At 48.3% G+C, this 60,790-nt stretch overlaps 2 protein-coding genes across 3 annotated transcripts; both read left to right on the top strand.

Moving 5' to 3' along the window:
• Nucleotides 1-2,684: 2,684 nt before the first annotated feature.
• On the top strand, nt 2,685-28,141 carry GPI (glucose-6-phosphate isomerase). Its single transcript, XM_080828665.1, has 18 exons — nt 2,685-2,889; nt 3,940-4,030; nt 4,389-4,457; nt 5,807-5,926; nt 10,060-10,143; nt 10,273-10,419; nt 10,982-11,053; nt 11,563-11,607; nt 12,874-12,927; nt 23,607-23,667; nt 24,086-24,129; nt 24,226-24,378; nt 25,524-25,653; nt 25,778-25,854; nt 27,045-27,173; nt 27,396-27,471; nt 27,557-27,623; nt 27,736-28,141. Exons 1-18 carry the CDS (start codon nt 2,768-2,770, stop codon nt 27,869-27,871), a joined length of 1,677 nt encoding a protein of 558 aa, XP_080684791.1. The 5' UTR covers nt 2,685-2,767; the 3' UTR covers nt 27,872-28,141.
• A 3,626-nt stretch (nt 28,142-31,767) lies between these two features.
• On the top strand, nt 31,768-57,227 carry PDCD2L (programmed cell death 2 like). Of its 2 annotated transcripts, none has more exons than XM_080828404.1 (7): nt 31,768-32,899; nt 33,013-33,179; nt 33,322-33,382; nt 34,889-35,262; nt 36,992-37,102; nt 41,946-42,094; nt 57,049-57,227. In XM_080828404.1, exons 1-7 carry the CDS (start codon nt 32,792-32,794, stop codon nt 57,177-57,179), a joined length of 1,101 nt encoding a protein of 366 aa, XP_080684530.1. In that variant the 5' UTR covers nt 31,768-32,791; the 3' UTR covers nt 57,180-57,227. The 2 variants fall into 2 exon arrangements, with proteins under 2 accessions (XP_080684530.1, XP_080684531.1); XM_080828405.1 differs by having other exon boundaries at nt 32,783-32,899; nt 33,013-33,155.
• Nucleotides 57,228-60,790: the final 3,563 nt, after the last annotated feature.

Genomic DNA, 60,790 nt, shown 5'->3' on the forward strand with positions numbered 1-60,790 from the left:
CTCTTCCTAATTGTTTTCTCTCTTTAGCAGCTGTGACTTCTGGCCCTCCAGATAGCAATATAGTTTTCTGCTAATACAGAAAATATAGGGCGCCTGGGTGGCTCAGTTGGTTAAGCATCTGCCTTTGGCTGAGGTCAGGATCCCAGGGTCCTGGGATCAAGTTCCGACTCCGCTCACCTCCCCCACCCCACCCTCCAAATCCCTGCTCGTGTGTGTGTGTGTGTGTGTGTGTGTGTGTGTGTCTGTCTGTCTTGCAAAAATAAATTTAAAAAGAATGCATGTAACTGGGTTTTCAAAGCACAATGTCAAACTTCAAATATTATTGGGAAATCTGGAGTAGTTAAACATGCTGAGAATCAGAGAGCCCAAAGTGCCGAAGGTATGTATATCAGAGAATGTCAAACAAAATGAAGCCTTCAAAAAGGCAATCATCAGGTCTTATGGCCAGCCTCTTCTTCCGTAACCAAAGCAGCACCTGTGGGGATCAAGTGGCCAGGAGATGACAATTAGAGAAGCAGTGTGGCAGTGGTCAGGTGAATACCAAGAAAACCTTTGGAAAGACGTAGTTGTAAATGACAGCCCAGCCCCAACAACATCAACATGAAGGGAAATCACTGACTTATGTTCCAGCTGCAGACAGAGGTGGCCCGGCAACCAGAAACTTGGGCCCTGTGAAGTTGACTCTGGCATCGCTCCGGGGGTGACTTTCTGCATTGTCTTCCTTCAGATGATCCTCAGGTCTACTCTTTCAGAAGGGGCAGCTTAACACTACACAAAACTGAGTTTCTCCCGCTGACACTCCTTTGGCTGGCTTAGGTCATGGGCTCTTCTCTGATGCAACTGAGGAGGCAAAGGAAGAGACACAGGAGTGGGATGCAGTGGTTTTGGATAAAGACAACAGACACCCACTGTGGTCACCAGAAAGAGCCTACTAGAAAAAGGCAATCAGTGGCTACGGTTGGGCTAGGGCCATCTGAGGAATCACAGGGCAAGTGATGAGGGGGTCATGGCTACTGAGACGGGCCTTCCTTTTGGATAAGGTTATAAAACACGGGATTTAGGGGTGGGAGTGCTGTTCTGTGTAGACAAGTTCCTGGCTTGCGTGGGAAATGCTGGTTGGAGTATTTCTCAGGGACTCCAGGAGAACAGATGCCATTCAGTGCTGTCAGGGGTGTGCTGAGTGAGGGAAGTTCAGTTACATCTCAGTTGACAGTTGGCCGAAAACTCTGGGTAAGTAAGGGCCCATGTGGACAGGGCGGCTCCCTGTAAAGTCCTGTTGATCACTCATTTCTTCAGTCTTCAGCTTTTCTCCATTTTCCTTGTGCATCTTTAGGACCCCATATATTCCTGGGCAGGAAGGGAAAAGCCATTTGCAGAGGTTGGAGGAGGCAGGGACTGCATGGAGCTGGGGGGGGGGGGACTGGGGCAGCAGCGGGACATGGTTCATTCCCAGATGGCTGGCTTTCTGGAGGAAGCAGGCAATGGAGAAGCTCAGTTTGGGTGCCCAGTTCTTGGACCTCTTCTCCTCTGTGGCCATCCATACTGTGTCATCCAGACTCTCACCTAGACTCATGACTTCAAATGCAATCCATCCACTGATGACTCCCAAGTTTTTCCTCCAGCTCGAACTTTCTCTCCCTGTCTTCCAGTCAAAAATACCCAACTTGACACCTACACTTAGATGTCTAACAGAGCTTGTGATCTGACCCCCACCCCAGACTTTCATCTCTCCCAGATGTGAAGACAATTCTGTTTTCCAGGGATTTGTGTTAAAAACTGGATGTGACTTTGGTCTTTTTCTGTCAGTTCTTCACTCAGTCTGTCTAGATCACCATGCCTGACTTCTACTACCTCGACTCAAGTCACCTTCATCCCTGGCCTGCTTTGAGGCAGTAGCTTCCTATCTATTGTTCTTTTTCCATTCCTGCTACATTGTAAAGCTGTGTAAAGCTTGTTAAATGATGTCCCTCCACTCTTAGAACCCTTTGATGGCTTCCAATTTCTTTCAGAAAACCAAAGTTTTCACAAGGACTAATAAGTTTGTTTTTGTGTTTTTTAAGATTTTACTTACTTATTTGATACATACACACACACACACAGAGCAAGCGGGCGCAGGGGCAGCAGGCAGAGGGAGAGGGAGAACCAGGCTCCCCGCTGAGCAGGGAGTCCAACATGGGGCTGGATCCCAGGACTGTGAGCAAAAGGCAAACACTAAACCTACTGAGCCACCCAGGCAACCTGGACTTACAAGTTCTATGTGGTTTTGTTGCTTTCCTTCTCTCTCTGACCTCAACTCCTGTCTCTTTCCTTCATTTACTCTACTCCAGCCACATGTGCCTCCTTCCAGCCTCTGACCCCCACCCCCCTCTATATTTTATGTATCACTTTGTGTCCTCAACACCTGGAACAGGATCAGGGATGTGGAAGGTGCTGAATGAATGAATGAATGAATGGACGAAGGACGCTGGCAGGGGCATGAGGAGCTCGGTCTCTTTACCCTAGTTACTTCCATGCATAGGCTGGCAGCCCAAGTGGCTAACCTGTTGCAGGCTGAGACAAGCTAAGGCCCCAGAGCCGCAGATGCTGCCAAGGTCGCCCCGAGGGCGCGGACAGCGGCGGGGCGGGGCGAGGCGGGGACCGGGGCGGGGCTGGCGCTGCGCCTGCGCCATAAAGGCCGCTGCGCTCACCCGGCCTCCGCTAGCCGCGCCGCCCGCCCCCTCTTCCTCTTCCGAGCTCGTCCAAGCCCGTGCACCCCACTGCTGTCGCCATGGCCGCGCTCACCCAGAATCCGCAGTTCCAGAAGCTGCAGAAATGGTACCGCGAGCACGGCTCTGACCTCAACTTGCGCCGCCTTTTCGAAGGGGACAAGGAACGCTTCAGCCACTTCAGGTGCGCGCGCCGGGCCACAGGAGGGGCGCGGACGGGCGGGAGCTGGCTCCGGGCGCTCGGGGTCAGGTGTGCAGGCCCCGGGCGGGCAGGGCCCGGCCGGCGGTCCTTGTCCGTCCCCGGGGGTCCTTGGCCGCCCCCGGCCACGGATCGGGGCCCGGGCCCAGGCCTCCGTTCGTCCTTGACGCCTCCTTGAAGGAGGTTCTTGGGGGGGCTCGCGGGCTCGCTGGAGGTGTCGGAACCGGGCTGCTTAGTCATGAGAAGCAGGTCCCTCCGCGGCTGCGTCTCTGCAGGGGCATCTCTTTCTCCACCTCCTGTCGCCCCCGCCCCCCCCCGCCCCTGCCATTTGAGAAAGGACTCCTTCCGCAGTTGTGGGCAGGGGCCCTCGGTGACGCAGCAAGCGGGGAAGGGGCTGTCGCCTTCACCCCCTCTCCTGGCCCAGAACGGGTGGGGGACATCCGCGGGGTGTGATGAGGCTGGACAGGCCTGGGGGGGTTGCATGGAATCGCGGAGGAAGAGTGGAGATGTGCGGGCATGATTTCTGCAAAAGAGGCTCGGTGCGGAGACCTGTGAATGGCCAGGAAATGGAAAGGAGTCTGTTGGAGAAAATCTTGGGGAGCAGGAATCTCGGGGCGTTCTGGGGTGTGGTGCTGGTGGGTGTGTGGGGGAGGGGACGTCTGGGGCTCCAGACTGGAAGCCGCCATGGTCTGCCGTGCGTTCTGAGTCCTTCCCTCAGAGAGTCGCAGCGTGGAAGCTCTAGGAGGGAACGGTCACTCTCCTGGCTAGGCAGGGGCGGTGCACCCGGTTGTCTTCGCTGTTTAAGCAGCGGAAGGACTCTTCAGGAAGGGTCTGCACCTTCCTTCTTTGTGATGGCCCCCCTTTCACTGTGCTGCTGCTGCTGCTGCAGGTAACAGACACCACCGCTGTGCTGGGCAGCTGAGGCTTGTCTGGGGTGTGGCTCAGGGAGGATGTTTTTTTCTGGATGCAGCTCTGGTCAGGAATAGGCTGGGGAGAACTGGGGTGTGGTCACTGGCTTCTGCCATCTTCTTGCAGCTTGAACCTGAACACCAGCCATGGCCATATTCTGGTGGATTACTCAAAGAACCTTGTGACTGACACTGTGATGCAGATGCTGGTGGACCTGGTAATATTCTGGTGTGGGGGGCTTGGCCCGTGACCCACGGCTTGGCAAGTGAGCTGAGCTCCTGGGAGCCCCCAGATCCTTGAGCAGCTTTATTTCCTTCTCCCGGTGGATCTCGGTCACTGCCTCTGTGTCGACCTATGTCTCTGAGCTCCTGCTCCCCTGGCTCAGGTTCTGAGCAGCATCCCAGGGGGCCCAGGGCCAGGCGTCGGAGCAGACCCTTCGCAGGCAGTGGGGGTGGACACCAGGCTGCAGCTATCTGTCAGCTCCACTGGGGGCTGCAGCAAGGCCAGAACTTGGTGGCTTGGGCTCTTGGTCGCCGATGTGGATGGGATCAGGCCTTAGTATCTTCTCTTCTCAGGCCAAGTCCAGGGGCGTGGAGGCTGCCCGGGATCGCATGTTCAGCGGGGAGAAGATCAACTTCACAGAGGTGAGCTGGCCTGTGGGCAGCAGGCACTGCATACCCTTCAGGGCCTCTTCCTTCCCTCTGGGGTTCATCTGACTGATGGCATCCCACTGTGTCTTCATCTCTCCTCTTAAGCAATGTTTTTGCTTAATGAGGGGCACGGAAGCCTGTTTCCTAGAATGGGTTGCAGGGCCGTGGGGTGCCTCTACCCCGGGACTGGCAGTCTGGATCTGGTGTGCATGGAGTGGCTCCCGTTGTCTGCCTAGTGAGAGCAGGTCTCAGGCCTGCAGGGATCTGGCTTCTCGAGGCATCCTCAGCGAGCTTAACTCTGGTCTCTTTGCTGCAGGTTTCTTTAGTGAAAAGAGGAATCTTAGGGCATAAGCTCAGCTTCCTCCGTGGTAGGCGTCAGTAAGAAGCCGTGATAAGGCCAGGCCTTGGGGGCCCTGTTCCTGAGTTGCTGTGGCAGCCTGGAGGCATAGTAACCGCTGAGTGCTCCGAGTCCCTTCCTCACAGGGGTAACATCCTTCTTTCACACTCTAGGAGGCTGATGATCAGAGGGCAGATCACTAATCCAAGACATCATATCTATAAGAGACAGAGGTTTCAGACTCCACTTATCTCGCCCCTGGGCTAGGCTGAGGGGGGCTGCAGTCACAGAGGGCTTCCTGGAGGAGTTCATTTTCCTATGGAAGAGGGGACAGGAGTGAGGTTGGGCAGGGTGGGGGCAGAGTGGCTTGAAGTCTTCCACCTTAATGGGCCTCTCCTTGGTTTGGAGTCCAGCCACCATCCCTTTCCTGCCCACCTGGAGTCTTTAGATCTGTTTTCTTCAAGGACTCCTCTACCAGCTTCAGCTTGATGGGACTGTTGCTTTCACACGACAAGGCCAGCTTCTTGGCACCTGTCACAAGCCTACAGTTCCGTTTGTTTTTGGCAGTTAGTGTGTGTAATGGGGCTGGTTGGCAAGGGACATTTTGAGTTGCCTGCTTTGCTCCACATCCAAGGTGCTGGGAATACTTTTTAGAAGGTGCCAGCAAAGACACCATGTGCTCTCTCGGAGACAATGAGATTAGCCTTAATGAGCCCCCGTCCTCTGAAGCTGTTTATTGCTGTGTGGTCCCCATTCTATTCTCTCTGCCTGTGCTCACTCTGTTCCTCTTCCTGGCTTTTCATGCTCTGAATAGCTAGGGGCCCTCTGGGCTTGCCCTGGGCTTCTCCTGATCTCCCTCCCCTTGTGACTGTCAGTAGACCTTGGGGCCTGCATGTCCAGTGGGGAAAGGGCTGAGCCGACTCCTGGACCATGTTGCACCGTGCCCCAGCATGCCTGGTGTGGCTGCCCTGGCCTGGAGTTTTCACGTACTGACTGCTGTCCCCAGGAACGGGCAGTGTTGCACGTGGCCTTGCGAAACCGGTCAAACACACCCATTCTGGTGGATGGCAAGGATGTGATGCCAGAGGTCAACAGGGTCCTGGAGAAGATGAAGTCTTTCTGTCAGGTAAGCCAAGCCTGCGCTGGACATGCCCTTGGGCATGTGCGCATGCATGGGACTGGGAATCGGGGGGCCTTGATGGGCCGCCCCCTACTCTGCTTGGAGACGACTGTCGGCCCGTGTTCTGAGGGAATTTCCCGGCCCCTGTGGTGAGGGAACCTACCACCAGTTGCTGCAGAGCCGTCTCCTCGCTGAACTCTAGGCACCAGTGGGCCCTGATGACAGTCCCACCAGCGCAGAGATGGGGAGAGAAAAGCGAGGTCCCTGAGGGGTGGGATAGTTAGAGGAGAGACTTGCTTTTTCTGATCTCTTTAGTGATATGCCCCGCTTTTCTAGGCTAGAACTAGATAAAAATCAGTGTGTTAACATTTGCTTGGCCATACCCCCGTGTTCGTAACATTTCTTGTGAGCTCTCTGAAAGCTTCCTGTGCGTCTCCTGTGGGTGTGTACATCTGTCTCCTCTTCGAAACACACATGCATACGCATTCTACGCGTTCACACACGTGGGTTCGTTTTTGCGTACTCTTCTGCAGCTTGTCTGTACTTATAAATAAGAAATGTCGCCGGGTCTGTGTCGATGCTCCTAACTGTGCCCTCTTCTCCTGTTGAGGGATGGGGGTGTAGAGATTGCCTTAGAGACCAGCTAGAGATTTCCCCACATCAACCCCTGTTACCGAGGTGTCTGTCCCAGGGGCGATTGTGCAAGGGTTAGTGGCCACCTTCAAGCCTGGGGTACCGGGGTGAGGTATGCGTGTGCATGCATGGTACGAGTGGGCCGTGTGTGCTCGGGGAGTGGGAGTGATGATCTGGGCTCTGGTCAGTTTATCTGTGAGACCAGCAGCCCCTGCCTCTGGCTGGTCCAAGTCTGGTTGCTTTGGCTCAAAGCCACTTCAGACGTCAGATGGCAGAAGTGATCTGGCCATCCATCCTGGAAGCCTGATAGCCAAGTGAATGGGATGTCCGAGGGTGAGGAAGGGTTGGCAGCCTATCGCAAATCTGGATTCCAGAATGTTCCTTAGTGGTGGTGGGTACCTGTGATGGGCTTCGGGTGCAGGGAAGGGCCTTCCCAGCCATCGGTGGTGAATGGTAGAGCTGATGTGCGTCGGAAGCCCGCTGCTCTGGCCAGTGAGCATGTGCGAGCTCAGGTCTGCTGTATGGAGAGCGTGGTCCTGGCTGTCTGGGAAGCTATTTCCAGGAAAGCCCTCCCTTACAGCTGGCTGCGGGATACCTGACTCAGACGGACGGGGTATTTATAGTTCAAAAAATGCTGCCGAGTGGCAGCAGTTCCGCGTAAGGAACACCCGGCGTGGCTGTGCTCTTAGAAGTTTGCCAAGGCTGGATTGAGGATGTTCACCATGATCTAGATTTTAGTGGCAGAAATCAAAAACCACCTGAGTCTGGGGCGCCTGGCCGGCTCATTCAATAGAGCATGTGACTCTTGATCTCAGGGTCGTGAGTTCAAGCCCCACATCGGGTGTAGAGATTACTTAAAATCAATCTATCTTTCTTTCTTTCTTTCTATTTATTTATTTATTTATTTATTTATTTTAAAGATTTTATTTATTTGTTTGAGACAGCACGCAAGCAGGGGCAGCAGCAGGCAGAGGGAGAGGGAAAAGCAGGCTCCCCGCTGAGCAGGGAGCCTGATGCGGGGCTCGATCCCAGGACCCTGGGATCATGACCCGAGCTGAAGGCAGAGGCTTAACTGAGTGAGCCACCCAGGCACCCATTTAATTTTTAAATAAAAATTTTTTGAAGATTTTCTGTTTGGGGCACCAGCAGGTAGGAGGGGGCTGTGGTTACACTGAGCTGCCCCACTGTGAGGGATCTGCTGTGAAGTTGAAAGTGGAAGTTGCAGAACTGGCACGTGTCGTAAAACCCCATCCGGTCTAATAAAGGGTGTGTGTGATCCTATTAAAGATGTACAATTTTATTCTCTGGGATGCTTTATTGTAATGAAACTTTAATGGTGAGGTTAAGGGTCGAGAAGCTGAGCGACTTTATTTCTGTATTGATGGAAAATTTCCTATGGCCATTGATAGCCTTATTTGGGTGGGGGGGAAGCTGCTAGGTGTTACTGGTTTAGGGAAAGATATACATACTGGTTTTCTATTGGTATATAATAAATGGCTCCAAAACTTGGCGTCTGTCAACAACAATCAACATTTTTATGAACCAGGATTGGCGGTGGCTATGCTGGCTGGTTCTGGTCTCATAAGGTTGTAGTCAAGATGTTGGCCAAGGTTAGCACTCCTCTGAGGGCTTGATAGGTGGAGCCTGAAGGATCTGCTACCAAGATGACTCTCTAGCAGTTAGTGCAGCTTTTGGGAGGCTTCAGTTCCTTACCTTGTGGACCTCTCTACAGGCTGAGTATCCTTATCACAAGATATCTGATTTCCCCAAATGAGTGATCCAAGAGAGCTAGGCAAGGCAGAGTGCCTCCGGGTCCTTTATTTCCTTGAGCTAGCATCAGAAATTATATCTGTCATTTCTGTAATACCCCGTTGGTTGTAAAGGTCACCATTGAGCAAAGTAGGAGGGAACAGGACAAAGACATCAATGTAATGTCAAGAAGTAAGGACCACTGGGAACTATCTTGGAAGTTGGTTGCATAGTCTGCCTTTAGCCTCCCAGTGATTCATGTTCCTTCCACATGGAGAATATTCTCACCTTCTCCTAAGGCCATATCCCATTACAGTATCAGCCAGAAGTCAAGAACCTCGTCATGTAAATTAGGAACAGCTATAGGAGTTCCTGCATTTCTTTTAATACAGTGCCGACACACTTCGTTTTGATTTGAGACCCGTGAATTAAAGAAACTATTTACACATCGCACACCCAACATACATGAGGTAGGCATAGAAAAATGGATACAGGAAAATTCCTTTTCAAAAAGAGGAGGAATATGGGAGGCACACAGGAGTCATTGGTCTGAAAAATTCTGAAATCTGATAGGATATATGTTGGCGATTGCTCGGTTAGGACTCAAGGCCTCAGAATCATTTCTCAAGGTTTTTAGCTTTGCCCTCCTTTACTCTCGTTATCTGCAGGGTAATTTGTGTTTGTACCTCTGCTGACTGCCCGTGGAAATGCGGTTATCCAAACACCCCCTTTTCCTTTCATAATGTCTCTATCCCTTTCAGTTCAAGCTGGTAGCATTTCTGACAGTTCAGTTATTTTATTTTATTTTATTTTTTTAAGATTTTATTTATTTATTTGACAGACGGAGATCACAAGTAGGCAGAGAAGCAGGCAGAGAGAGAGGAGGAGGAGGAAACAGGCTCCCTGCTGAGCAGAGCGCCCAATGCGGGGCTCGATCCCAGGACACTGGGATCATGACCTGAACTGAAGGCAGAGGCTTTAACCCACTGAGCCACCCAGGCACCCAGTTCAGTCATTTTAACAGCTTTGTAGATCTATGAAGCTTACTGGGGGGAGGGGAGGTTCAGTCCATCAGGCAAAAGCCATACACTTCCACGTTTCTTCAAGACAAAGCCTTTTCTACCATTGTTTTTGAGACCAGATTTTCTCAGAAGCCACCTCTTGGACCAAAATGTTTTCTGTGTTACCACCTTAGGCCTTTTGGAGGTCCAGACAAGGGAAGGTCTTAAACAACTACACCCTCTGCTTCCCCTTCATAGTGTGCTTTTTGTTATTTTGATCGTTGCCAAGGAGCCATCTCTTAATTTTAGCATTTGTTGTTGCCTGGAGAAGCTGGGAATTTCTAAACCCAACAATTCCTGGCGTGCTTTGTTTGTTCGGAAGTTCTACCTTTAGTTTATTTCTCTATTCTTGGATTTTATCGTAAGCACCAGGAGGCTGGCTGCCTGTCTGGTAGTCCTGTCCCTGGCACAGACCAGTCCCGGTAGTTGGCATTCCACATTTCTCGGTCTCTAATTCATTAGGTTCTGCTGAGAGTTTGCCCTTGTTTTGCGAATTCTGAGAGGTGGGGGTGTCCCCCACTTTGCTGATGACGAAATAGGGTTTAGCTGGGGCTGAGTATGGCAGGGAGCTGCCAGTGTGGTCTCTGTAGGCCCCAGTGAGCACCTGGACGTTGGGCCTGAGCTATGAGGATGCTTTTGAGCACCAGTGTGTCCTTGGGGCTTGGGGCTGAACGCATCTCTCCCGTTCTGTGCCAGCGTGTCCGCAGTGGTGAATGGAAGGGGTACTCGGGCAAGCCCATCACGGACGTCATTAACATCGGCATTGGCGGCTCTGACCTGGTGAGGAGGCTTCCCTGGGGACGGGGTGAGGGGGCCTACCCAGAGCCTTGGTTTTTCCAGGGTGAGACCTGGCTTCCCCGTCTCTGTGGGCCCTGGAATCTTGTTTTCTGACGCTGCGGCTCCTTGCAGGGACCCCTCATGGTGACCGAAGCCCTTAAACCGTACTCTTCGGGAGGTCCCCGGGTTTGGTTTGTCTCCAACATCGACGGGACCCACATCGCCAAAACTCTGGCCACCCTGAATCCTGAGTCGTCCCTGTTCATCATTGCCTCCAAGGTACGGGCCTGGGTCCTGGCTTGGCTCCCCAGCTCTGTGTGGGGGGTGGTGGGGGGGGTGGAGGCTTTGCCAGTGTTCCGGCTCACTGTGCTTTGTGGATCGGGTCAACCTTGCTGCCCTCAGACCGTTCTTGGCAGGCGACAAACACAGTTTGCTGATGGAAGCCTGAACTAGTCAGAACCTTCATCTTAAGACCACATCCGTTTGCTTTCTGGGATCTGTGCCCAGCCTGGGACTGTTCTTGTCTTTTGAGACCTCGGTGCTTAATGTCTGCTCCTTTCTGATCCCAAAGCCATGCCCAAATAACCTAAGGGTTTTGTCTGTTGTTTACGTTTTCCTCGGCTTGTGAAGTCCTGGAACCCCAGGACGATGGTTCTCCTCCTTCTAGGCCCCTACCCCAGACCCAGCCACTTGCTGTGGCTTTGTGGACAGGTGGGCAGAGGTTATGTGGGGCGACTGTCACTAGCTTGTGACCAGTGGGCACCCACACGGCCGCTGGGCCCTGACTCCCAGCCACACTGAGCCTGAGCTGGGGATCGACTGCTCTACTTTCTGGCCGCAGACCTTTACCACCCAGGAGACCATTACGAATGCAGAGACGGCGAAGGAGTGGTTTCTCCTATCTGCCAAGGATGTGAGTACTGGGGTAGGAGGTGGGTGGTGGGCAGTGCATGTGCTGGGAAGGACAGGGTGGGCTGGCCCATCCACCTGAGCAGCCCTATCTGATGCTGTTGCCATGTTTCTCCCGAAGTTGGCAGCAGGAGGCAGCCTGTCTTGGTGCCTGCTTTTTCCAGTTAGACATTTGGCTTTGCCAGTCTGAGACATGTTGGATGTGCTAGAACCTGTTGGAACTAGCTTAAGGCACTTCAAGGTCCCTTGGCCCCGGGAGGATCCTCTCTGTCCCTGGCCACACCCACTTTACAGGGGAGGGAACCTGGGCCTCGGATGCCTGTGCGGAAGGATGGGCCTCTGACTCTTCTGTCCTCTTGCCCTTGACATGGGGCTCCTCTGACAGCCTCAGAGCCAAGGACTGGAAATAGTCTGTCCCACCCAGGGCCTTGGTTTCTCCGGAGACGGGAGGCTTACTTCCCTTGGGTGGCCCCCTGGGATGGGTCTGGTGTAACCCGGCTCTGTCTCTTGTAGCCTTCTGCAGTTGCGAAGCACTTTGTTGCCCTGTCTACCAACACGGTAAGTGCCCGCGTGGCCTCCCAGACTTCCTTCCCTGGGAGGGCCCAGGTCACGTCAAGGTCACGGACTATCGGAATACTCAAGTCATTCACGGGTCTGGGGATCTTGGCTCAGCTGATGGGATAGAAGGGCCGGTTGCCTGTGAGGGATATGAGCTGCAAACCATCCCTTTTGCTTCCTCCGTTCGCATCAAATCTCTGTAGCTCCGGAGAGGCATTCGGTTGGCTGCGCCTACCTCCCAGGCCTGACTGATGTCCAGAACACTCCACACACATGACCTCCTTTGGCCTCTCCCCACATGGGATGTGTGGAGTAGGGGTGGGGGTGCATCCCATTTGTTCCATGAGGAGGTTAAGCCCTAGTGAAGGATTTTGGCACAGTGACTGCCTGAGTCAGTGATGCTAGGATGAGAACGTTGCCCCAGTCCACCCAGCCTGAGACTGTGAGAGGTGTGGGCCGGGGTTGGGGGGCAGGGTGGAGCTGAGTGCCAGCAGTAACAAACCAGGTGAGCACTTGCGGTGTAGTAGGCTTGGTCCACGGCTGTGGCAGAGCTGGAACCACCCTCCAGTTGTCCCGTCTGCTCCCTCCCACCTCGTCCGCCCCTCTTGTCCGACCCCCACCCCTGCCTCCAGTGCTGACCTGCCCATGGTGGGGAGGCAGAGGGACGTGTCCAGGCTGGCTCACGGCAGCACCGCTGTGTGCCTGCTGCTGGCCAAGCTTATGCTGGGCGGTAGAAGCGGTCGCTGACCCTGTCTGCCCAGGGGCAGAGCACCCAAGGGGTAAGGTGGGTTATCTCCTCACGGCTTCCTGCGGCAGAGTCCCCATCCCTGATATTGGAAGGGCTGGACAGGGGTCCTGGCTGGGGGACACCTGGCCTGGGAGGTGGGCCCCACTCTGCTTGGGCTCTGGCCCTCAGCACAGTTTCCCGTCTGTCCCGGATGGGTCAGTATCTGTACACCAAGAGGGCTAGGCAGCGGCTCTTGCAGGACGATGTGTGGGGCCGGGCCCATGCATGGGCTAGGCAGCCTCGCTCAGCCGGAGGGCTTCACAGGCACCAGGCCACGGGTGGTGCCAGATGGGAGCTGGCCTCGGGTCCAGTTCTGGGGGTGGCCGCTGCTGGTTCCTGGCCTGGACTGACACGCAGCTCCAGCCCCGCCCCGTCCCTCCATCTGCAGCTCGGACAGTGGGACACCTAGCACCCTGGAGCTCCTGTTCTCATCCAGCTAACAAAGGTTTTCTTCCTTCTCTCCCTTTGCCCCTTTTTAGTCCAAAGTGAAGGAGTTTGGGATTGACCCTCAAAACATGTTCGAGTTCTGGGATGTAAGTAAAGGCACATCCTTGTGCTGGGTGAATTATGTGTCCTGGGTCAAGGCATGACCACCGTGGCACAGATGAGGGGCTTGTGAGGTCAGGTCAACATTTACTGAGCACCTGCTGCATGCCTGGCTCTGGGAAGGGCTGAGAGGCCCTCAGGGAGGCTCGTGGGGGCAGAAGCAACCCCGTCGGGAGGAGGGCTCCACTTCCACTGGGGAGGGCTGAGCTTGTTGGGCCAGACTAACGCTCCCTGGGGCATCTGCCAGCAGCACCCACTGGGGGGTAACCGGAGCCACCCCTGCCCCCCTTCACTAAACTGAGGTTGTGAGTTATTCTCAGTGATGACCTTTCTCCACACTTGCAGCCTCGGTCTCTAAAGGCCACAGGGCAGGGTGAGGCAGGGGGTGTGACCGGGCAGGCCCGGTCAGGAGGTACAGGAACAGCTGGAAGGTGGCAGAGAGGAGGCGCCAGGCCTGGGGCCTGCCTGGGCCCTTGTCAGGCAGCTTGCAGCACAAACCGTGCTGGGGCGAGTCTAGCAGCAGGGGGTCACGGACTCATCCCTGCTGGGGGCGGGGGGAGAGGGGGCGGGAGGCCGCTGGTGCCAGGCAGCTAGTGGGGAGGGGGAACTTGCCTTGGGCGGCTGGCTTGCACATTGCCCTGGGGAAAGGGTTCCCGCTGTGGGATGCAGGGTGCAGTGTGGGTGCTATGAACGCAGGGGGCGCTGTTCTAACACATGACTGTGGCAGGCGCACCAAGGAGGGCATCCTCTGGTTGGGGATTTTCCCATGGGGGGTGGGGGTGGGGTCAATTTCCAGGCCTTTAGACTGGAAGCTATCACTTGGTGGTAGCATCCACAGATGGACTCTCCCTTGAAAACTCTAGAGGCCTTGGAGTCTGGGAGAACATCAAGCCCTAATGTCCTGAGGCGTCTGTTGTGTGTAATGAGTTAACTTCTTTCTAGAATGGGACTAATTATGTACCATCCTTGGAAGAATTGAGAAGTCACTCAAAGCATTTTCTGCATCCTGTGGCTCAGATGAGGAAGCCCAGTCGAGAGAGATCGGGCAGCTTCTAGCAAATGTTGCATGTCTGATAAAGTAGGGGAGGCACCTGCTACCTCTTCTCTGGGATCTGGAGCCTCAACAGGTGGTGGTCAGGGACAAAAGGGGCTCCTGCTAGCCAAACCCCTGTGTGGGTTTTCACTGCCTGTAACTTCTCAGCATGTAGAGGTGATTGGGGTGCGACTCAGGGCGAGGCCCATACCTCCCAGGTAAGGCCTGGGAATGACAGTTGGGCACACAAACGTGGGGCTGGGGCCGGGTAGTGAGGCATGAATGGCCAACGGGGACACAGTGAAGGCCTCTTGGGCCAGGCCAGGCAAACCACATACACAGTGGTTGGAAGAGGGGACCTGCGTGGGTCGCTAAGGATGTATATTGTTTTGAGTCAAGAAGGTGACATCTGAGGAGCCAGGGATGGGTGAAACTTCTGGAGCTAGTATCTCTTAGGCAAAGTAGAGGGTCAGGACAGACCTAGGGATGTTTTGCTGGCTCTGAGGTAAGATTCAGAAGAGGCCATTCTGGTAGGGCGACATCTAAGTGGTGAGGCCTGGTCAGTTAGGGTCAGTCACAGGTAAGCTTCATGCTAGGATCACCCAGAGATACGGTGGTAAACAGTGGGGTTTCTCAGGGCTCAGCCAGAGTTAGTATGCATTGGGAGAGCTAACTTTGGCTGGTGGGGTCTGTAGAGGAGCCAGGATAGGTAAAGGTGCTGATGAGGTCTGCGAATTCTGGAAGACACAGGTATTTCAAGATGGTTCTATCGAGTAAGGTCTGCGGAGCGAGAGTCACAACAGGTACTTTCACCTGGATCTGTGAGTTGAAGTCCCTGGCGTGGGACAGGTGTATGCATTGGGGTCTGTCCGACTGGTTCTGCAAAGTGAGTATCAGGTGATGGGTGTCCGATCACTCAAATGAGGTGATTAAAACTCAGAATTAGGCAAACCTAGGTAAGTGCCCTGAGCCGCGTCAGCTCCCTGGCTCTTGGCAACCTGACCAGGTGTGATGAGCAGAGCTCAGGGGTTGCAGAGGCCTTTGAGGACCTGGAACCAGCCCAGGGTCCTGGCACTGGGTTTTGTCAGGGCCGGGGGGAGCTCAAGGGGCCCAGATGAGTAAAAGGTAGGAATATACTGAATTGTAAAAGGTAAGGAATAGGGAGTTGGGGCAGGTGACGAACAGACAGGAGCTCCGTTGGTAAGGTGTAGTCCGAGAGGCTCGTGGTAGATAAAGGCCTAGAGAACCACATCTGCAAGGTGAGGTGTGTGAGGCCCAAGTCTATCAGCGACCAGGAGGGTCTTACTGGTTTTCCCTCAGGCTGAGGTAGGCAGCCAGGAGCATTCTGGTCTGAGGAAAGAGTCCTTTCATGTTAGGTTTGTATGGTGGAGTCTGCCCAGAGAACCTTGTCCGTCTGAGGTCGCAGGAGCTGGAATCAGACAAGGTGTGTACAACTAGGTTTCTTAGGAAGGCCTGAGGAGCCAAGATGAGGCACATAAAGGTAAAAGTGGGTAGGTCGGGGCGCCTGGGTGGCTCAGTGGGTTAAAGCCTCTGCCTTCGGCTCAGGTCATGACCCCAGGGTCCTGGGATCGAGCCCTGCATTGGGCTCTCTGCTCAGCGGGGAGCCTGCTTCCTCCTCTCTCTCTCTGCCTGCCGCTCTGCCTACTTGTGATCTCTGTCTGTCAAATAAATAAATAAAACTAAAAAAAAAAAAAAGTTCATAGCTCAGGTAAGGACACCAGAGCCGATGAAGGGCAGACATAGTCGCGAGTCTGACAAGTGAGGACTAGAAATCCGTGATTGGTGAGAACTGTGTCCTCAGGTGACATCTAGCGGTTCTGGTGATCCATAGGTTGATGATCCTGGAGGTGGTCCTGGGTCCCCTGGGCTAAGACAAAAGCTGGAGTCAGGCAGAGGGATGGGGAGCTGCGTGCATCTGGAAGGTGTATGAGTTCTGGGTATGGCTCAGGTATGTAGAACAGGTCTGTCCTGTGGGCCTTGAGAGGGGAGGTGAGATTCAGGTTTGTACTTTTGGGGTCTTTCTTGAACAGGTAGGGTCTGAATTGCTGAGGTCGGGCCCTGGGTTGTATTCTGAACTGAGGAGCTAGGATCAAGCATAGGTGGGCAGAGCCGAGTTTTTCAGGTAACATCTGTGAAACCACGGGCAAGCAGAGGTAGGTTGACCTGAAGAGCCATGGTTAGTGTCATTCAACTCTGTCTCACCATTGAATTTAGGTACAGGTAGGTAGACCAGATCTGTCAGGTAAGGCCTAGAGGGGCCATGTTAGGCTTCTCTAGAAAGAACTCTATCTCTTAGATGATCTCTGAGGTGATGAAGGGACATCAGGAGGATAGGGCTTGGTCTCTCAGCTGAGATCTCAGGAGCCAGGATTGAGCGCAGGTGACTCGATCTGGATCTCCCAGGTTCAGGTCAAAATAGGCAGACAGAACTGCACTTCCGCCTGTCTTGTAGAGCTCTCTCACAAAGTTGATGAGTTTGTGGTCAGGTACAGCTATGTGAGATTGACTTTCTCAGGTGAGGTCTGCGGAGTCTGTATCTGGCAAGGGTTTGTATCCTTGGGACTGGCCATAGGAGTTCAGCACAAGTGAATCCAGCAGGGTTTGTCAGGTAAGGTCTGTGCCACCAAGATCAGGGCAGGTTCATAATGGTAGATCTCTCCAGTGAGATCTAAAAAGTCCCAGCTGAGTCCTGGTAAGAACCGAATGTCTTAGATGTAAACAACTGAGAGGAGGTACAGGTAGGCAGAGCTAGCCCACTTTGTACAGTGTCAAGAGCCACGAGCAAGCACATGTAGGTACATCTGGCCTGCCAGGTGAGGTCTGAGGACCCAGGATCAAGCGCAGGTAGGCAGAACTGGCCCATCAGGTGAGGTTTGAGGAACCAGGATCAAGCACAGGTAGGTAGAACTGGCATGCCAGATATGGTATGAGGAGACAAGGTCAAGTATAGGTAGGTAGAACTAGCCTGTCAGGTAAAGTCTGAGGAATTGGAGTTGAGCCCAGGTAGGTAGATTTGGTTTGCTAGGTGAGGTCTGAGGACCCTGGGTCAAGCACAGGTAGGCAGAACTGGCCCATCAGGTATGGTCTGAGGACCCCGGGTCAAGCACAGGTAGGCGGAACTGGCCCATCAGGTATGGTCTGAGGACCCTGGGTCAAGCACAGGTAGGTAGAACTGACACCATGTGAGGTCTGAAGAACCAAGGTCAAGCGCAGGTAGGCAGAGCTGGCCTGCCAGGTGAGGTCTGAGGAACCAGGGTCAAACACAGGTAGGTAGAATTAGCCTATTAGGTGAAGTCTGAGGAATTGGAGTCGAGTCCAGGTAGGCAGATTTGGCTTGCTAGGTGAGGTCTGAGGTACTAGGGAACTGGGCCACCAAGTATGGTCTGAGGAGCTAGGGTCAAGCACAGGTAGGTAAAACTGGCTCACCAGATAAGGTCTGAAGGTCAAGGTCAAGTACAGGTAGGTAGACCTGGCCTGCTAGGTATGGTTGGAGGAGCCAAGGTCAAGCACAGGTAGGCAGAGCTGGCCTGCCAGGAAGGTCTGATGAGTCAAGGTAGGTAGAGCTGGCATACCAAGTGTGGTCTGAAGAGCCAAGGTCAAGCTCAGGCAGGTAGAACTGGGCTGCCAGGTAAGGTCTGAAGAAGCAAGGTCAAGCACAGGTAGGTAGAACAGGACTGCCAGGTATGATCTGAGGGGCCAGGGTCAAGCATAGGTAGGTAGAACTAGTCTATCAGGTGAAGTGTCTGAGGAAGTGGAATCAAGCACAGGTGGGCAGATTTGATTTGATAGGTGAGGTCTCAGGAACCAGGGTCAAGCACAGGTAGGTAGAACTGGCCTGCCAGGTAATAACTGAAGAACCTAGGTCAGGGACAGGTAGGTAGAGCTGGCCTGCCAGTATGATCTGTGGGGCCAAGGTCAAGCACAGGTAGGTAGAACTGGGCTGCCAGGTAAGATCTAAAGAACCAAGGCCAAGCACAGGTAGGTAGAACTGGCCTGCCAAGGTATGGTCTGAGGAGCCAGGGCCAATATAGGTAGGTAGAATGGGCCTGTTAGGTATGGTCTGAGGAGCCAAGGTCAAGCCACAGGTAGGGCAAGAGCTGGCTCATCAGGTGTGGTCTGAGGAGTCAAGGTCAAGCACAGGTAGGTAGAACTGGCTTGCCTGGTATGATCTGACAGGCCAAGGTCAAGCACAGGTAGGTAGAATTGGCCTGCCAGGTATGGTCTGAGGAGCCAGGGTCAAGCACAGGTAGGTAGAACTGGCTAACCAAGTGTGGTCTGAGGCACCAAGGTCAAGCACAGGTAGGTAGAACTGGCTAACCAAGTGTGGTCTGAGGTGCCAAGGTCAAGCACAGGTAGGTAGAACTGGCTAACCAAGTGTGGTCTGAGGCGCCAAGGTCAAGCACAGGTAGGTATAACTGACCTGCCAGGTATGATCTGATGGGCCAAGGTCAAGCACAGGTAGGTAGAACTGGCCTGCCAGGTGAGGTCTGAAGAACCAGGGTCAAGCACAGGTAGGCAGAGCTGGCCCACCAAATGTGGTATGAGGAGCCAAGGTCAAGCACAGGTAAGGTAGAACTGGCCTGCTGGGTATGATCTGAGGGGCCAAGGTCAAGCATAGGTAGGTAGAACTAGCCTGTCAGGTGAAGTTTGAGGAACTTGAATCAAGCACAAGTAGTCAGACTTGGTTTGCTAGTTGAGGTGTGAGGAACCAGGGTCAAGCACAGGTGGGTAGAACTGGCCTTCCAGGTGAGGTCTGAGGAGCCAAGGTCAAGCACAGGTAGGTAGAACTGGCCTGCCAGGTGAGGTCTGAGGAAGTGGAATCGAGCAAAGGTAGGCAGATTTGGCTTGCTTAGGTGAGGTCTGAGGTACCAGGATAAAGTCCAGGTAGGCAGAGCTGGCCCACCAGGTAAGGTCTGAGGAGCTAGGGTCAAGCACAGATAGGTAGAATAGGACTGCCAGGTATGATGTGAGGGGCCAAGGTCAAGCACAGGTAGGTGGAACCAGCCTTTGAGGTGAAGCCTGAGGAGCATAGGTAGGACTGGACTGCCAGGTATGATCTGAGGGGCCAAGGTCAAGCATAGGTAGGTAAAACTGGTCTGTCAAGTGAAGTCTGAGGGGCCAAGGTTGAGCATAGGTAGGTCGAACCAGTCTATGAGATGAAGTCTGAGGAACTGGGGTCAAGCACAGGCAGGCAGAGCTGGCCCACCAGATGTGGTTGGAGGAGCTGGGATCAGAGACAGGTCGGTAGACACGGCCAGCCAGGTATGGTCCGAGGAGGCAGGGTCAAGCACAGGTAGGCAGAGCTGGCCCAGTGGGTGCAGTATAAGGAGCCCAGAACATACACACAGGGTAGGTAGAGCTGGTCACTAGCTGCAGTGGGAGGACGTGGGGCTTGTCAGGTGTACAGATTTGGCTCGCCACCTGTGGTCTGAGGACCCAGGGTCACAGGCAGGAGGGCAGAGCCCATCTGCCCAGTGTAATGTCTTGAGAAGGCCTGCAGAGTTGGGGTTGAACTGAGGAACTAAGATCCAGCCTAGATGGGCAGAGCTGGCCTACCAGGTGTGGTTTGAGGAGGTCGGTGAGGTAGGTAGTTGGACTTTCAGCTGTTGGATTCGGGCAAGGGTATGTACTCTTGGATCTTCAGGGTGAGGCCTGAAGAAGGAAGGTGAAACCCAGGTGGGCGCAGTGGCCACAGGCAAGTCCCTCTGGGGCTCGAGGAGGTCTTTGAGCCCTAAGTTAGACATGAGTAGGTGGCCCTGGCTCTCTCAGGCACTGACTTTGGAGCGGGAGATAGCCACCTGGGTCTTGTCACTGAAGTCCTTGGAACGTGGTTCTGGCTTACTTTTGTGGATCCAGGTCTTAGAGTTAGGTGGGAGGCTTGGAGAGCACGCACAGCTCAGTCATAGGGAGGGAGAACCCCATCTCGCGCAGTTGGGGGTGGGCGGTTCTCTAGGGCACAGGTCTGCAGAGATCTTTGTGTCTGATGAGCTCTTTGTGTCTGATGAGATCTTTGTGTCTGATGCGCTGAGGCTCGTCGGTGAACTGTTGGTGGTCAGCCGTGGTCTGCAGGATGTGAAGGGCCAGTCAGACAAGGATAGAGTGCCGGGTTTTTCAGGTTAGGCCTGGGGGGAGTTGAGGTCAGGCCTGTGTAGACAGAGGTGGTCTCTCAGGAAGGTGTGAGGAGTCCGAGTTGGGCTTAGCAAGGTGAACCTGGGTCTTTCGGTTGAGATGTGGGGAGCGGAGGTCAGGCAGAGACAGAGGACAGCTGGTGGAGCCTGGCTCCGGCGGGGCTGTGACCCTGCAGGGTGCGCCTTGGAAGAGGACCCAGGCAGGCAGGGCTGACCTCGTAGGCGAAGCCATTGCATCCGTCCATCCATGTTTGGCGTTGTCATGAGTCCGCGGATGTAAAGCCTTGGACAGAGGTATATAAAGGTGATCTTAGATGGGTTCTTGGCCCTGGGTTCAAGAACAAGTTGGCATCCCTGGGCTTGTTAGGTGAAATGGGTAGGCCTGCTCTAGCCTAGGAACTGGTGTGGTTGGTGAGGCCTGAGAACGCAGGTCAGGTGCAGGTGGGGTCCTCGGTGGTAGGATCAGGCACGGGCTCTCCGCAGGGGAAAGCCAGAGTCATTGGCCTGGGGAGGTCTCAGGAACACTTAGGATCATGTAGGACAGATACAATGCCTTGAGCCCGTTCTCGGTACCCCAGTCACGCATGATGGGCAGAGCTCACAGTATCGCAGAGACCCGAGGATCTGTAGCCAGGCCAAGGTGTAGTCTGTAGCATTGGGGTCCGACTGGCATAGGGTCTGAATTACTCAGGTGGGAAAAAAGTAGATTATAACTGGTTAGATACAGTGAGGGCTGGGGAAGGGGAGGGACAGGATACCGAACCAATGAGCTACGTCTGTGAGGTGCGATCTGAAAGGGGCCCCTGCAGGTGAAGTGAGTTCTAGAGATTGTGTCTGGAGGAGGAGGTCTCGGAGGCTCAGGTCGGATGGTGCCATTGCTGAGCTCCCAAAAGTGAGGTCTGATGACCTGGGGCAGCGAAAATCCACAGCTTGGCAGCCCAGCTTCTAGAACTGAGCCTGTTTGGTGAGATCCAAGAGCCTGTGTCAGCCATGGTGTGGCTTCTGGGACTGTGTCGGGTAAGGTTCCCCCAAACCTGGACTCTTTCCAGGTGAAGGGCCCCACCATTCATCTCATTACCCAAGCCAGAAACCACTGGGGCACACGTGATTGTCTTGTTCTTTCAACTCATCCTGTCTGATCTCCTGAATCACTCCTCTGCCCTCCCTATCGAGGGTAGAACCGTGTTCCCGATGACCACTGGGGCTTCATGCTTCATCCCCCAGCACTGCCTCTCAGCTTCCACCTTCCCGCTCCCACCCCTTCCTTCATCTAGAATGTGCTGTGGTTCCTCTTGCCCAACCTGTCTCAACGGGCCTCCAGTAGAGAATTAAGCCCTCATGCCCCAAGGCATCCAGTGGATGTCATGAATTAGCATCTCTTCCTTGCTTCTAGGAGGGTGCTAGCCTTGGACCATCCTTGGGAGAATGGAGAAGTGAAGCATTGAAAGTATTTCCTGTGGGGCTTAATTCTCTTCACTATTGAGAAAGGCTGCTCTTGCCACAGGACTTTGGTATATGCCGTACTGGCTGTTGGAATGCTTCCCCCGCTCAGTGCTTTCCTGGGTAATGCCTGCTCGCTCTTCAGATCCAAGCTCATGCACTCCCCAGATTGCTTTTATAATTGATTTCACTGCTGTATTTCCATTCTCCCAAGCACTTGCATTTCATTTCACATTTATTGGCATGATTATTATATTTACATCTCTGGGGAGCCCTTATGGGCTGCTTCCATTGCCTGTGCTGGGAATGTGGTAGGTGGTCCATAAAAAGCTGTTAGGAAGATGGGAATGGATTTCTGAGGACTTAGGTGATACAGGGTGGAGTCTGCAAGTGTGACTAGGTAGGTCTTGGGGCTGAGGCTGAGAAGACCTCTCAGGTATGAGCCCTGGGCCTGTCACTGTCCCGGGAGGCAATGGGTCTGGCTGGGGCAAGGCCAAACCCAGGTTTATTGGTATCTGAGGAGGCAGGGCCAAGACCCAGGTAGAAGGTGCTAGATCTTTCATTGCTTGAGGAAGTATGCTTGGGCACAGGTATGGGGCATTGGGTTGATTAGTCTGAGGATGTAGGGCCTGGCACACGTATGAGGTGTTGGGTCTGTCACTGCCCAAGGAGGGCAGGCCGGGCCAGGCACAGGTAGATCCTGACCTGTTAGCATCCAGGTAGGTGGGCTAGTCACAGGTAGAAGATGCTGGGTCTGTCCATGTCTAGAGAGGCTGGATATAGCTTTGAGGTGCTAGATCTGTGTGTGTCTGAGGAGGTGGGGCTTGGCACAAGTATGAGGCACCAGTTCTGTCAGTGTCCACGAGGCAAAACCACACACAGGTATGAAGTACTGGGTCTGTCAGCGTTTGAAGATGCTTTGGCACAGGTATGAAGCACTGGATCTATTGGTGTCTGAGAGGACTGGACGTGGCAAGGTACGAGATGCTGGTCTTTTGGTTCTGAGGAAGGGGGGCCTGGTACCAGGTATGGAAGCACTGGGTCTGTTTCTGAGGAAACCGGTCCTGGCACAGGTATGAAGCACTGGGTCTATGTCTGAGGAAACCGGGCCTGGTACCAGGTATGTACTGGGTCTGAGGCGCAGGCCGGGCCTGGTGCAGGTATGAGATGCTGGGTCGGTCGGTCTGTCTGAAAAGGAGGCCAGGCCTGGTGCAGCTATGAGGCACTGGGTGTGTCTGTCTGAGGAGGAAGCCAGACCTGGTACAGGTATGAAGCACTGGGTCAATCGGTCTGTCTTAAGGAGGAGGCGGCCAGGTCTGGCACAGGTATGAGGCGCTAGGTCTGTCTGTCTGTCTGTCTGTCTGAAGAGGAGGCCAGGCCTAGTGCAGGTATGAGGCACTAGGTCTGTCAGAGGAGGAGCCTGGGTCTGGCACAGGTATGAGGCACTGGGTCTGTCTGTCTATCAGAGGAGGAGCCCGGGCATGGTGCAGGTATGAGGCCCTGGGTCTGTCTGTCTGTCAGAGGAGGAGGAGCCTGGGCCTGGCACGGGTATGAGGCCCTGAGTCTGTCTGTCTGTCAGAGGACGAGCCTGGGCCTGGTACAGGTATGAGGCCCTGGGTTTGTGTGTTTGAGGAGGAGGTGGGGTCTGGCGCAGGTATGAGGCCCTGGGTTGGTCGGTCTGTCAGAGGAGGAGCCTGGGCCTGGCGCGGGTATGAGGTCCTGGGTCTGTCTGTATGAGGAGGAGGCCGGGCCTGGTGCAGGTATGAGGTACGGGTCTGTCTTTGTCTGAGGAGACAGGCCAGCCATGGTAAGGTCTTCCGTTGAGTCCTGTGGCTCTGATCAGTCCCATGTAGTCTGCCCTGTTGGTCAGCAGAAAGAGTTGCCAGCGCCTGCCTGCTGTCTTGCTTCCCAGAGGTGGGTTGGGCCCACGGAGGCGTGCTGCACCTGTGGAAGAGCTTTGCTCTCAGGGGGCAAGTTTTGTGGCAGGAGGGAGGGGGGCGGGGTGTGCCAACCTTTCCTCAGCACCTTTTCCTGTCTCTCCTAGTGGGTAGGAGGACGCTACTCGCTGTGGTCAGCCATTGGACTCTCCATCGCACTGCATGTGGGTGAGTGTGTGTCTGTCTTGGCGGGGGCCCAAGTTGTAGTCTGCAGTCAGGGATGGGGATCTCACGTCCCTGAACACCCTTCTGACCCCACAAGCCACTGGGCTCTCCCCCATTGGCTGGAACATTTTCTTTCAGGTCAGGCGGGCAGGCCTGACTTTTCTCTGGGGTTGGCAGATTGGCCTTTTTCTCTACCCCTCACAACCGCTGTCCTGTTGTTTCCAGTGGTCGGTGAAGTTAGAGCGGCCTTTGCGCTCAAGGCCAACTCTGGTTAGAGAGGCTTTCTGTGGGCCCGAGTCTTCCCAGGTCCTGTTTCTTCTGGCTGCACATCAGCTTTTCCTTGGTTCCAGAAGAAGCTGTGTCCACTGCTACGAGGGCACTGGGCATGACCATTTCTGTTGACGCTGCTTTTGTGTCACAGGATTTGACAACTTCGAGCAGCTGCTCTCGGGGGCTCACTGGATGGTAAGTGCTGAGACGGAGACGTCTGGTTGGTCTGGCTCCCTCCTTCCTTCCCTCCTGGGCAGCTGCTCAGCTCCCACCTGCCTGCTCTGCTTGCAGGACCAGCACTTCCGTACGACGCCCCTGGAGAAGAACGCCCCTGTCATCCTGGCCATGCTGGGCATCTGGTACATCAACTGCTTTGGGTGCGAGACGCAGGCCATGCTGCCCTATGACCAGTATCTGCACCGCTTTGCGGCCTACTTCCAGCAGGTACCTGCTGCCAGGCCAGGCCTTGGGGCCCACCTGTGGGGGGCCTGGGAGGCCCAGGGGCCCAGATTCCAGCCCCTCCAGTAGCTTTTTCCCCCAGCTGCCCTCGGGCACAGCCAAGGCCCACTTGTGTTCCGATCTCAGGGTAAATCTGTTGGTGAGTGTTGGCCGAATCCGACCACCACGGGAGGATATGACTAGTTATCGTGGTGGCCAGTCAGAAAGCACGCATCTCCCCTGGGTCATTGCTTTCTTGGCCATCACTCTGGGTGCCTGCCAGAGGGTGGGGCCACCGGCAGGGACCCCTGTGGCTGGTACTGCCTTTGCCCCTCCAGGAAAGCAAGTTCACACCCAGTCTGCGGTGCCCCTTTGGGCTACTCATGGCCCTCTGCTCCCCCCCCAAGTCTCCCAGAACCCCTGGGGACTGAGCAGCCCCTCTCCTGGTCCGGATTCTGTTCTAGGCAGTCCTTCTACATCTGTCCCCAGTTTGTTTAGCATGAACCTGGTTTTTGCCCTGCAGCCCTTGGGCAGGCACAGCAGACTTTGGCCAGTACCTGAAGCTGATTAAAGAGGCAAAGAGGCGGCCCAGTATCTGGTTGAGGTGACAGACCTCAAAGGCTGCACACCTTGGACTCCCGCCAGCCTTTCTCTTAAGACATGGTGGCCCTCTTTAACTGATGTCTTAAGAGAAAGGCTGGCAGGAGTTCAAGGTGTGCAGCCTTTGAGGTCTGTCACCTCAAAGAGAGGGCCACCTGGCTGGCTCGGTCAGAAGAGCTTGCTGACTCTTGATCTTGGGGTCATGAGTTCAAGCCCCACGTGGGATGTAGAGATTAGTTAAATAAATAAATAAATAAACTAAAAAAAAAAAAAAAAGGACATCCGTTAAAGAAACTGTGACCAATTTCTGCTCTTAGGGAGGTCTTTCTCAGACCTCCATACCCCCCACCCCACCCCCGTCATGGCTCCTTTCTGCAGGGTCTAAGCCAGAAAGCTGTGAGCCTGTGTCCTCATGGGGGAGGGGAGACACAGGGGTCCTGCCTGGGGACACCACACAGGGCCGGGAAGCTACACGTAGTGTAGCCTGGGCAGGTTTGGGGCTAGAAAAGCAAGACCTGCAGCTAGAGGGCTGGTTTTCTGTCCTGTGCCAGGGTGACATGGAGTCCAACGGGAAGTACATCACCAAGTCCGGCACTCGCGTGGACCACCAAACGGGCCCCATTTTGTGGGGGGAGCCAGGGACCAATGGCCAGCATGCCTTCTACCAGCTCATCCACCAAGGTACGGACCCTCTGGCCTGGGCAGGGGTGCTGCTGTGCACGTGAAAGGCCCAGCAGAGACCTCTCCCTCGGGTGGCTCCCGTGGGCTGGGCTTGGCACTTGGGTGACTACTGTGCCCTTTACAGGCACCAAGATGATACCTTGTGACTTCCTTATCCCGGTCCAGACCCAGCACCCGATAAGGAAGGGTTTGCACCACAAGGTAAGAGCCCTGTCCAGCCTCTCCTCACACTTTCTCAGGCTCACCTTACACCCAGGCTACTTAGGAGCTGCTGCATTGGTTGGCAGTTATGCGAGTTTCCTATTCTTTTTTTTTTTTTTAAGATTTTATTTATTTATTTGACAGAGATCACAAGTAGGCAGAGAGGCAGGCAGAGAGAGAGAAGCAGGCTCCCTGCCGAGCAGAGATCCTGATGTGGGGCTCGATCCCAGGACCCTGGGATCATGACCTGAGCCGAAGGCAGAGGCTTTAACCCACTGAGCCACCCAGGCGCCCCAGCGAGTTTCCTATTCTTGCCATAATAAATTACACAAACTTCGTGGCTTAGAACAGCACCCAGTTTTTATCTTGGTTTTCGTGGGTCTGAAGTCTGGCAGGCTCTGCTGGGTGTCTGCTCAGGGCAGGACCAAGGTCCAGTTTCCCTGACGGCAGCTGGGGGTCATTCTCAGCTTCGAGAAGCCACCTTGGCCTGTGGTGCTGTCTTGTCTCAGAGCCAGCAGTGGTGGGTTGAGTCCTGCTCCAGCCTCTATTCTGTCCTGCCCCTTCTCTTGCTTCTCTCTGACCGACTCATTTGTCTTCAGTCTTCTGCTTCTACGAGCTCATGCGATTATAGTGGGCCCATCTCTCCCTGTCACAAAATCTGCTACCTTCATTCCATCTGTCATGTAATATAACCCACACAGGTGTAACAGCAGGGAGGGGGCAAAGGTCATGGAGCCAAGATCGTGCTTACCACGATCAGACGGGAAAACCATAAGATAGATGTGGCTGGGGTGCCTGGGGAGCTCGATCAGTTGGACATCTGACTCTTGGTTTTGATTCGGGGTCATGAGGTGGAGCCCTGAGTTAGGCTGTGTGCTCAGCAGGGAGTCTGGTTGGGATTGTCTGTCTCTCTCAAATAAATAAATAAATCTTTAAAAAAAAAAAGATAGATATTGCTAAGTTCTTAGCAGGGTCCTTGGCAAGTCGCGTGTATCCCTTAAAGGGCAGTCACTGTTGTCACTTACTTTGCTGTGTCATCAGAGGTGCCCTGCCATCCCCCCCCCTTGCTCCCTTTGAGCTCTACGCTGGGGGCTGGGACTCACCCCACCTGGGAAGTGCCAGGCAGTCTTGCCCCTCTGCCTGTAGCTCAGGCAGGACTTCCAAGTGGAACTGGGTGTGTCTCTTGTCAGATCCTCCTGGCCAACTTTTTGGCCCAGACGGAGGCCCTGATGAAGGGGAAGTCGACAGAGGAGGCCCGGAAGGAGCTGCAGGCCGCGGGGAAGAGTCCAGAGGCCTTGGAGAAGCTGTTGCCACACAAGGTCAGCACCTCTCCTGAAGTGGGCTTTGGTTGGCTTCCTGGAGCCAGAAGGATAAAGTTGTGGGGTCTGGGTAGGGATTCATGGTGCACCTGGGTTGTCCTACTCAGTAGGAGGGACTGTCCTTACAGATAGGCATATCCCAACCTCTGGGGCAGGATGCACATCCCTTGAGGATTTGGGGGTCATAACTAACCAGGGGACATTCCTGGGTGTTTTCTAAAGGTCTTTGAAGGAAATCGCCCAACCAACTCCATTGTATTCACCAAGCTCACGCCATTCATTCTGGGAGCCTTGATTGGTGAGTTGTGGGGGAGAGTCCTGGCCTGGGGTGGGTTGGATAAAGCCAGTTGAGCCCTAATGTGCCCCATCTGCCACCTCTGCAGCCATGTACGAGCACAAGATCTTCGTTCAGGGTATCATCTGGGACATCAACAGCTTTGACCAGTGGGGGTGAGTTGCTGCTCCTCAAGGGGAGGGTGGAGAATGCCTGTGGGTTGGCTTGTGGATTTCACTTGCGAAGCTGGACCCTTCCTCTTACCATTCTTTCTCCTTCTCCTGGCAGGGTGGAGCTAGGAAAGCAGCTGGCCAAGAAAATCGAGCCCGAGCTTGACGGCAGTAGCCCAGTGACCTCTCATGACTCTTCCACCAATGGGCTAATCAACTTCATCAAGCAGGAGCGTGAGGCCAGAAGCCAATAAACTCATGCCCGGCTGCAGTCCCTGTTGTGACTGGTCCTTCTTGCCCCTCCTCACCAGAGATGCACTGCACGGTCCTGCCCAGAGCAGCCTCTGGTTGCGGGCTTGGCGCACAAGCCCTCTGGGGGAAGCTGGTCTGGAATTGCCACCCCGCCCTTCCATGTCCACGCGCCCTCTGTTTTACCATCGGCTCAAGTGTTTCAGTGCAGCTTTTTCTGACCATGTTCACTTTGTTCATGTACCAGATAGAAAAATAAAGATGCCACAAAGGAGGTTGTGGGCTCAGCCTCTTCTCGTTTGCAGAAGGTGCTCTATCCAGGAGTTAGGTGCCTGGTAGGAGTGATGTGCCTTGCTTGATTGAGGCTTGACTGTAAGTGGTGAGTAGGTCCAGAGTGGAGGACAGTCCCTTGAGAAGAGAGTGGAGGGGGGTGGGGCACAATTGGAGTCACAGGGGCAGCTTGGCAGCAAATCCCTTCTCCTTTGTCTCCTCCTCACCTCTGTGACTTTGGAGGAATTGCATCCTTCTGTTCACTGGGTAGTTCTAAAAACCTGCATGACATTATGTCTGTTTTGGGTGAATACCCAGTCCCGATCAAAGGTGACGCCCATCTTCTGGCCAGATGCTCAGGTAATTCTTTCCTTTTATAAGACAGACGTTGAGAAAAAGGATTTTTAACAAATCACCCTTTTATTTATTTATTTTAAATTTTTTTTTAAATTTATTTGACAGATCAGAAGTAGGCAGAGAGGCAGGCAGAGAGAGAGAGGAGGAAGCAGGATCCCTGCTGAGCAGAGAACCTGATGCGGGGCTTGATCCCAGGAGCCTGGGATCATGACCTGAGCTGAAAGCAGAGGCTTAACCCACTGAGCCACCCAGGCACCCACCCTTTTATTTTCTATTCAAGATGTCAAATAATTATTTTTGGCCAACTAGGCAGAAGGGGAATTTTATTTTAAAATGTTGATCAGCTGAACTGACAGGCAGACTAGAGGCTGAGCTTCCAGGATCTACACCCTAGATCACAACACAGTCTGGACAGGAAGACTGCTCCCCTTTCCCAAAGCCCTGCTATCCTCCACCCTGTCATCACAATTGCCTTCACCCCAGTCTCTCCTGGGTCACCCACTTCTGTGTTATACTCTGGCTCGGTCATGTGCATTCCTCAAGGAAAGCCAGGATTTATATTTTTGCTCCCATAAGAAGGCAGACGGGGTGCCTGGGTGGCTTAGTGGGTTAAAGCCTCTGCCTTCAGCTCAGGTCATGATCCCAGGGTCCTGGGATCGAGCCCCGCATTGGGCTCTCTGCTCAGCGGGGAGCCTGCTTCCCTTCCTCTCTCTCTGCCTGCCTCTCTGCCTACTTGTGATCTCTGTCTGTCAAATAAATAAATAAAATCTTAAAAAAATAAATAAATGTTGAAAAAAAAAAAAAAAGAAGAAGGCAGACTGCATCCAGTTAGGTTCAAATGGAGGTATGTCCTAATTACAGAAAGTGTGACCATGCAGGTGCCAGTGTCTGCATAAAATAATACTCAGAAAGTGTTAGCACTTCTCTATTGTTTCCTTTTTTTTTTTTTTTTTAATTCCAAAAGTGAATGCCCACTTCTCACTTCGGTAGATGTGATATAAAGATGTTTTTTGACCGTCAGGCCCTGTCGAGGCTCCTGGCAACCCACTTCCTTTCTTTACTACATTTAATTTTTTTTAAAGATTTTTATTTATTTATTTTTTAAAAGATTTTATTTATTTATTTGACAGATCACAGGTAGGCAGAGAGGCAAGCATTGAGAGAGGAAGGGAAGCAGGCTCCCTGCTGAGCAGAGAGCCCGATTCAGGGCTTGATTCCAGGACCCTAGGATCACGACCTGAGCTGAAGGCAGAGGCTTTAACCCACTGAGCCACCCAGGCGCCCCTATTTATTTATTTTTTTAAGATTTTATTTATTTACTTGACGGAGATCACAAGTAGGCAGAGAGGCAGGCAGAGAGAGAGAGAAGGAAGTAGGCTCCCTGCTGAGCAGAAAGCCTGATGCGGGGCTCGATCCCAGGACCCTGAGACCTGAGCCGAAGGCAGAAGCTCAACCCACTGAGCCACCCAGATGCCCTTTTTTTTTTTTTTTTTTTTAGAGAGAGAGCAGGAGCAGGAGGGAGGGAGAGAAACTCAAGCAGACTCTGTGCTGAGCATGGAGCCCAACGCAGGACTCGACCTCATGACCTTAAGATTACAACCTGAACCAAAACAAGAGTCTTGGATGCTTAACCGACTGCCCCACTGAGGTGCCGTAACCCACCTGCTTTCTTAATGTAGCTGATGAAAAGTGAAGGTCTTTTCCCATTGGAGGCATCTCTATTACAAAAGAGCAAGCACAAAAAAAAGTCAAGAGAGAGAAAAATTCCAGGTGGCAGAGCCCCTCAGGCTAACTTGGCTTCACATGAAGGATCTGTTAGGAGTGGGACCACTGCTCCTCTCGCCAGCTGCCGTGTCTCCTGTCTTGCTTTATGCAGGAGGAACTTGCACGGGTCAGTTGGCCACATGTCCCTTGGCCCTGCCTTGCTCTCCTCCCCCCATCACCACCACTATCCTCCCTTGTGGCCTCCGCTTGTCCTCTGGCGGCCAGTGGTTGTAAGTTCCTGAACGGTGTATTCAAGGTTCTCCAGAGAAACAACCAGTAGGATATAGATAGACGTGAGGAGATGTATCATGAGAATTGGCAGACGTGATTACAGAGGCTGAGAAGTCCCACAATACGATGTTCACCACAAGCTGGAGAACTAGGGAAACTGGGGCAGGTAGCTTTCAGTCTGAGTCTGAAGGCCTGAGAACCAGGATCTGATGTCTGAGGGCAGGAGAAGATGGATGTCCCAGCTCACTAAGAGAATTCACCCTTCCCCTGCCTTTTTGTCCTCTTAGGGCCCTCCAAAGACTGGGTGATGCCCACCCACATTGCAAAGGGCAGAGCTTTGTCACTCAGTCTACTGATGGAAATGCTGTCCTTTTCTGGAAACACCATCACAGACAATCCCAGAAATAACACTTTACCAGGTATCTGGGCACCTCCTAGCCCAGTTAAGTTGGTACATAAAAACCGCCATGAACAGCTCTTCAATGTGAGATTCAAGCAGCCTTCAACGTCTTCATTCTGTACGTGCTCAGATAAATACAAACAGGGAGCGCCTGGCAGACTCAGTCCGTGGAGCACGCCACCCTTGATCTCTGGGTTGTGAGTTGGAGCCCCAGGTAGGGGGTCAGAGATTACATACACACACACACACAAATATTATCACCTTGATGATTTATGTGAGTCTGTCAGGGAAATCCAAACCCTACAAAATCATTAAGTGGATTGCTTCAAATCATACATACAAGCATCTTCTTGTTAACACTGTTCCAAGGACACCAAAATAATGTTAGTTTCAAATTTGATGTTAAATTGCTTCCGGAATTCCAGAATGGGGCAGCAATTAACATCTTGAAAATTCATCTTAAGTAATAAGCCTTCATGCTGTGATCACACTTTGAACAAGGGGCTGTAGTCAGTAGTGTTATGTGAACAGGTGACTGATGATGGAGAAAGCTCAGTAACGGCTGGAAGATGTCTTGCTGTGGTAGCAAGAATGCCAGTTTTGAAGTCTCTTTCTTTTTGCCATAACCAGAATATATACCCTGGGAAACTTAGCTAAAGTAACAAGTATCTGCCAAGTCATCCAGCCTCTGACTAGACCTGAAATGAACACCAAGGTCAGACTTCACAGTGCTTTCTAAAGCTTTTAAAGCAGATTGGCAATGATAAACCAGTAGCAAAGTGGTTTCATCTCCAGGTCTGTGCTGGGGCTGGAGCCGAACATTTGAGGCATTTATATCCTGCTTAAAAATGTCAGTCCTTTAAGACACACACTTCCTTTGCACGCTATAGTATGAAGACTGCAATAGTGTCTTTGAAATCTGTTTTTTATTTTTTTAATTTTTAAATTATTTTTTCTTTTCTTTCTTTTTTTTTTTTAAATTACAGATTTTATTTATTTACTTGACAGAGATCACAAGTAGGCAGAGGCAGGCAGAGAGAGGAGGAAGCAGGCTTCCCGCAGAGCAGAGAGCCCGATTCGGGGCTCGATCCCAGGATCCTGGGATCATGACCTGAGCTGAAGGCAGAGGCTTTAACCCACTGAGCCACCCAGGTGCCCCTCAATCTGTGTTTTTTAAAAAACCGGGTTGAGGCATAATTTAATACAGAAAAATGCACCTTCTTTTGGGGTGTGGTTTTGAGTTCTGACAAATATAACCACCACAGGTGAGATACACAGAATTTTCATTATCTGAAGAGGTAGATTCCTGGCACGCCTTTGTGGCCAAAGCCTACCCCGTGAACCCAAACCCTGGCAACAATTGATCTGATTTCTTTCTTTGAGGTTCACTTTTCCAGAACTTGGACTTCTGTGTCTGGCTTCTTTCACTTAGCATGATGTTTTCAAAATTCACCTAGGTTGTTTCCCTTACAGAAAATTCCGAACACATAAAAGTCAAGTAGTATAATAGATCTCTATGTGTCTGACGCCAGATCTCAACAGTTGTCAACTCATGGCCCACTCCATAATGTATAAACATTTAAACGTGTACCTGTAAAAATTAAACTTTTTTTGGTCTTAACGGTAATACTATTATTCCACTTAGGTAAAATCTTTTGGCAAGACTACTTCATGCCAGATGGTGCGTTCTTCCTACCTCAGGAGCATTCAGAGGCACCTATGTCTGGGGCTCCCGGATTTTGAGCCCACAGCAGCCAGTCACCTGCGCAGCTCAGAGGACCTAACCCTCCTGAGAATCTTAAGGGGGCGGGGCCGTCTCGGAGGTGAAGCCAGTGCGCGTGCGCGGAGAGGCGTCCCGTCTCGGCCGCCGTAGTTCGCCTTTCCACGTGGGTACCTCGTCTTCATGGCGGCTTTTCGGAAGCCGGTGCTGCTCGGGCTTCGAGACACTGCAGTGCATGGCCGCCCCACGGGGCCGGGCGCCTGGACTGCTAGCAAGCTGGGCGGCCTTCCGGTGAGTGGAGCGCCGGGGCCGGGGTCGGCGGTTGCTGGTGAAGGCTACGGGGTGAGGGAGTGGGCGAGATCCATGAGCAGAGCCGGAGTTTTGAGCGCTTCCCTTGCCCTCAGGACGCCCTACCGGCGGTAGCAGCGCCGAGGCCAGTGTGTGAACGTTGCAGGCAGCCTCTTGCCCTGGTCGTGCAGGTGTACTGCCCGCTGGAAGGCTCCCCGTTTCACCGGCTACTGCACGTGTTCGCTTGCCCCCTCCCCAGGTGCGGCAGCGGCGGGGCGCGCAGGTAGGCGGGGAAGTTCCGAGCTGCCTCGGGATTTTATGAGTGGGCGAGAGCTGGGGGGCCGCACGGGCCACACGGGATAGGGCTGGCTAGCTGGCTGGTGGTCAGCATTGGAGCCTCACAGCCATTTATCTTTACCCTGAAGCTGGAAGGTGTTCCGTTCCCAGTGTCTGCAGATGCGAGAGAGGGAGGCGCAGGACGCTCAGGTAAACCGGTAGTTATTAGCATATTACGACTTGCTGTAACTTGAGAGTGTTTTCTAGAATATCCTTTAAGATAAACTTTCAGCCGTGGTCTTTTGAAGTACGTTGGAATGGTTTTTGCACTTTCCTGAACTGTGAAGTGCTATCTCCTTTTTTTTTTTTCCATCCCAGAGGTGGAGTCCACTCTCCGAAATGCTGTACCCCCTGAATTTTGTGTGGACTCCGTGCTCCTGGTTCTCTTTCTTCGGTGTCTTTTTTTTTTTTTTTTAAGATTTTATTTATTTATTTGACAGAGATCACAAAGAGGCAGAGAGGCGGGCAGAGAGAGAGGGGGAAGCAGGCTCCCCACTGAGCAGAGAGCTTGATGTGGGGCTCGATCCCAGGACCCTGAGATCATGACCTGAGCCAAAGGCAAAGGCTTAATCCATTGAGCCACCCAGGCGCCCCTGAAGTGCTATCTCCTTAAGATTTTGTTCGTCTTTCCTTTTAATATACCTTGAAGGCCTTGAGACACATGACTCGCTGTTGTTTCTGTTTGGGAACAAGTATGGATGTATATGTGTATGTGGTTGTGTGTGATGTATATGTGTTTATAGTAAACACAGTTCCTGTGATAATGTGTATGTGTAAATAACAAACATTGAGAAAAAAATCTGAATTAATTGAATCCAAAAGTTGGGCAAGTTGGTAGCTGCAGAACAAAATTCAGTCTCGTTTTGCCTGTAAATGTGCGCTTATGTATACTCTGAGCTCTAAACGTGTGCCAGGCCTGGTACCAGCAGTACCAGGAATGAAAAGATGAAGACGTGGTATCTGCTTATATATGTCAGCGTTGGGTTGCAGATAATAGAAGAGCACTGACTTTTTAAAGCCTAGACAGAATTAGGTTTTTATTAACCCTGGATAGATTGGAGGGGGCCACTCCAGAAATGACTTCCAGAACCACACCTCAGATCTGGCCTGTCAAGGACCCCTTATATCACGTGCGACACCTGCAGTCGGAAAGCTGAGATGTGGTCTGGCGAACTGGAAGCTGCCCTTGTCAGATCTTTTGGCTCCAAGTCCTTGCTTTGTATCCATCTACAGACTTTTACTTGGTGGCCTCTCTTTCCGCCTCATTCTGTTTCAAGTTTGTGTCTCCCGAGTGGACCTGAGTAGCCCGCCTTTGGCCATATCTGAAACCCTAGCTGCTAAGGAGTCTGGGAAATGTAGTTTTCTCCAGCTAGCTTCTGTAATACATGAAGCACAGCTGAAAGGGTTTGGAATAGGTGGTTGAAGAAACCACTCTACCACACTGGCCATGCTGCCCTTGGAAAGAGAAGAGAATTATTGTTACCTCCAACGTGCTTTGAGTGTATGGGGTCCAGGAAGTTGAGTCAGAGTGTGCAAGAGGGGAAGGTGCTGTGTGACATCTCCCTCGGGCAGGTGAGGGAATGGATAGCTCAAGCCAAGGGGATGGGTGAGATCACCCAAATGTGCTTGGGCTTCATTCACTGGATATTCTTCTAGAAACAGGAAAACGGCCTTGCAGCTGAGGATTGGTGCGAAGGTGCAGATGACTGGGGGAGTGACAGTGAGGAGGCGCTGCCACCGCAGCTTACCTTGGGTTTTGGAAATGATTCCAGCAGTGCTGAGGACACAGACTGTACTGCCCAGCTCCAAGATCTCCACCTGCAGGATACCGTCATGGGCGCTGCTCCTCCTGTTTCTCCTGGGGAAGAGATGGCCTTGCCTTCTGTGGCACCACAGTTCCTGCCCTACTATATCTGTGTTGTCGATGAGGAGGATTACGGGGACTTTGTCAATCTGGATCACGCTCATAGCCTTCTGAGGGAATATCAGCAGAAGGAAGGAGTGGATATGGAAGAGTTGCTTTCCCAAAGGTGAGAATGTGTGCCGCTGAGAGTGAGAGGGGACTTGATCAGGAAGCCACCACAGTAGGTACCCTTTGGTTTGATCCTAGTACTTGGGGAAACATTTTCAAGCAGAACTTGTCTGTGTAGAACCTTTCTGTTTTGCTCCTCTTGGATGAGAAAGGGAGACAGAGACAAGGCGATCTTACGAGCCACTGTCGGGTTAGCTGGAAAACACTGCTCTAAGTACCCTCAAAAAGATGAGCAAGGAAGTTAGGGCTGACAGCTTTTACAGAAGAACATGTTTACTATCTCTTTATTTTCTTTGTTAAATGATTAGCTCAGACAAGTAAGTTAGAAAAACGCCACTTGTTTTTTGACTCTTGGCTGTGGCTCAGGAACTGGCCTGGGATGTCAGAGACCCTCCCAGAGCCTCAGCTCTCACCAGTGAAATGAGAGTCACGTTGCTATCTCTGTTGTCTGTGTCATCAGATGGTTTTAGGAATCAGTGAGAGAGTAGGTTTGGTTTTTGTTTTTTTTTTTAAAGATTTTATTTATTTTTTTGACAGAGATCACAGGCAGAGAGGCGGCGGGGGGGGGGCAGGCGGGCGGGGAGCAGGCTCCCCTCTGAGCAGAGAGCCCCATGTGGGGCTTGATCCCATGATGCTGGGATCATGACCCGAGCTGAAGGCAGAGGCTTTAACCCACTGAGCCACCCAGTGAGTAGGTCTTAAAAGGCTTTATAAACCAAAGCCCTATAAAGAACTAAGAATAATAACTTTTGCTGTTACAGTAGAATTACAGTTGGGTATTTGGAGAGATAACCTGGTTCTTTACCAGAGCTGTTTCTTTTGTAAGCATTTCAGAATAATGTTGGGCTGCTTACAGACTGATTTAAAAATAATCCATAATGGGGAAAGAAATGAAGATAGTCAATGAGCATAAGGACTTTTAAAACTGCAAATAATTATCCCAGAGTTGAAAATGGCTAGGGAGCAGGGCTTGGGAGAATGGTGGGTAGGGGATTACTGCTAGATATTACAGGGTATTAAATTTATGATTTTTGGGGGCACCCGGGTGGCTCAGTGGGTTGAGCCTCTGCCTTTGGCTCAGGTGCTGATCCCAGGGTCCTGGGGTCAAGCCCCACATCAGGTTCCTTGCTCAACAGGGAGCCTGCTTCTCTCTCTGCCCCTTCCTCCTGCTCATGTTCTCTTTTACTCTCTCTCTCATAAATAAATAAAATCTTTAAAAAAATTTTTATCATTTTTTATTTTTATTGTTTTTTTATTTTAATTTTTGTAAAGATGTTATTTGTTTATTTGACAGAGAGAGGCAGCACAAACAAGGGAGCGGCAAAGGGAGAGGGAAAAGCAGGCTCCCTGATGCAGGGCTCAGTCCCAGGACACTGGGATCAGGACCTGAGCCGAAGGCAGACACTCAACCAACTGAGCCACCCAAGCGCCCTAAATTTATGAATTTTATTTTAGAGTGAGCAGGGTAGGGTTGGGAGGGGCAGAGGGAGAGAGAGGATCCCATGAGACTCTGTGCTGACCTCGGAGCATGACGTGGGGTTCAGTCCCACAACCCTGAGACCATGACCTTAGCTGAAACCGAGTCTGACATTAGACTGACTGCACCACCCAGGTACCACCTAAATTTATGATTTCTAAATTATGTGCATTATCTTGTTTGCTCCTCTAAATATTGTAATTCTCTGGACATAGACACTCAAAAGTGTTTTCTGCTTTTCTTTTTTTAGTCTTCCTAGTGATGGTGATGAAAAATATGAGAAGACCATAATTAAAAGTGGAGATAAGATGTTTTACAAATTCATGAAGAGAATTGCTGCTTGTCAGGAGCAGATTTTGAGGTAGAGGCACATTTTCTTTTATTGTTTTTCTTGATTGTAACAGCAGTACATGTTAGTTTGGGAACTACAATGAGAAAACCAAAATCTAGTATTCCACAAACCAAGAGCCTAAGATTTTAGTGTATTATGTTCACTTATTTTTTATGCATTTGGATGCATGCACTTGGGTAGGACTTGTGTGGGGGTTTTTTTGTTTTTTGTTTTTTGTTTTAGATTTTATTTATTTGTCAGAGAAAGAGAGTGAGAGAGAGAAAGAGTGCGCGCATGCACACAAGCAGGCAAGACGCAGGCAGAGGCGGAGAGAGAAGCAGGCTCCCTGCTGAGCAAGGAGCCCATTGCAGAACTCGATCCCAGGACTTGGGATCATGACCTGAGCCAAAGACAGTGGCTTAACCCATTGAGCCACCCAGGTGTCCCTGTGTAGGTTTTTTTGTTTGTTTTTTAAACATTTATTTATTTTAGAGAGAGAGAGAGCATGAGCTGGAGGGGCAGAGGAAGGGAGAGAGAGAATCCCAAGCAGACTCCGTGCTGAGTACTGAGCCCACTGTGGGGCTCAAGCTCATGACCCTGAGATCTGACCTGAGCCGAAACCAAGAGTTGGGTTCTTAACTGACTGTGCCACCCAGGCGCCCCAGGAATTGTGTATTTTTTTTTTTCTTAAAGATTTTATTTATTTATTTGACAGAGAGAGAGAGATCACAAGTAGGCAGAGAGGCAGACAGAGAGAGAGGAGGAAGCAGGCTCCCTGCCGAGCAGAAAGCCCGATGCGGGGCTCAATCCCAGGACGCTGGGATCATGACCTGAGCCTCTACCTTAGTTTCATCTTTTTAAGGTTGATCTTTTTTTTACTCTTTACTTTCAACCTCTTCCTTTAGAATGGGTTGTTTTGTTTTGTTTCTATAAGTTACTAAGTTATTTGATTTATTTAAGCTTAAAAAGCAGTTTACTTATTTCTCTCAGCCCTGATCCCTTGCCTCTGGAAACCACCAATTTCATCTCTATGAGTTTGGTGGGGTTTTTGTTTGTTTGTTTGGTGGTTTTTTAGGTCCTGCATGTAAGTGATTTCACACAGTATGTCTGTCTCTGTCTGGCTTACTTCACTTAGCATCATGCCCTTGAGGCCCATCCATGGTGTCGCAAATGTCACGATTTCCTTCTTTATGGCTGAGAATTCTCTTGTGTGTTGTGTGTGTGCATGTGTATATACACACATGCACACCCCCCCCGACACACAATTTTTTTATCCATTTATCTGTTAATGGACCCTTGGGTTACTTACGTGTCTTGGCTATTGTAAATAATGCTGCAGTGGTCCATCAGGGTGGGTATCTTTTTTGAGTTTGTGTTTTTGTCTCCTTTAAATAAATACCCAGAAATGAGATTGCTGGATCATATGGTAGTTCTGTTTCTAATTTTTTGAGGAATCTCCATACTGTTCTCTGTAGTGGCTGACTGATTTACACTCCTGTGAACAGTGCACGAGCGTTCCCTTTTCTCCACATCCTCACCAACACTTACTTCTTGTCTTTTTGATAATTGCCATTCTGAAAGGTGTCAGGTGCTAGCTCAACTGTACTTTTTTTTTTTTAAAGATTTTATTTATTTATTTGACAGAGAGAGAGATCACAAGTAGGCAGAGAGGCAGGCGGTGGGGGGGGGGGGCAAGCAGGCTCCCTGCCGAGCAGAGAGCCTTATCTGGGGCTCCATCTCAGGACCCCAAGATCATGACCCGAGCCGAAGGCAGAGGCTTAACCCACTGAGCCACCCAGGCGCCCCTTAGGTGTACTTTTTAAACAGCTTACACGTATGGGTCCTGCCTTTACTTTATCCAGACTGTTTGCTTTTTTTTTTATATAGGGTCTTGAGTCCATTTAATATAATTATTGGTGGTGGGTTAATTTTGTCATTCTGGTATTGGCTTTTCTCCTTTCCAGTTTTTTGTTCTCTTCTCCCTTTTGTTTAACCTTCTTTTCAGTGAACTGGATATTTTTAGTTTATGATTTTACGTCTTTTCTGTTGCCATAAAAGGTGTTTGCTTTAGTGATTATAATGTGCATCTTTGCAGCCTGCCTTCACACAGCAGTGTGCTGCTTTATGAACCGAGAACCGTAAAACAGAATCCTGTTTACCTTTCCTCTGCCCTTTGTGTTCTTGTTTGCACATGTTCACTTCTCTATATGCTTTATATGCCATAATCCATTGTTATTTTTGTTTGAAATAATCAGTAGTTTTTGAGGATAATATCTATATATACAGTAAAATTAAAAATAATTATTGAGGGCGCCCAGCTGGCTCAGTTGGTAGAACGTGCGGCTCTTGATCTTGGTTGTGAGTTCAAGCCCTGCGTTGGGTATAGAAATTACTTGAAACAAAAAATAAAATCTTTTGAAAAAAATAATGAAAATAATGACCAGAAGGTCTTTTATATTCATCGACCTGTTTACCCTTTTGCTGCTCTACATCCCTTCATGCTGAGCTTCCATCTGGCGTTTCTCTTAAGTCTGAAGGACTTGTGATTTTTATTTTTATTTTTATTTTTTCACAGTGCAGGCTCAGGGGCGCCTGGGTGGCTCATTCAGTTGAGTGTCAGGCTGTTGATCTCAGGTCTTGATCACAGGGTTGTGAGTTCAAGGCTCGAATTGGGCTTGGAGCCTACTTAAATAAATAAATAACTTAGTAAGTAAATAAGTAAAGTTAAAGTAAAGTGTGGGTTTGTTGGAGACAGCCATGCAGGTTTTGTTTACAAACATATTAATATTTCTTTTAGTAGACATTTTTCTTGGATATACAATAGGTTTTTTACTTGTTTTCCACTCAGCACTGGAAAGCTTTCGTTCCATTGACTTGTTGCTGTTAGGGTTTCTGTTAGAAATTAGCTGTAATTCAGGGGCGCCTGGGTGGCTCAGTGGGTTAAAGCCTCTGCATTCGGCTCAGGTCATGATCTCAGGGTCCTGGAATTGAGCCCCGCATTGGGCTGTCTGCTCCACGGGGAGCCTGCTTCCCCCTCCTCTCTGCCTGCCTGTCTGCCTACTTGTGATCTCTCTCTCTGTCAAATAAATAAATCTTTTTTTTTTTTTTTAAGATTTTATTTATTTATTTGACAGAGCAAGAGACAGAGGGAACACAAGTGGGGGGAGTGAGAGTGGGAGAAGTAGGCTTCCTGCTGAGCAGGGAGCCCGATGTGGGGCTCGATACCAGGACCCTGGGATCATGACCTGAGCCAAAGGCTGACACTTAATGACTGAGCCACTCAGGTGCCCCATAAATAAATAAAATCTTTTAAAAAAAAAGAGAAATTAATTCTTATGTATTAATAATGTCTTATGTAATAATAATGTCTGATTATTACATAATTAATTCTTAGTAATTCTTACTGTTGTTCTGTTATGTTTATGTAATTGAACTATTATGTACTTAAGAGACTATATGTCTTAATATATCCTGCTTGGGATTTGGTGAACTTCTTGGATTTTTGTGTTGATGTCTATTCATGAATTTTGGACAAATGTTGGCCATTATCTCTTCAAATATTTCTTCTATCCTTTTTCCTTTATCTAGGACTCCCGTTAACTTGTATGATTAGACATACAATTTGAAATTGTCCTGTGGTTTTTACGACCCTGGTTTTTTTTTTTTTAATTGTTTTCACCTTTTGTTTAATTTTGGATATTTCTATTTTCCTCAGATTCACAGATTTTTTGTTGTTGTTATTTCCTACCTGCAGTTAACTTTTACTGAATGAAGTTCTTTATTCTGCTACAGCATTTTTCATTTCTAGCATTTCTCTGTCAATCTCTTTTAGTTTCCATTTCTATGCTAATTCCCTGCTTATGCATGTCTACCTTTTCTGCTAGATTCTTTTATATGTTTGTTTATTTTTTATATGTTTATTATTGATATTTTATTGTTTGTTTTGTCCCCCTTCCACTGATATTTTAAGTCTCTTTATGATAATTCCATCATCTTGTCTGTGGGTATTCTTGTTTTTTTTTTAAAGATCTTATTTGTTTATTTGAGAGAGTGCACAAGCAGGAGGAGGGGCAGGCAGAGGGAGAAGCAGGCTCCCCACTGAGCAGGGAGCCCTATGAAGGACTTGATCCCAGGACCCTGAGATCATGACTTGAGCTGAAAGCAGAGGCCTAACCCACTGAGCCACCTGGGCACCCCAGTGGGTATTCCTGTATTGACTCTCAGTGGGTTAAATTTTTCTGCTGCTCTTGTAGCACCTGGATGGCTCAGTTAAGTGCATGACTGTTGATTTTAACTCAGATCGTGAGACCGAAACCTGCATCGGCTCTGTGCTGAGTGTGGAGCCTGCTTAGAGTTCTGGTTCTCTCTTTCCGTCTTGCTCTGCCCCCCGTGCACCAACCCCCCCAGTTTACACATACTCTCTCTCAGTTAATTAATTTTCTGTTGTCATATATATCTAATTTCTTTTTATTGTTTGCCATTATATATTGAAGGACAGTAGATACTGAAGTAAATACTTACTCCTTAGAAGGGCATGGCCCTCCCTCTGTAAGGCCAATAGTGTGGAGATCCAAGTTGGCTTACTCTGTGGTTGAGCTCAGTCTGGGCTTGGTTGCAGTGTGGTTAGATATAGTTCTACATTGGCTTTAGTGCCTTCATCCAGACTTTGAACCAGACATTGACAAGACTTCAGGTATCTTGCTGAGCTCTACAGGCTTGCTGCTAGGTTTTGGGTCTTTGGATTTTCTTTGCTGTCTGGTTTTGCTCCTGGTCCTCTGCAAGAAGGAAGCAAAGTTTGCAAAGCATGGTCTCTGATGTTGAAATGTGACTTTTGTGCTGTCTTCCTTCAGGGTTCTTTGTTTCCTTGCTTTAGGTATTCCTGGAGTGGAGAACCGCTTTTTTTGACCTCTCCTACATCAGAAGTCACTGAGCTCCCAGCCTGTAGTCACTGTGGAGACCGAAGGACATTTGAGTTTCAGCTTATGCCAGCACTGGTCAGCATGCTCAGAAGCACTGATTTAGGTAATAAGCCCTTTATGAATTTGAGGTTGTGGATTTATTGCACAAATAAGGAATTATTTTAAAAGGAAAGGCTATCATTTCATTTTTGTTTACTTATAAAATATAAGCATGTTACAAAAATTTTGGAAAATTTATAATCCAACCAATCCGACACAAATACCGATACCATTTTGTTGATTTAAGGCCAAGCTGTTTTCTATCCTTAAAATTATTTTCATGGCAGAAGCCCCTGGCTGGCTAGGTTGGTGCAGCATGTGACTCTTAATCTCAGGGCTGTGAGTTCAAGTCCCACATTGGGGGTAGAGTTTATTTAAAAAACAAAAACCAAAAAATAGCATTGTGTTATAGTCAAAATTTATTATTTAAAAAAAAAAGCAACTGAGGGTGGAGAATAACTTTTATGGGGGTGCCTGGCTGGCTCAGTTGGAACAGCATGTGACTCTTGATCTTGGGATTGTGAGTTTAAGCCCCATATTCGGCATAGGGCTTACTTTAAAAATGTAAAAAAAAAAAAACCTCTTTTTTTTTTTTTTAAGATTTTTATTTATTTATTTGACAGAGAAACAGTGAGAGGGAACAAAAGCAGAGGGAGTGGGAGAGGAAGAAGCAGGCTTCCTGCTGAGCTTGGAGCGCAGTGCTGGACTTGATCCCAGAACCCTGGGATCATGACCTGAGCTGAAGGCAGGTGCTCAAGGACTGATCCACCCAGGTGCTCCTTTAAAAAATAACTTTTACGCGGGCGCCTGGGTGGCTCAGTGGGTTGAGCCTCTGCCTTTGGCTCAGGTCATGATCTCGGGGTCCGGGGATCGAGTCCTGCATCGGGCTCTCTGCTCGGCAGTGAGCCTGTTTCCTCCTCTCTCTCTCTCTGCCTGCCTCTCTGCCTGCTTGTGATCTCTCTCTGTCAAATAAATAAAAAAAAATCTTAAAAAAAAAAATAACTTTTACAGGACACCTGGGTGGCTTAGTTGGTTAAGCATCTGCCTTTGGCTCTGGTCATGATCTCAGGGTCCTGGGATCGAGTCTTGGGTTGGGCTCTGTGCTCAGTGGGGAGATTGCTTCCCCCTCTGCCTCTCCCCCTGCTCATGCTTGCATGCTCTCTCTTTGTCAAATAAATAAATAAAATCTCTTAAAAATTTTTAAAAAATGACTTTTACGTGATTATAGTTATTATTTTAGCATCATTATGTGATCTTTTTAAACAAAAATTAAAAGTTTTTTGTAATAAAAGTAACAGGAGGACCTGGCTGGTCCCCTTGGTAGAGCGTGTGACTGTTGATCTTGGTCGTGAGTTCAGGCTACACATTGAGCAGGGCTTAGTCTCACAACCCCAAGATCATGACCTGAACTGAAACCTAGAGCTGGATGCTCAACCAGCCAAGCCACCCAAGGCACCCGTGCAATTATTTATTTATTTTCTTAGTAATCTCTACCCCTGGTGTAGGGCTTGAACTCATAACCTGGAGATTGAGAGTTGCATACTCTTCTGACTGAGCTGTTATATTAACAATATTTATTCTTCCAGTTCACCAACGTGGATGTTTTTCCATTTATTTGTGCCTTTAATTCCCTTCAGTAGTGTTTTATATTTTCAGAGTACAAGTCTTTTGTCTCCTTGGTTAAATTTATTCCGAGTATTTTATTTATTTTTTATTTTTTTTTCTGACTGATTGTTGGTCCTACAACTTTGCTGAATGTATTTATGAGAGGCAGTGAAAGCAGTGCTCAAAGAAAAACTTAGAGCTGAGAACACATATGTTAAAAACAAAGATAGATCTCAAATCAGCGACCTAACATATATTGCAAGTAACTTGAAAAAAAATACCAATCAACAAACCAAAGGCAGCAAAAACAAAGAAAGAAGGAAAGGCTAAAGCAGAGATTTTGAAGGAGAATATAGACACAATAGGAAAAATATATGAAACCCAATATTTTTGTGTGGATGGTTAGGTTTTTTTCTACATAGAAGGTAAAAATCATCTGCAACAGAGATCATTTTATTTATTCCTTTCCAATTTTGCCTGTTTATTTCTTTTTTTTCCTTTTTCCTTAATTCTTCTGTCTAAAACTTCTGTGTTAATTAGAAGTAGCAAGAGTGGGCATCCTAATATTTTTCCTGATTAAAGAATTTCCCTTCTGTTTATGGAGTTATTTTTATCACTACAGGGTATTGATTTTTGTCAGTTGCTTTTTCTGCATCAATTGAGATGATCATACAGTTCCTTTCATTTTATTAATGTGTGTTACATCGATTTTTGATTTTTGGATATTTAACCACTTTTGCATGTTGGGATAAATCTTACTGGATCATAGTGTATAAATCTTTTTTTAAATATTTTTTATTTTTAATTTTTTAAAATTTTTGTATAGATTTTATTTCTTTGACAGACAGATCACAAGTAGGCAGAGAGAGGGGAAGGGAAGCAGGCTTCCTGCTGAGCAGAGAGCTGACTCGGGGCTCAATCCCAGGACCTTGAGATCATGACCTGATCCAAAGGCAGAGGCTTAACCCACTGAGCCACCCAGGTGCCCCTTTTTAAAAAAACTTATTAATTTTATTTTTCTTTATTTTATTTTATTTTTTTATTTTTTTTATTTTTTTTAAAGATTTTATTTATTTATTTGACAGAGAGAGATCACAAGTAGGCAGAGAGGCAGGCAGAGAGAGAGAGAGGGAAGCAGGCTCCCTGCTGAGCAGAAACCCCGATGCGGGACTCGATCCCAGGACCCTGAGATCATGACCTGAGCTGAAGGCAGTGGCTCAACCCACTGAGCCACCCAGGCGCCCCTTTCTTTATTTTATTTTATTTCTTTTTTTTTTTTTTTTAAGATTTTTTAAAATCTATTTGACAGACAGAGATCACAAGTAGACAGAGAGGCAGGCAGAGAGAGAGAGAGAAGGAAGCAGGCTCCCCAAGGAGCAGAGAGCCCGATGCGGGGCTCGATCCCAGGATCCTGGGATCATGACCTGAGCCGAAGGTAGGGGCTTTAACCCACTGAGCCACCCAGGCACCCTTTAATTTATTTCTTTTCAGCGTAAATCTTTTTTTTTTTTTTTTTTTTTAGATTTTATTTTTAAATAATCTCTATACCTAGCATGGGACTCAAGCTCAGAACCCTGAGATCAAGAGTTACATGTTCTACCGACTAAACCTGCCAAGGTCTTTTTAATAAACTCTTTGATTTTATTTGCGAGTATTTTGTTGAGGATTTTTATATCTTACATTTACTTTTTTTAAGATTATTTAAGCAATCTCTGTATCTAATATGGGGCTTAAACTGACAGCCCTGAAATAAGAGCCGCATGCTCTAGCCACTGAGCCAGCCAGGCATCCTTAAATTTCTTACATTTATAAGGGATATTGGTCTATAATTTTCTTGTAGTGTCTTAGTCTAGACTTGGGATTAAGGTAATGCTTACACTGGGGCACCTGGCTGGCTCAATTGTTGGAGCATGCAGTTCTTATTTATTTATTTATTTATTTACCTAATTGTTTTTTGGTTTTGGTTTTGGTTTTTAGGTTTTTTTTTTTTTTAAGCAGGCTCCATGCACAGCACAGAGCACAATGTGGGGCTTGAACTCATGACTGTGAGCTCAAGACCTGAGCTGAGATCAAGAGTTGGACACTGAACCAACTGAGCCACCTACACACCCCACATGCAACTCTTGATCTTGGGGTTGTGAGCTTGAGTCCCATGTTGGGCATAGTGTCTACTTAAAAAAAAAAAAAAAAAAAGAATTCCTCATAGAATGAGTTAGTAGGGATGCCTGGGCGGCTTAGTCAGTTAAGTGTCTGCCTTTGGCTCAGGTCGTGATCCCAGATCCTGGGATCAAGTCCCACATTGGGCTCCCTGCTCAGTGGGAAGCCTGTTTCTCCCTCTGACTGCTGCTCCCCCTGGTTGTTTGGGGTTTCTCTCTGACAAATAAATAATAAAATCTAAAAAAAAAAAAAAAAAAGAGTTGGTAATCATTCCCTTCTCTTTAGCTTAGAGTTTAAGAAGGATTGGTATTCAGAGAGCCTCAGTGGCTCAGTGGGTTAAGCCTCTGCCTTTGGCTCAGGTCATGATCTCAGGGTCCTGGGATCGAGCCCCACATGGCGGGGTCGGGGGGGAGTCTCTGCTCAGCAGGGAGTCTGCTTCCCACCCCCCCCCGCCTGCCTCTCTGCCTACTTGTGATCTCTTCCTGTGTCAGATAAATAAAATCTTTTTTTTTTTTTAAAGAAGGATTGCTGTTCTTTGAATGTTTTGTCATATTCACTAGAAAAACCATCGATTTCTTGGCTTTTTTGTTGGGTGGTTTTGATTACTGGTTCAATCTCCTTACTAGTTACAGGTCTATTCAAATTTTCTATTTCTTGAGTCAGTTTTGGTAGATTGCATGTTACTAGTAGTTTTTCTGTTTCATTTAGCTTATCTGATTTATAGTATTCTCTTATAATCCTTTTTTCTATAAAATTAGTAGTAATGTCCCTACTTTATTTTTTATTTTGGTAACTTGAGTCTTCTCTCTTTTTTTTCTTAGTCATTCCAGGTAAAGATTTGTTGACTTTCTAGATTTTTCTCTATTATTTTATAGTCTCTGTTTTAAAATCTCCACTCTAGGGGCTCCTGGGTGGCTCAGTGGGTTAAAGCCTCTGCCTTCGGCTCAGGTCATGAGCCTGCCTCTCTGCCTACTTGTAATTTCTGTCTGTCAAATAAATAAATAAAATCTTTGAAACAAACAAAAAAAATCTCCACTTTAGCTTTTATTTTTGCTTCTGCTGGCTTCGGTTGGTTGGTGGTCTTTTTCAGGTTCCTTAAGGTATACAATTAGGTCATTGGTTTGAGATCTTTGTTCTTTTTTTAAAGTTTTATTTATTAATTTGAGAGACATAGAGTGAGTTAGTAAGGGAAGGGGCATAGGGAGAGTGAGAATCTTGAAGCAGACTCCCCGCTGAGCGCAGAGCCCCACACGAGGCTTGATCCCGGGACCCTGAGATCATGACCGGAGCTGAAATCAAGAGTAGTCCGCTTAACCGACTGAGCCACCCAGGTGACCTTCTTTGTTCTTAATGTATGTGCTTGCAGCTCTAAATTTTCCACTTAACACTGCTTTTACTCATCTCATAAGATTTGGTATTTCACTTTTTTGTTTTCATTTGTCTCAGGTATATATTGTCTCATTGCTCTTAATGATTTCTTTTTGACCTATTGGTTATTTAAAAGTAGTTTATTTAATTTCCACATATATTTGTGAATTTTCCAGTTTTCCTTTTATTACTTACTTCTGGTTTCATATCGTTGTGATTGGAAAAGATAACTTTGTATGATTTCAGTCTTTCTAATTTACTGAGACTCACTTGGTGGCCTAACGTATGGTGTCTCCCAGAGAATATTCTATGTGCACTTGAGAAGAGTGTGTTTACTGCTGTAGTTAAGTGGAGTGTTCTGTATGTGCCTCTTCTTCTTCTTTTTTTTTTTTTTTTTTGGTATGTGCTTGTTAGTGCTAATTGATTTATAGGCTCGTCAAATCCTTTGTTTCCTTGTTGATCTTGTGTTTGGTTGTTTTATCCATTACTATAAATGGAGTATGAAGTCAGCTATTATTGTAGCACTGTTTCTCCCTTCAGTTGTGTCAATTTTTGCTTCATACATTTTGGGCCTCTGCATGTAGAAGTATACATGTTTATAATTGTTATTCTGTTCGCTTAGAATATATATTTCTATTCTTTTGTTTCATTCTCGTTGTGTCCGTGTATCTAGAGAATCTCTAGTAGATGGTGTCTAGGTGGATCTTGTTTTATTTTTGTTATATCCAATCTGCCAGTACCTTTTTTTAATAGGACTTAATCCATTTACATTTAATGTCGTTAGTGATGAAGAAGGATTTACTTCTGCCATATAGCTATTTATTTCCTGTATATCTTATGATATTTTTGTTTCTCAATTAATTCTTCCATGAGTGACTGTTTTCTTTCTTTTTTGTATTTAAGTGATTTTTGTGTATGTGGTAGTGTAACATTCATTTAGATACCCTTTCTTTTTTTTTCTTTTTAAAGATTTTTTTTTTTTAATTTGACAGAGATCACAAGTAGGCAGAGAGGCAGGCAGAGAGAGAGAGAGGGGGAAGCAGGCTCCCTGCTGAGCAGAGAGCCCGATGGGGGGCTCAATCCCAGGACCCCGGGATCTTGACCTGAGCCGGAGGCAGAGGCTTTAACCCACTGAGCCACCCAGGCGTCCCTACCTGTTTCATTATTATGGCCAGTTCTTTTCACACCCTCCTGAAGATTCTCAGTGTTATTTTCCTCACAAATTGAACTCCAGACTACCTGGCTCCATGTTTCCCTGAAGACCTGTCCCGTGTGCTTAGTTCTCCTGAGCTAGTCTGAGCTCTAGGCCTTCCATACTTCTAGCATTGCTGTCATCCTGGGTCACCTTTATTTGGGTATCCCCTGCCCATCTTCCAAGTGGGTCCCCCTGTTTCCTAGAACTCTTATCTTCTTCTTTCTCAGTTTATCCTTTCAGTTTTTTTTTTCTTTTAAAGATTTTATCTATTTATTTGACAGAGATCACAAGTAGGCAGAGAGGCAGGCTGGGGGCAGCGGGGGAAGCAGGCTCCCTGCTGAGCAGAGAGCCCGATTCGGGGCTCGATCCCAGGAACCTGAGATCATGCCCTTAGCCGAAGGCAGAGGCTTAACCCACTGAGCCACCCAGGCGCTCCCCTATCCTTTCAGTTTTGATATAGCACTTTCTCCGGTAATTTCCTGAGATGGGATCATGGGATATAGAGACTTAAAGTGTCCTATGGGTCCTAAAATATACTTAACTGTATGTTTATGTTCACAATACCAGTCAGATATGGAATCCTAAGACATTAATAATTTTTTTCAAAATTTTTAAAGATATTACTTCATTCAGGGGCGCCTGGGTGGCTCAGTTGGTTGGGTGACTGCCTTTGGCTCAGGTCATGATCCTGGAGTCCTGGGATCGAGTCCCGCATCGGGCTCCCTGCTTGGTGGGGGAGTCTGCTTCTCCCGCTGACCTTTCTCCTCTCATGGTCTCTCTCTCTCTCTCTCAAATAAATAAATAAAATCTTAAAAAAAAAAAAGATATTACTTCATTCATTCATTCATTTATTTTTAGTATTTTATTTTTGAGTACTCTCTACACCCAACATGGGGTTTAAAATTAGAACCCCACAATCAGAAATCATATGCTCCACCTACTGAGCCAGCCAGAGGCCCTGATATTACCTCATTCTTTTAGCATCCTGTGTTGCTATAGAAAGCAGTGCCATTCTCACTGTTAGTCCTTTGAGTGGGAACTCTTGTTTCCAGGTCACTTTCAGAATCTTCACTTTATCCTTGTTATTTTGAAATTGTGTATATTGTGCTGAGTACTTGGTAGGTATTTTGAGTTCAGAAACTCATGTCCATCAACTTTGATGATTTTCTTCCTTTTTTTTCTTTAGTGCCTTTATGGGAACTTGGTTTGGTTCTTCTTTTTTGTTCTGATTTTTGTTTCACTTTCTAGTTTTCTTCAACTTTATACTTTATTTGTCTTTTTAGTTGTGGTAAATATATGTAACATAAAATTTAACATCTTAGCCATTTGTAAGTGCAATTTAGTAACATTAAGTTTATTTACGTTGTTATACAGCCATTCTCCAGAACTTTTTCCTCTTGCGAAACTGCAACTCTGTAACCATTAACAACTCCCCATGTCACCCTCTCCTCAGCCCCTGGGGACCACAGTTATACTTTATGGTTCTATGAATTTCACTACCTTAGATACCTCATAGAAGTGGAATCATAGTATTTGTCCTTTGAGACTGCCTTATTTCACTTAGCGTAAGTGAAGTTCATCCATGTCGTACTATGTGTCAGAATTTTCTTCCTTTTAAAGCTAATACTCTGTAGTATGGGTCTACCACATTTTGTTCATTTGTTGAATACTTGGGTTGCTTCTGCTTCTTGGGCTATTGTGAATATTGTTGCTATGATTCTGGGTGCACAAATCTCTCTTCAAGATCCTGCTTTCAGTTCTTGTGACTATGTATACCCGAAGCAGAATTGCTGGATCATATAGTAATTCTATTTTTAGTTTTTTGGGGAGCCACCGTAACATTTTTCATAGTGGCTGCACGATTTTATATTCCCAATCAGCGGTGCACAAGAATTTTAATTTCTCCACATCTTCACCAACACTTGTTTTTTGCTTTTGTTTTGTTTTTTTTTGTTTTTATTTTTTTTAAGATTTTATTTATTTATTTGACAGACAGAGATCACAAGTAGGTAGAGAGGCAGGCAGTGAGAGATGGGGGGAAGCAGCCTCCCCACTGCACAGAGAGCCTGATGCAGGGCTCGATCCCAGGACCCTGAGATCATGACCTGAGCCAAAGGCAGAGGCTTAGCCCACTGAGCCACCCAGGAGCCCCTGTTTTTTGTTTTTAATAGTAACCATCCTAATGGATGTGACATGGTATCTATTACAATTTGCATTTCCCTAATAAATGATGTTGAGCATTTTTCATATGAATGGCTTGTTAGCCATTTTACATATCATTTTAGGAGAAGTGTCTACTCAAGTCTTCCTGTTCATTTTATAGTCAGGTTATTTGACTTGTTGAGTTGTAAGCGTTCTTTTTATATTCTAGATATGAACCCCTTATCAGGTGTGATTTTTGCAAATGTTTTCTTCTGTTTTGTAGGTTGCCTTTTTAATTGTGTCCTTTGGTGCACCTAAGTTTTTAATTTTGATATAGTCCAGTTTATCTATTTTTACTTCTGTTGCCTGTACTTTTGGTTTCATGTTCAGGAAATCCTTGCCACCTACTTCCTTTTTATTTATTTTTTTTTTTAATTTATTTATTTGACACAGAGAGAGAGATCACAAGTAGGCAGAGCAGCAGGCAGAGAGAGAGAGGAGGAAGCAGGCTCCCCGCTGAGCAGAGAGCCCAATGCGGGGCTCCATCCCAGGATCCTGGGATCATGACCTGAGCCGAAGGCAGAGGCTTTAACCCACTGAGCCACCCAGGCGCCCCTCCTACTTCCTTTTTAAAAAGGAAGCACACAGGGGCGCCTAGGTGGCTCAGTCGTTGGGCGTCTGCATTCAGCTCGGGTCATGATCCCAGAGTCCTGGGATTGAGTCCCACGTCGGGCTGTCTGCTTCTCCCTCTCCCACTCCCTCTGCTTGTGTTCCCTCTCTTGCTGTCTCTCTCTCTGCCAAGTAAATAAATAAAATATATTTTTTTAAAAACTAAAAAGGAAGCACACAGTAAAGTACACCAATCTGAAGCTTACAGCTTAATGAACTTTTACATAAATACACTCTTGTAATCACCTCCCAGAGTAAGATGGGGAGTGTTTGCATGTCCCAGAAAGTCCCTTGGGCCTCCTTCCCTCTCTAGGCTTATCACTCTCCCCTGTCTCCTTAAGAATTTTGCCTGCTTGGGGCGCCTGGGTGGCTCAGTGGGTTAAAGCCTCTGCCTTCGGCTCAGGTCATGATCCCAGGGTTCTGGGATCGAGCCCCGCATCGGGCTCTCTGCTCAGCGGGGAGCCTGCTTCCTCCTCTCTCTCTGCCTGCTTCTCTGTGATCTCCGTCTGTCAAATAAATAAATAAAATCTTAAAAAAAAAAAGAATTTTGCTTGCTCTGGAACTTCACACAAATGGAATCATACAGTGTATGAAGCATAGAGTGCTTCTGTTTAACTTGACATCTTTGTTAGCTCTTTCTTCTAACCCTTCTTTTGAATTTGGTTTGGCTGTTCTATTTTTAGTTTCTAAAAGCTCTTTCTTGTTCTCTGAAACTTTTCCATACCACCTTTTTGTTTTATTTTGTTTGATGAGTTCTTTTATATCTTTAAGAAGTGGTTTAGGAACATCTGGATAGCTCAGTTAGTTAAGGGTTCTAGTCTTGATCTTAGCTCAGGTCTTGATCTCAGGGTCGTGAGTTCAAGTCCTACCTTGGACTCCATGCTGGGTGTGGAGCCTACTTAAAAAAAAAGGAAGAAGAAGTCCAGGTGTTTTTTTTTTTTTTTTTTTTTTTTAAGTTTTCACTTGTTACCCATGTGTCTATTTTCTGCAATTTTTTTTTTAAGATTTCATTTTTAAGTAATCTCTAAACCCAGCGTGGAACTTGAACCTACAACCCTGAGATAAAGAGTTGCGTGCTCTTGGGGCACCTGGGTGGCACAGTGGGTTAAAGCCTCTGCCTTCGGCTCAGGTCGTGATCTCAGGGTCCTGGGATCAAGCCCCACATCGTTGGGGGGGGGGGGTCTCTGCTCCGCAGGGAGCCTGCTTCCCCCTCTCTCTCTGCCTGCCTCTCTGCCCACTTGTGATCTCTCTCTCTGTGTTAAAGAAATAAATACAATCTTAAGAAAAAAAAAAGAGTTGCATCCTCTATTAGACTGAGTCAGCCAGGCACCTCTCCTGTAATTTTTCTGATCCCCAAATGTTAATGTTGGAGATTTTGTATAAATGGTGAACCCTGGGAATCACCATTTGTCGACATTCTAGTCATCATTCTTGACATTAATACAGATAGAAAGTTTAGATAGATAGCTGGAAAAAATTTTCTTTTTTTTAAAAGATTTTACTTATTTGTTTGACACAGAGTGAGTGAGTGAGCACAAGCAGGGGGAACTGCAGACAGAGAGAGATGGAGAAGCAGGCGCTCCCCACAGAGCAGGGAGCCCTATGTGGGCTCGATCCCAGGACCCTGAGATCATAACATGAGCGAAGGCAGACACTTAGCTGACTGAGGAGCCCTGGCGCTCCTAGGAAAAGAAATTTCTACCGACAGGAAAATTCAGTACGTTCTGAATATTGGAATAAATGTGTGCAAATTCAGCATAAGGAAAAATGTATGTAAAGCAGTTGCTGGACTGTAGGCAATGGGTTCTTTTACCTAGTTGCTAAAAGATCCTTCTGAAGCTAAGAGAATTACACTCATTCCATTTTTCTTTCTTTCTTTTTTTTTAAAGTTTTATTTATTTATTTGACAGAGACAGAAACAGCAAGAAAGGGAACACTAGCAGGGGGGAGTGGAGGAGGGAGAAGCAGGCTTCCAGAGCAGGGAGCCTGATGTGGGGCTCGATCCCAAGACCCTGGGATCATGACCTGAGCCCAAGGCAGACGCTTAACGACTGAGCCACGCAGGCGCCCCTCATTCCATTTTTCAATTTTAGATCATATGTATTTGGCTCTTTACTATAATAAGGAAGCTTATGCCCTGCTCCACCTCCAAATATTTTAGGTTTTTTTTTTTAAGATTTTTTTTATTGAGGCGCCTGGGTGGCTCAGTGGGTTAGGCCTCTGCCATTGCCTCGGGTCATGATCCCTGAGTCTTGGGATCGAGCCCCGCATGGGGCTCTCTGCTTAGCAGGGAGCCTGCCTCCTCCTTTCTCTCTGCCTGCCTCTCTGCCTACTTGTGATCTCTATCTGTCAAATAAATAAATAAAATCTTTAAAAAAAAAGATTTTTTTTATTTTTTCAAGTGATCTGTGTGCCCATTGTAGGGCTTGCATTTATAACCCCAAGATTAGGGGTCAGCCAGGTGCTCTATTTTAATATTATTTCTATTGCATTAAGGATATAAGTCTGTACTCTGTCACTGCTATTGTCACAGCTAATAAGCTTTTGTTCTCTGTTTCAGTGGTTTGCATGCTCACACCATTCTTTTCCGTGAGCTTTTCCATTCCTGAATCTTTTATTTTGATTCTTCTCTGGTAGCTACAGTCTATCAAGTGATAGCCTTAAGGAGGGTTTATAGCTGTTATCCTTGCTTCAGGATGTCTGCTTTTGCATTGAAGAACAACCCGTGTATAAAATCCTGAGATCCCATTTTCTTTCCTCCCAATGGTGGTAGCCCCAGTGCTATCGTGGCCTCACAGTGAGAGCCCTTCTGGCTCTCCTGTCATCTCCCGCGGCCCTGTCTCACAGAGAAGTACGTTTTTCTCCAAATCCCTAAGATCCTTTATATTGATATCTTTTTTTTTTTTAAGATTTTATTTATTTATTTGACAGAGATCACAAGTAGGCAAAGAGGCAGGCAGAGAGAGGGAGAGAGAGGAGGAAGCAGGCTCCCTGCTGAGCAGAGAGCCCGATGCGGGACTCAATCCCAGGACCCTGGAATCATGACCTGAGCCGGAGGCAGAGGCTTTAACCCACTGAGCCACCCAGGTGCCCCTATATTGATATCTTTGGGCTTTGAATGAAGTCTGAGGGTGGCCTGATTCCACCTGCCCCCCTCCCCACTTTGTAACTCACATTTATTTATTTATTTGTTTGTTTGTTTGTTTGTTTGTAACTCACCTGTAGATTTTTCTTTATTCGTGAAGTCCAGTCTTTGAATTAACATGTCTTGCCCTTGCATTGTTCCATAATCCTTTCATCCTGGGACGGGATTTTCAGACCTCCATTTAGTTTAGCTTTATTTTTTTTTCCTTTCAAATTTCTGAATATTTTTTCTCTTGCGTTTGTAGCTTTTCTACGGAAGCAGTCGCAGTTGTGTTGACCACCTTTCTCCTCTCCTGTGCTCACATCTTTCCTCTTTCCCTCTGTTCACTGTGATTCTCTCAAGCCTTTCCTTTCTACCTGTAATTAGGTTTCACCTGTCTTTTCTGTTCCTTGTGGCTTCTGATGTTTTTCCTTAGATGGATATTGGGGCTGTTTTGACCTCCGCATAGCTTCCTCTTTGTCCTACCCCTCCCTCGCCCTTCTGCTGTGCCAGGTCCCTGGGCTCAGGCAGCATGTACAGGACTCTGCTACTTGGTATTTTGTTCCATCTGATTTCTCGCCCCTTCCTTTTTTCCTACCCTGGTGGCTACCAGTTCGCAGACTCCAGCCTTCTTATTTCTCCCAAATCAGCTCTATTTTGGCTTTGTTAGTTCTGTCTTTGATGCTTTTCTTTCCATTATCCCTGCCTGCATTTTCCTTTCAAAGGTTTTTTCCTTTGCTGCTCCAGAACAGTTCTCCAGCCCCTCCTGTTGACTCCCTTTTTCCCATTCTGAAATCAGCAGTTCTTGTTGAGCATGTTTTCTTGGTGTTATTCTTCAAGACTCTGTCTATTGACAAATTTCTGTAAGCTCTTAGGATTGTGAGTGTATGTGTGTGTGTGAGAGAGAGAGAATCTTTTTTGGAGGTAGTGTGTTCTCTTAGTGGGGTACTTATGTATGTAAGTAAGTAAGCTCTACACCCAACTTGGGGCTCGAACTCATGATCCCGAGATCAAGAGTCACATGCCCGACCCACTGATGGAGCCAGCCAAGAGCCCCGTGAAATTTTTTCCTTTTAAGAATTGTTTATTTATTGGGTGCCTGGGTGGCTCAGTGGTTAGGCCTCTGCCTTCGGCTTGGGTCGTGATCTCAGGGTCCTGGGATCGAGTCCCGCATCGGGCTCTCTGCTTGGTGGGGAGCCTGCTTCCCCTTCTCTCTCTGCCTGCCTCTCTGTCTACTTGTGATCTCTGCCTGTCAAATGAATAAATAAAATCTTTAAAAAAAAAAAAAAAAAGAATTGTTTATTTATTTTAGAGAGAGAATGTGAGCAGGGGAAAAACCTCAAGCAGACTCTGAGCCAAGCTTGGGGCCTGATACAGGGCTCGATCTTAGGACCCTGAGATCATGACCTGAGCTCAAATCAAGAGTTGGGTGCTTAACTGAGTGATTCACCCAGGTACCCCCCCCCAATTATTTTTTAAGTAGGCTCAGTGCCGAGCATCGATCCAGCAAGGGGCTTAAACTCAGCGATCCTGAAATCAAGACCTAAGCTGATATCAAGAGTCAGATGCTTAACCAACTGAGTCACCCAGGTGGTCCCCCAGCCCTATCACAGATTTTCAGTGAGGGGTACCTGGGTGGCTCAGTCAATTAAGGAAGCGTCTGCCTTCGGCTCTGGTCATGATCCCAGGGTCCTGGGAGGGAGTCCCACTTCAGGCTCCCTGCTCTGTGGGGAGCCTGCTTCCCCTTCTGCCTGCTGCTCCCCCTGCCTGTGTGCTCTCTCTGTCAAATAAAAAACAAAAAAACAAAAAAAAAACAAAACCTGATTTTCAGTGTAAAGTATCCTAGACAGTTATAATAAAGGCTTTAAAGTATATCTTCACATTAAATCAGCTTTTCGTCATCGGTGGTCACTTTCTGTGGGGAAGAATGTGGCTGGAAGGTAGTGAACACAGGTTTTGCTGTTCCTAACTGTTTTTTCAGCTTATCGGGTAAAATCACTCCTGTAGCAACACCAGCTACACTGACATTGCATCATCGTTCTCCTTCCTCCTATTATCTTCTCGTTGCTTAACCTCTTTGTTTTACATTGAGCACTTAAGATGTGCGGGGCTCTGTTCCAAGTATCTTACATGCACTACTTTATTTAATCCTCCTCACAACAATCTTTTTTTTTTTTTTTAAAGATTTTATTTATTTATTTGACAGAGAGATCACAAGTAGGCAGAGAGGCAGGCAGAGAGGGGGAAGCAGGCTCCCTGCTGAGCAGAGAGCCCGATGTGGGGCTCAATTCCAGGACCCTGGGGTCATGACCTGAGCTGAAGGCAGAGGCTTTAACCCACTGAGCCACCCAGGTGCCCCCAATCTTTTTTCTTTTTTAAGATTTTATTCATTTATTTGAAAGAGAGAGAGCGCAAGCACAAGTAGGGACAAGGGGCAGAGAGAGAAGGAGAAGCAGACTCCCTGCTGGGCAGGGAGCCAGATGTGGGGCTTGGTCTCAGGACCCTGGGGTCATGACCTGAGCCGAAGGCAGACACCCAGCTGAGTCACCCAGGAGCCCCTCTTCACAACAGTGAACAACATCTTATCATCATGATAAATACAGTCCTTATTACAGATCGATGAAGTCCCATGCTCAGGTGGTAGAACTGGAATTTAAACTCAGGTAGTCTTGCTCTAGAATAAGCAAACCTTCAAATACTGAGTGTATCTTCTGTCATTTCCTCTTTGTTAGAATCCTGAATATGTTTTGTCTTTCAGGTCTTTCTGTAGAATTTGGAACAGTTCTGATTTACACATGTGAGAAGAGTTGCTGGCCTCAAAATCATCAGACTCCCATGGAAGAACTTTGTATTATACAAGAAGACCCAGATGAATCATTATTTAAGTAGAGCATTTCCTTTTATTTATATAAATTAAAAAAATTTTAATGTCCCCAGGTTTGTGTACTTTTGCTTCATTTCGACTCACAGATTATTAACTCTTTGTTGTAAGGGCGGTCTTTTGTGCTTTATGGCACCAGTGCTGGGGCTGTGGTGAGATTTAGAAACTTCTGGCTGTGGGCTGGCCTACCTTTCCAGGGTCAGTTGCTTATCTCCACAGTGACAGCTCAGAATGTGACTCCTCTCCAGCCCGGAAGGTGGGTGTTCCCTGCACAGGCAGTCTAGTGGGCTTTGTAGGAGGGAGAGCCGCGGAAGAGCCAGGGGCAGCCGTCAGCCTCTTACCACCTCTGCTGCCTCTGTACTTGGCTGTGCTCTGTTGCAGTCCCTGGATGCTGATCGAACCACTTGACCCACCCCAGCTTCTTAAGGCTCCCACTCTGCCACACTAGCTGTTCAGACCTGTCCAGTGTTCTCCCTACCCACGATCCCACCCTCACCCCATCCCACCTTCTGCCCCTGCAGTATCACAGAAAAGGGGCCCTTCCTCTGTTCTGGACATTGTCCCTCCTTCCAGGTGGTCACTTTTCCAATCTCCCCTTTCTCCTTTTGGTTTTTGTGTCAACCCCTTCTATTCTGCTACACTTTGACAGCAGTATGAAAACATGCCCACTAGCTGTGTACAGACTTCCTCCTTACCTGCATAGGTGAGGGACCTGCTATAAACAGTTTGATTTGCTAATCTGGCAAATAACACTGGTGGGAACACCATGTGATCATGCCTCCGGGGGCACCTGGGGGAAAGTGGCTGGCGGTGTACAACCCAAACTTGCTGGTCAGTGAGGCTTTAGGGATGTAGGGGAACAAGAATAATTTTCTCTTTACCTTTCTAGGTACTTAGCTGACATCCCCCCTAAAAGAAAAGACAGGAGACAAACAGAAGTAGAGGTATACCTCCTGTATAGATGGGAGATACCCAGCAAAACTGAGTTTTGAAATGGCCCAAACTATTACCTCAAATACCATCTTCAGCTGAAGATAGATGTTGTGGGGTGCACGGAACCAGTCACAGGAAGTCATCAGGCAAACAAGGGTAAGGTTGTAACATACTGTCAGGGAAATAGGATAATGAGAAAAGTCCAGTGTGAACCCCTTCAGATATAAAGCTACAGGGGCCCCTGGCTGGCTAAATCAGAAGAAAATGAGGTCAAGCCCTACCTTGGGTGTAGAGATTACTTAAATAAATACAACGGAAAGAATTGAGTGCATGAATGAATGAATGAAAAACTGCATAGTTATGTAGGAGACATAGATCAAAAAAGACAAAGGGGAGGGGCGCTTGGGTGGCTCAGTCCTCTGCCTTTGGCTCAGGTCAGGATTTTGGGGTCCTGGGATTGAGCCCAGCATTGGGCTCTCTGCTCAGCGGGGAGCCTGCTTCCGCTCTCTCTCTGCCTGCCTCTCTGCCTACTTGTGATCTCTGTCGGATAAATAAATAAAATCTTAAAAAAAAAAAAAAGACAAAGGGGGGCACTTGGGTGTGTGAGTCTTGGGGTTGTGAGTTGCGCCCCACCTTGGGTGCAGAGATTACTAAACACACACACACAAAGGCCATCAAGGGCCCAGGAGTAGGATTAGGTATGAATGGGACTTTGAGCTTTCACTTCCTGCACTTGGATCCTATTTGAATTTGTTAAGGTGGGTAAGCATTTTACACTATATATTCACACTCATGCAGGCAAATCCACAAAGAAAAGCGAAGGCCCTCAGGATTAGGTAAATAAACCCAGCCCCGCCTAGGGGAAGAGAAGGGAGGCAGGAGAGAAGCCAAGGAAGGTGGCTCGGATTGGGTGAGTGTCCAGAGGGATAACTAAGGTCAGCATCCTGGAAAAGGCTGCCTTTAGATTTAACTACCAGGATGGGGTCTTTGTAAAAGCCAGTCCTAGGTAGGGAAAAAGCGTCAGCAGCCCACTGTGCAGGGGTGCTCAGCCCCCACCCCGGCCCCCCACCGGGGAGCACTCTGGCACTTCCCCCACTCATACCTCAGGACAGCGCTCAAGTATTCCTCAGAAACCTGACCAGCTTGGTGTGTGGTTGGTGAACCAGGCAGCTGATGAGAAAGACCACAGATGTCAAAACCATTTTCCTCCGTTTTCTCTCTTTACCTTTTTGCTTTAAAATTTTTTTCTTTTTTTTTTTAAATTTATTATTTGACAGAGATCACAAGTAGGCAGAGAGAGAGGAGGAAGCAGGCTCCCTGCTGAGCAAAGAGCCCGATGCGGGGCTCGATCCCAGGATCCCGGGATCATGACCTGAGCCGAAGGCAGAGGCTTTAACCCACTGAGCCACCTAGGTGCCCCAATGATTCATGATTCTGACCGCAATGGTCTAGCAGGTAGAAAGGAGTTCTGATGTGTTCAAAATGGGAAGTATTTATTGGCGGAAGGATGGTGGGACAGGAAGTTAGAAGAGATTATTTCAGGCAAGGTTACCTATCCTTAGAAGGGTCTTATCAGGCAGATTAAATCGCTAGTGCAGACCGGGAAATTCCAGACTGATTGGTTTAAAATTCCACTCCTGGGAAAGTCTGAAACCGCAGTTAGGTTAGATATTAACTCGGTTTAGCACAAGTGACTCCATTTTTAGCCTTCTGTTTCTTTTTTCAAGCACCTCTATCACATTACATAATAATCTTTCTTTTTAGTATTTGGAATACTTTTTTCTCATTTTAGAATTAGCATTTTCTTTGAGGAGCATGAGCATCTGGAAATACAGAAAAGCCTAAAAAAGAAAAATTATCCACAATTTCATCACACATAGATACACAAAAATATTAACTGTGGTTTTCTTCCTGCTTTTTAATATATTTTTGTTTTTATAAAATTTAGTCATACAAATAGTTTTGTATCTTTTAACATATTGTTAATATATTGTTATATGATATATTATTAATACGACTTTTGATTATTTCCAAATTACCCTTGTTTAAAAAAAAAAAAAGGACAAGCCCAAAATGGAGCTGCTTAGGCTAAGCCTCACATCATCAAGCAGAGACTTAATTACAGTTAGGGCTCTCACAGAAATGAACTCTTAAACCAGTCAGTCAGGAATTTCCTGATCAGGGGTGCCTGACTGGCTCATTCAGGAGAATGTGCGACTTCTTGATCTCAAGGTTGTGAGTTTGAGCCCCACGTTGTGTGTAGAGATTACTTAAATAAGTATTTAAACTTTTAAGTTAAAATTTAAATTAAAACATTTAAAAAGGTAATCTACCCGATAATCCCCTAAAGGAAAGTAACCTTGCAATAACCAACACACTTCTGTATAATTTCCTTGCTGCTTCTCCCTTCTAGCCACGAAGGTCTTTCATTTGAAACAGCTCCTCAGAGATTGTCATCACCTAGATTGAATGCAGCCCAATTCGAATCGAATTTTGCCCAAATAAAATTTTTAAAATATGCCTCCATTATCTTAACAACCTCTAGAAAAGCTTTGCTTTAGAATCCTTACTTCTAGCTATGGGAGTGTTTGATTTCCTATCTCTTGACCACAGGGAATGTTACACTTTTTCTTTCGCTGGCTTCATAAGTGAAAGATTTTTAAGTACTATTTTACATTTCTTCAAT

This window comes from Martes martes (genome assembly GCF_963455335.1).
Source record: "Martes martes genome assembly, chromosome: 17".
NCBI lineage: Eukaryota > Metazoa > Chordata > Mammalia > Carnivora > Mustelidae > Martes > Martes martes.

What these genes read in the sequence shown, in the direction of transcription:
- PDCD2L (XM_080828404.1), top strand. Translation starts at nt 32,792, where the DNA reads ATGGCGGCTTTTCGGAAGCCGGTGCTGCTCGGGCTTCGAGACACTGCA. An exon ending in GCAAGCTGGGCGGCCTTCCG is followed by an intron (nt 32,900 to 33,012) that starts GTGAGTGGAGCG and finishes CCTTGCCCTCAG; the next exon opens with GACGCCCTACCGGCGGTAGC. An exon ending in GGGAGGCGCAGGACGCTCAG is followed by an intron (nt 33,383 to 34,888) that starts GTAAACCGGTAG and finishes ATATTCTTCTAG; the next exon opens with AAACAGGAAAACGGCCTTGC.
- GPI (XM_080828665.1), top strand. Translation starts at nt 2,768, where the DNA reads ATGGCCGCGCTCACCCAGAATCCGCAGTTCCAGAAGCTGCAGAAATGG. An exon ending in TTGCGGCCTACTTCCAGCAG is followed by an intron (nt 24,379 to 25,523) that starts GTACCTGCTGCC and finishes GTCCTGTGCCAG; the next exon opens with GGTGACATGGAGTCCAACGG. An exon ending in AGAAGCTGTTGCCACACAAG is followed by an intron (nt 27,174 to 27,395) that starts GTCAGCACCTCT and finishes TGTTTTCTAAAG; the next exon opens with GTCTTTGAAGGAAATCGCCC.